At 42.2% G+C, this 72,089-nt stretch overlaps 2 protein-coding genes, 1 long non-coding RNA gene and 1 pseudogene across 3 annotated transcripts in view; 2 read left to right on the top strand and 2 right to left on the bottom strand.

Annotated features, from left to right (window-relative positions):
• The first annotated feature begins 15,123 nt into the window (after nucleotides 1-15,123).
• Nucleotides 15,124-36,597, top strand: LOC122068274. Its single transcript, XM_042632149.1, has 4 exons — nucleotides 15,124-15,692; nucleotides 15,802-15,899; nucleotides 36,063-36,132; nucleotides 36,214-36,597. Exons 1-3 carry the CDS (start codon nucleotides 15,410-15,412, stop codon nucleotides 36,114-36,116), a joined length of 435 nt encoding a protein of 144 aa, XP_042488083.1. The 5' UTR covers nucleotides 15,124-15,409; the 3' UTR covers nucleotides 36,117-36,132; nucleotides 36,214-36,597.
• Nucleotides 36,598-39,251: 2,654 nt separating this feature from the next.
• Nucleotides 39,252-43,576, bottom strand: LOC122068278 (annotated as a pseudogene).
• A 670-nt stretch (nucleotides 43,577-44,246) lies between these two features.
• LOC122068273 lies at nucleotides 44,247-56,634 on the top strand. The gene is made up of 4 exons (XR_006137024.1): nucleotides 44,247-44,963; nucleotides 45,064-45,164; nucleotides 46,345-46,612; nucleotides 54,265-56,634. It is a non-coding gene; the product is annotated as an uncharacterized LOC122068273 (long non-coding RNA).
• Nucleotides 56,635-71,825: 15,191 nt separating this feature from the next.
• The window catches only part of LOC122068268 (rust resistance kinase Lr10-like), a 1,760-nt gene continuing 1,496 nt past the window's right edge, over nucleotides 71,826-72,089 (bottom strand). The window contains exon 2 of the mRNA XM_042632140.1: nucleotides 71,826-72,089. This exon is cut by the window's right edge and continues 1,069 nt beyond it. Coding sequence (XP_042488074.1) covers nucleotides 71,918-72,089 — 172 coding nt within the window. The 3' untranslated portion in view covers nucleotides 71,826-71,917.

The following is a 72,089-nucleotide window of genomic DNA, read 5'->3' as shown; positions in this document are numbered from 1 at the left end:
CAAGAAATTATGGAAGGAGTTACAATCCAAATCTGACGAAGTCTCTTCTGCTTGTGATACTTCCTGGATGAAGATTAAGTGTAAAGGTTCAGATCCCTCTTGTGATTGTCCTACAAAAAAGTCTTTTTATCATAAGAAGTTCTTTCCCTCCTCAAAGAAGCACAAGAAACGGTTTCCTTAAAAGCCTTCTCGGTTTAAACGGTTTAAACCTCACTAGAAGTTCCTCCGTAAAAAACAGTTTCGAGGAAAGAACAAGTCTACTTCTTGCTTCATCTGTGGAAAAGAAGGACATTTTGCCAAGAATTGTCCTAATATTCGCAAGAAAGAGAAATTTCTTCATATGCTTGCTTCACTCTATCATGATGATCTACAAGATGCTGATCTTGAATCCCTGTACTCCCTGGATGCAGAACCTACTGATCTCTCTCTATTTGCGATTGACTATCCTGATGATACTGTTGATCCAAATTTCCTCACAGACTCAGACCCAGAGTCTTCACTCTCCGAGTCCAAGGATTCTGATCCCCTCTACCAGGTAGTCCCTTTCTTGTCTCCAAGACAACCACCTCCTCCTTGTCATTCCATAACCTTACCTCATGCTGCGGTCACCCTAATCCCGGAACCCTATGCTAAACCAGTTCGCCTAATTGCTTTCCTTGATACTGGCGCAGCTACAACCATTTTGTCTCCCAAAGTTCTCCCCAACCATTTCTGGAAACCTCAAGAACCCCCTCTTCCTTTTTTAGCAGCCAACGGTGAAACCTTCTATATCACCCTTGTTTCCAAACACCCCATTAAAGTTTAACTTCTTCCAACCCTTTCATTTACCCATGTTATGTTAGGTTCCCACTGTCCCGGTAAAGACCTTGTTATAGGTTTTGATGTTCTTAGTCATCTTCCCCTTAAATGGACACCCCAAGGTCTTGTATATAAACAACAAATACTCCTTTGGTCCCCTTTTTCTAACATATTTCTTACAGGTACAGGTCCTACACTGTTTGATGAGTTTAAAGGAAAACTTCTGCAAACATCCTGTGCAGATTCTCATACTGAGTTTTTGACAAAATGTGCTCATCCTCTCTGGAAAAATTCTAAGTTCTTCATCTCCGTACCTTTTAAGAAGAATGAAGATGTAAATCCAACAAAGGCCAGTCATCCTGGCATGAATCCAGAACATTTGGCCCTTGCAGTACAAGAGATTCAACAACTCCAAGCTCAAGGTCTGTTAGAACCAACTATGTCTCCATGGGCATGTCAAGCATTCTATGTGAACAAATGAACAGAACAGATCCATGGTAAGATGAGAATGGTGATAAATTATCGGCCTCTGAACTTCTTCTTGGCTGATGATAAGTTCCCTTTACCAACTCGTCCGGCCCTGTTACTCCAGTTAGCCTCTACAACTGTCTTCTCCAAGTTTGATCTGAAAGCAGGTTTTTTGCAACTTGGAATTATTCCTGACGATAGACCTAAGACAGCTTTTTGTGTCCCTGGTCATCACTTATAGTGGACAGTTATGCCTTTTGGACTAAAAACGGCTCCATCAATATTTCAGCGTGCCATGATGCAGATCTTTGCTCCTATTCAGGAATGTGCCCTGATTTATATTGATGACATTCTTCTGTTTTCACCTCCACAGGATGAACATTTTCGGCTTCTTCAGCACTTCCACCAGATTGTTCAAGACTATGGAATCATGCTTTCCCCAAAGAAAATGCAAATTGGTGTTTCTACCATTGATTTTCTTGGTGTTACTATTACCAAAGGAACATATGAACTTCAACCTCATATTGCTACATCTCTACAACAATTTCCTGACGGTCCTCTGACAAAGACCCAGGTCCAACAATTCCTTGGTATAGTCAACTACATGACAAAGTTCCTTCCTCAACAGATCAAACATACATCTGTACTCCATCAACTTCTGAGAAAGAAAGCTCCTCCTTGGTCTTCTGAACACTCGGTAGCTATTCAAGCTCTGAAACAGCTCTCAACACAGCTCCCTTGTTTACAGATTCCTTCTAATGGGCGTCGTATCCTTCAAACCGATGCTAGTGATACTCATTGGGGTGCAGTTTTACTTGAAGAAACTCCTAATTCTACAAGAACTATCTGTGGTTATAAGAGTGGCTTGTTTAAACCATCTGAAGCTCATTATCACTCCACATTCAAGGAAATTCTTGCAGTCAGACGTGGAATTGAAAAATTTCAATTCCATCTCATTGGACATAGATTCCTTATTGAACTGGACATGTCAAGTTTTCCACGCATGCTTGAGTTCCGGCAACACACTCTTCCACATGCTCAACTTCTCCGATGGGCTCAATGGTTTTCACAATGGTCCTTTGATATCAAACACATCAAAGGAAAAGAGAATGTTTTGGCAGACTTCCTTTCTCGCCCTACCTCTTCCTTTTCTGTAATTCCAATCCTTTACCCATTAACACCAGGTGCCTCTTCCTCATCTTCTTCCCAACCTTAACCTTGCCATAACCTGTGCTATGCCATACCTCCTCATCTTCCCCCTGAAATCCTTCATACCTTAACCTATAAGGCAGTCCTTACCTATAGTGCCCATACGACTCTCCAGCTATTCGAAATTGCCCTCCGCCATGATGGACTATTTCTTGTTGGTTCTACTTTTCACCCAGACTTCCCCTATCTTACAATTTTTACCTATACCTCCTTCTATGAGCTACAAGAATTACCCTCTATCTTTAAGTGCATTTTCTGGCACTTATGCACGGCCTACTCCATAGCCATATGTTTTCCCTTCAGGCTATCCAGTCCATGTGTATGCGTTAGTGTACACCTTTCGATCCGCATCGTCCTAACCTAACTATTTTCCGGTTTCTACAGCTCTTTGCTCCTATGGAAACCTGGTTTAACCTTTTTACCTCTCTACTCCCACAGGCTGATCCCCCTGATCCGACTATGCACTACATCACTATCCTCTTCCATAGACCTCCAGCTATCCTCCAAACCACTGACCCTCCAAAACTCCACCCATGCCATTATATTCACTACACAACAGACTATCATGTGTATAGAACAAAGCCCTATGCACTCTTCACCACCAGAAAACAGCATCGGTCAGAATGGTGTCATTTTCTCCATACTATGTGCAGAATAAATGACAAGCAACCTCATCAAGTTCCATTTCCCCTTCTTCAGTCGGTTGATACAGCTTGGGAACTACATCAGAATGGTCAACTTCCCTGTCCTCGCATTTCTCCTCTAATGGATGCCTATGATGATTGGCTCATTGATAAAGCTACGTTCTACCCAGATAGCAGTTCGTCTGATCCATATACTGATTGAAAGGATATGTATGTATTAAGTATATGTTTGTATTGAGTATGTATGTCGACAAAGTATGTAAAAGTATGTATGTCAGTATGTATGCCGACACTCCCAACATACGGTCCCACAACATGTGAAGACCATGTGTCTCTGGTCCCACATGTCTCATCCTTATCTAATGTAAACTTTTGGCTATTTAAAGCCCCTAGCAATGAAAGGTTGGGCAGAGCCCGGTTGTTTCACACCCTGAGAGAATCGGGCGTCGATTCGCATAGTTCTCACATCAAAGTGTAATGTCCGACTTGAGGGGACAAACAACAATAATCCACAACATCAAATTCTAATTTTTGAAAACATTTTCTCTTGAAAGTTTATAGCAAAATATGGTCATTTTCTACCCTACGTTTGAAAATTCTCCAAGTTTAAAATATCCAACATGTAATCCTTCATATTGTCATCATTGCCGGGGGGTGACAAAATTCGGTGTCTACACCCATAAGGTGGTGGCATAGCACTTCCAGGATGCCTCCTGATCACCTTGACATTCACCAACCCCATTCTTAGTTGGGAACTTCATCTTGAGGTGTGGTGTGTAGACGACTGCCTTTAGCAGGTTTCAACCAACTCTCCCTAGTATGGCGTTGTACGTTGAAGTGATGTTCACTACTAGGAAGTTGATCATAATTGTTACTTGGCAGTCTCCGATGCTAGCCCTCACTGACAACTCAATCGACCCCTCTACTTTGATCGAGGCACCCAAGAACCCTTACAACAGGTGTTCGACCTTCGTCAGCTTTTATTTGTCTAGGCCCATCTTCTAGAAAGCTTTAAAGAATAGGATATCAGCTGAGCTGCCGTTATCCACCAAGATCCTTTTTACTCTACAATCGGCAATGGTCATGGTAATTACCAGGGTATCGTCATGTGGAGTCTGCACCCCTTCTAGGTCGTCATCCGAGAAGGAGATAACCGTCCCCGTCTTCGCCTTCTTATTTAACCATTCAGCCACATGCACGCTTCTCGTATAGGCTTTTGCTTTCCTGGCCGAGATAGAACTTTCTCCAGCGGCCAAGCCTCCATTGATAGTTTCTATAACCCTAGTTGGGCTTTTATGGTCGTCTCGGGGGTGACGGTCAGCTTACTCGGGTGTCCGGTTCCTTTGTCGTTCCTGATTGCCTCTGCGAGCTGGCCCCCTTCTTTCACTGTGGCCTCTGTCACCCGTTTTGGCGGTAATCTCTGCGATCATTGTCGTCTTGGGCATCCTTCTTTTCGTGGTCTACGAATCGACCTAGATATCCTCTTTGGATCATTCCTTATATTTCTCCCTTCAGGTGCCAACAATCTTCGGTGTAGTGGCCGTGGTCCCTGTGGAAGTGGCAATATTTGTCCATATTGCATATTTCAGGATGTCGTCCCATCTTCCCTAGCCACTTCATGGCTCTGGCATTTGGGGTCTCTTTTATCTGCATTAGCACATCCGTCCGCCTCTAGTTTAGGGGCGCATATCTCTCGAACTTCTTCAACGGACTGGGTGCCTGATCACTTTCGTCTCTTACCCTCGGAAGGTTTGTCATCGCCACTTGAGGTCCTTTTCCTCCCCGTCTTCGCTTCAGCTTCCTCGTTAGCTTGAAGGATTTCTTCTATCTGAATATACTTATCACATCGAGCCCTTAACTCAGCTAGGTTCCTCGGTGTATGCTTCGCTAAAGACCTCTTTAGCTCTTTATCATTGATGCCTCCCAACAAGGTCATGAACTCTTATTTCGGGTCCAGACCTATGATCGTGATATTCTCTTGTTGGAAGCACTTCACGTAGTTTTACAGTGACTCTCCTTCATACTGTTTGACATTGGTCAGATTCAATGTGGTCTTCTAAAGGGGTTGGCTACTGGAGAATCCCTTCACGAAGAAGTATCTCAAATCACTGAAGCTGTGAATCGATTTCGTCGGTAGGCGGTTGTATCATAACCTTGCCGCTCCTCTGAACGTTAAAGGTAAGGCACGACACATGATGTTTTTTGAGACTCGGTAGAACTGAATCGCAATCTTGAAGCCTTCTAGATGATCGACGGGGTCCCCAGACCAGTCGTAGGTGTCATATTTGGGCAGATGAAAACCGGTAGGAGCGGATCCCTCATGACCTCATCAGCTAGAGCCGTGTCATTAGTGAGGTCCAGCTCGCGAGTTCCTATTTGGTTTTTTGCTACCTTTCGGATCTCGTCCTTCAGGTCTAGGATCATCTGCTTCAACCCTGAGTCTTCATGCCCCTAATACTCTCCTTGGCACGGTTCGTCATGCCTGGCCCCTATGGTGCATCGCGTCCTTTCTTTGGGTGCAGGGCTTTCCCTCATCGCTCAGTTCCGAGGATTCTGATCGGACCTTATCAATCCTGAACTACTCCAATCCTCGTCTTAAGCTCACTCTGGCTGAACATGGGAGCCTCGCGCTACTCCACTGGTCTTCTGAGAGACGGCTTTGGAGACCTCCTTCATTGTCTCGGCCATTTGATTATACTTCTCCTGAAGGGCGTCGAACTGTTCCCTCGTCACATATTCCTGCGCCCTAGGAGGCGGTGGAGGATTACTGTCTCTGTGCATCGAATGTTCGGCCGAGCATTGGTCCCTCGCGAAACCTTTACGATCATTGTTTACCCGTTCTTCACCGATGTTCGCCGAGGGGGGGAAAGATTCTGAAGGTTCCCCCTCATTCATATTTATACTCGGCGCTGCTCTTGTTTTCTTACGATTGTAGGTTTTTCCCACCATTACTCTGTCGTTCCTATGGACGGTGCCAATCTGTTACTGTCGAAAATCCGTATGAGCCTACCTTGCACAAACACAAAAGCAGAGGCCCAGAGGTATCTCTGGGATTAGTCCTCCGACGTCGAAGTTAGAGATGGGCAGAACAATGTTTTGACAGGAGTAACAGTGTGAATATTGACCTACTCTCTCTCTCTCTCTTTAGGGTTCCCTCTTATAGGATCACCCCTTTCCTGAGTCCTACTCGGATACATCTTCCTTCCTCGTGGGGAATCTTCCCTATCTGGGTATCTCCTCCTCACGTAGTTTGATTCCTCACGACCTCTATCGGTTGGGCGGCACGTGTCCTTCCCTTAGATGCCACGTGTTCTTGCTTCACTGGGTGATTAATTCGGGCGTATCAGGTTCAAACATTTAATTTCCATAGAGGAAGATAAAGTCATGCTTATGAGCAAAGTAATTAGCTGTTAGAGCTCTCTTGGTGGGTTTTGAACCAATACAGTGTACATTCCAACATAGAATGAATTAAGGAAGCCGAGATGTTGGACAGAGAGAGAGAGAGACCAACACAGTATTAGAAATGCTAAAGGTAAAATAGGGATTAGATTTAGAAGTTTACCCCTCATTGTTTACAAAGAATTTCTAATAACCCTAATAACTCCATTGCTATCAAATTCTAGGGTTAACTAAGAGACATAATTTATTGAATTACCTCCAATGTTAACTCTAACAGCCCTTTGGAGGTAGCCCACAATCGAAACTACAAATTACAAGACATCAACCCTTGACATAGGAGAGGATGAAGGGTTGTGGTTAGGGCGTTGGTTATTTTCTTTCGGGAGTGCTTGAGATGGGAAGATCATCCTTGATATTGAATATAAACATTTGTTGGCTCGAAGAAATTGAGTACAAGGTAGCCCTTAAGTCAAAATGGACTTGTTTGATTCCAATTCTAAAAGGAAGTGTGAACTAGTTCAGATTGTGGTGGTACTTGTGAACCCATAGGGGAAGGGGATTATTCCATCGTACATGATCTGATATACTCAAGATTTTGTGCAAAGGGTCTTGGGCTATTAAAGGATTCTCATTGTTATCTCTGGGTTGACAGTCTCTCCTCACGACGGCTGCTGATAGACCTTGTTGAATCAATTTCTGAAGTGTCGCAGCTTTTCCTTTGAAATTGCCAATCTCTTCGCCAATCAATGCACTAACATCCAACATAAAAGATGAGGTATTGCCTATTGGGTTTATGGGCCTCACTAATACAGGTGACCCATTAAGCCCATAGTGGTTAGGCCCACTCAAGGAAGATAAGCCTAGCCTAACCTATTGTGGGAACATGTTAGGGCTAGGGGGCTACTATAAATAGTCTCTCTAGTTCCTGCAATTATCACTACGTTAGAACACAATTCACTCACAGAGCAAGTGGGAGACTGTAGAAGACCAAGAGGTGGAAGAGAGTTGGCTTGATGAGGTTCGTGTTCCAAGTGCTTGCTGGTGCTCAAGGGAGCTTCACTTACACACTGTAGGTATTCTCCTATCTCCCATCTATTACCCCATGAATGGTTTCTTTATTAAAGAGACCCTATTTATGGTCTATATCGATATGAGTGTTCTAAACACTGAAAATAGGATTTCATAATGGGTGCAAGCAAAATGAAGTTCGTAACTGACAGGGAGTGTCAAAGCTGCTCCATCTTTCGCCCAAATTTTGGTGGAAGGCTAGACTGAGTTATCTTAGGATGTAGGATCTTGATGGGAACTAACAAACTCAGAAAAATCTGCAAGTTCTTTGCCAAATTGGATGAAGATAATTGTTCACCTCATTTTCCCAACTTGACTTATCCTATTTGGTTCCTAAACAAGTCAGGTTGGGCTTGTGGCATCTTTTTTTCCTTTCGAGGCCATTTTGTTTTGATAATTTCAGATTATATAATGACAAAGCGACACAGCTAGAAATTGAAGCCACAACTCAAGGCCTTACCATGGACCTCTCTCTCTCTCTCTCTCAATTGCCTAACTTGGATGTTTTGTTTCTCTTCATAATACGATGTTTTGTGGAAAGGAGAGTAATGATCTTGGTCAATGGTTTAAGGGCCAGGCATGTAAAGTGATGGTACAAAATTCAAAAATTTTGGCTTCTTCAGACTATGTTGATGTTTGAAATTATTTTTCTTGACATCAAATCTCTCAATGGTAATTCCAATAAAATAAAAAAATCTTCAATGGTACTAACGTAGATGATATTGTCTATGAACTAGGTAAAGGAGTTGGAAAGAGACTGATAAAAACCTGAACTGAAGTTGAGGCTTATACCTTTTTTTTTTTTTTTTTTTTTTTAAGAAAGAAAATATAAATAAATATAGTGAGCAGGAAAGTATTACATCTACAGAGTTAATATGGTTAATAGGGGAGTGTGTAGTTATAAAGGTAATAATAAAGTGTTTAACAAAAGGCACCACCTCGTTACTAAGCCTGAGAAGAGACAAAATTGAGGCCAATTCATTATAGACATGAAATAGAGTAGGAAATGCGCTCAAAGACTACAAGGTGGTGCTAGAGGTCACAAAAAAATGTTCAAGATTCTATTCATACTTCAAACCTCCATCCCTTCTCTGTTGCTAGATTTAATCCAAATAGAGAGCCCTTGAGTTCGTTTCAATGTGGTGTCTTGTCATCACATGATTCGTCATAAATGAGATGCATTTTCCTTAATAAAGAATATAATTAACCCATCCATAAATATTACTGTTCTTATAAAAAAAAAGTGGAGCAAACCAAAACAAATTTGTTGAGGTTGGGGATGGGGGACTGATATTTATCTAAAAACAGATTCCAAAGGAAATAAACCAACAAAAAAAAAAAAATTCCTCAACAAAGAATGAAATTATGGGTGGCTTGTAGAAATCCAAAATTGTGTCCACGGGAATGATTGGGAAAGGTTTACCTCCAGTCCTTGGAGAAGGGAAAGACTCTAAAATTGGGCTGAAATAGAACTTGTTTTCGAAAGAGACATGAACCAACTATCAAAGTAGCATGTTCAAGAAACGTTACCTTTGAGTGTATGGGGCACCACATCGGAGGAAAAAGATGATAAGGGAGAGTGGTATTCCATTCCCTAGAGGGTAAGATCAATTCACAGACATAGTTGAGTGAAGGGCAGAGTTATCAATTCGGCCGAATAATTCGCGAATTATTCGGCCGAACCGAATTTTTCCGAATTTTATAAAAAAAATTCGGACCGAATCCGAATTAAAAATAAAATTCTTTAAAATTCGCGACTTTTTCAAAACTAAATATAAATCGCGAATAATTCGGACCGAATCCGAATTAAACCGAATTATTCGGTTTATTTAAACATTATTTAAAAAAAAAAACCAAAAAAAAAAAACAATAAAAAACAATTTAAAAAAAAAAAAAAACCCAATAAAGCTTTTTTGACCGCTTTTTTGACCGAATCCTTCAATTAATCATCCGAATTATTCCGAATAATTCTCCGTCCGAATAATTCCCGAATCCGAATTTGTTAGCTATGGTGAAGGGTGATGAGGGAAAGATTCGGGGTCTTGGAGCCACTAATTGAAGGAATCCAAGGGTCAATCCAGATGAGGATGGTCGTCCCAGATCCCACCCTTTGACACATGACTTTTAGTAAGTCATCTCGAATAAGAGGATACTATTCCAAATCTAAGATCATTTACTAGGACCAATGTTATCGAGTAAACGTTGAAATCAAAAGTATTTGGCTTGTGGCACCTTGTTGAGTAAGCCTTTATTGTGGACATTGCTGCTTCTAATTCCGACTACTTAGATTTGAGAAGGCAAATTTGGCTCCCAAGATTTATGATTTGTATCATATCCCCACCAGAACCTAGATTGTTACTTATGAAGGGTGTTGCCACTGGGGGAATAATAAATGAAACATCTGGTTGGTGGGCATTAAGTTTGAAAACTGCTTTAATTAAAGCAATTGTACCATACTCACAGAGCAGAGAAATTTTCCAACTAGAAAGTCTTAGAGAAATTCTACTGACTAGAGGTTGAAGAGGTTGGGATTTTTTATGTAATGGGAACAGCAGTAGTTTCAAGTTTCTTACCTATGTTGGCATGATTTAATTTTAGGTAGATGTATCATAAAATTTCTCCTTTTTAATTGGCTTTTGTTGATGGTCAATGAGTAATATTTATATCTACTTTGATGACCTTTTTAATAAATATAGGATTTTCTTTCCATCAAATGCCCAGTGAAATATAACGCTTCATTATTTATAATACATGGGTGAGTTCATGTGATGGACCAGACAAACTTTTCATTGATACAATTTCAGGCTTTTTTGGATTAAAATAAGTAGAAAACTAAAAGCATAAAAAAATGCTATTTGTATTTTATATTCATGTACAATTGATTTTAATTTGGTAACTTTACTAAAACTTTAAATCAAAGTGTGAGTCACTTTTCTTGCTTACTTTGGACTAAAATTTAGCTATTGAGATATATGTGGGTAATCTCTCATATAGATTGATTACCCAAACCTCTAGAAGAGGAGTCCTACTCAATTCAAAGACAACTTGGTATTGGACCAATCCCATGCTAAATTGGTCTCCAATCTTGTTTACACTTGTGCACTTATTCTTCACTTTATTTTTATGTGTCTTAAGTCTTTTCTAATTGCAGGAGCTATCATTTTTTTGATACCCAGGGTGTCCAGATCTTTGACCCGATTAGTCCTTGGGGTCACTGTGTTACCATTTACATAAGACCGAGTCAGGCCAAGATGGAAACTCTCGTACGGTGGCCCCAAGAAGTTAAGTGCAACGATGAAGATTTGACCACGGGACCTCGCTTCTTGAAGCGGAGTACCGTATCCTCTCCAAGGCTTGTTACAAATGAGATTTTTGACTTCTTAGAATTTAACGAATCAGATTATGTCTTCTAATCATGCAATACAAAGCAAAGAGACTAGCAAACCTTACTGAAACCGAAGCAAATAGAACCAAGATAAGAAACTCACAAATTCACACCAAACAAACCCTAATATGACATAAGCAAAGAGACCTGCAAACTTTCACCAACAAAGATATGCACACAGGAACCAAACCAGAAAAATGGAGCTTCAATCGCTAGGCCTCAGTGATGAAGAAGCACCGAACATTTGCCAAAGCTTAGAAACCACCCCTCATGGGAGGGTAACCTCTAATGAGCTCGGAAAGAAACCCCAAATCGTATGGAACATGGAGCCCTAATACTAGGGACTGAAACCCTCCTCCATGGCAGACACCATTATCTAGGGGTGTCAACCCCTAGCCTGAATCGATAAAATCGACCAAAACTGACACAAAAAAAAAAAAAAAAACTCGGACCAAACCAAATCGAATGAAAACCGATAAAAAAATAAATGATGATGAGATTATAAATTGGTGAATTGATTATCCATCTTTTACAATTAGTGAGAATATTTTTTGTTTAAAGGGGAATTGTTACAAATCAATGAATATGAGGTTTTGAATAAGAAATTGATTCGTAAATTATAGCAATGCTTGCATTGATTTCCTTGGTCACTAGACAAAATTAGTTAGATAGTTAAATGAATGATTGGATAATAGGGTTCATTTTGTTATTTCAATATTATTATCTTCTTAGTAATTAGTTATCTTTCCTTACAATGATAAACCATTATTTGTCACAAATTTAAAGTGTTTTTGCCAAATATTTCGTCACTATAGGTTATGAATGTAAGATTTCATTATGGTTCAAGCCCAATAATAAATCGATCTAAACCGATATATTAACCCGATACTAAAAACGAAAATAAATTTGAAACCAAAACTGATCAAAAACCAAAGTTCCTTAACAGATGGGTTTTGATCTCCCTCATTCCTAGACCGAAACCAAGTCAAACCGATCGGTTGACACCCCTACCATTATCCAGAAGAAGATTACAATTAATAGCTGAATGATGGAATGATCCATATGTGACATCCCTCTGGGGTCGCAATGCACCACATTAATTTTTTTTTTTTTTTTTGATAAGTGATGTGTATGTATTAAGAAGAAAAGAATATACAGAGTATGGTAGCCTTAATCTCCTTCTTTGGACATACCAAAAGAAAAGAAAATAGACTCTTTGAAATCAAGTAGGACAGGCCCTGCATTACAATGGGGAATCAAAATCAAAGATTACAATCGATAGAAAACTTTAAACTCTGAATCATCTCTTATCAAATTATTCAAAAAATTGGTCCTCGTGAGAAAGGGTAATTCCTGAAACTTCTTTGCTCATTCGCTGACTGGAGGCTCACACAAAGCTTGGCTTAGAGGATAAGTTAGTGAGCCCACATAAGCGGCTGAGTGGAATATTAAGTACCCATAGATGGACGCTTTTGTCAATGAGACGATCAAAAAGGCTACCAATTTGGGCCCACCAAGTTGGGTATTTCTTTATTCCACCCCAGCCCGCTTCTTCTGGCCCACTAACATGGGTAAGTAATACTTGTTGCAACTTGCAAAGTTCTTGCGAATTCTTCTGAGGGGTCCATCAAATTCTAACCCTCCCAACTAGAATACCCTTGCTTTTCTGATTAATTATAAAAATACCATTTGTTTGTGTAATGTGCTAGCCTTAAAACCCATCTTAACCGTTCGATTTTGTAGCCCAATACTGAACGGTTGAGATGTGTAGGATATCCTTTGTCAGGTTCTCTGGAGCCCTGATTACCTGTCAGGTGACCCTTGGTACTGATCGGTCCTTTTTGCCAAGACTACCTCGAACGGCGCACTATGGTTACAAAGTTCAAACTTCTTGAGAGGAATGGTTCTGGGCTTGTCGAGCCGAAGCCCAGTCCATCTAGTATTGTCTTTTAGTTTATTCAGCCCAAGCCCATCTGAGCTACAAGTCTTAGGAAGGTTCCTTATAAGTGTAAACTGTAATGGGCACACAGGTTAAAATTCACCGCTAACGTGAACCTAACGAGTTCACCTGGGGCTACATGGGAGACACAGATGCGTCTTGGGCGGGTCAGCTTGGGCTTGGAAACCAACCCGACCCAAAATAGTAACCGTATTAGAGTTTTCCCCAATTTAGACTTGAACATTAAACCGCCATCCTATTGTCACACACTCACACTTGAAGCAACTTTCTAACCAATCCATCACACATTTCCCCTGTTGACGTTTTAGCTGTGTAACCTATGCATCTCGAACTTAAATTATGAGTTGTACAATATTGGAGAAGGGGCTATCTGTGCTTAACGCGTTTCCTATACCATCTCATAATATCAATTTTTATGAAGAAAGAAGTTTACAAGGCACTGTGATCTCTACACTTAGACATAAAGAAGGGTGAAATAACTGTCCCACCCCGTGAAAAATGAAAATCACATCATTGATGATGCTTTTGTGTGTACTCTTTCTGGTCCTCACGTGATTACAGGCCATATAGCCTCTTAGGGAACCCCTCCCAAAATTTTATTAATTTTAAAAAATAGAAAAAAAAATATGAGAGGGCATAGGAAATACTTTAGGGTTAGAGACACTTTCTCCTTATATAAATAAGGGAGAAAGAATGCTACTTGATAGTAATGTGTCCGTTCAAACAGATGGGGAAGTGGAGCTGGGGCATGGGCATCTTTTCATAACCTAATTCTACTTCTTCATGTATCTAGTCGTATGCAACACTATCGGTAGCTATCTATTTCCCTATTAATAAATGTGAATGGAAGAAATATAATCTTCGTCGCTCTCGAGTTGGAATAAGTGGAGTAGAAATGAGATATTGTCAAACGAAGCTTAACAAAGGTTAGCCATGTTCCACAATATCGGGGTGTCAATTCCAAGCCCACATCGGTACACTCGACCAAGCTCGATATGTTTATGGCCTGATCATGACCAGCCTGATTAATAAACGTGTCGGGCATAAGCCTGGGCCGTTTATAAATAGGTAGTACACGGTCCAAGGGGTAAGCCCAATGGGCCTCCCAACTGGCCCAACCTGTTTACAAACTCGGCTTAGATCGACATGTTTAGCCCGACCTTTTATATAGGTATTTTGATTTTTTTGGGATAGAATAGGTATATATTGATATTTTTATCAATTATTGACTATAATTAAGAGTAATATCTTTTCAAAATTGTTGATAATTTAACAGAATAAATTAAATTATCTTAAATCTAAGAAAAGAAAAGACCATTTAAGGCTTTATTGGTACATTACCCCGTTTAAGACTCGATTATAACTCGATTAGCCCAATTAGGAGAAGCCTGATTAAAGTCTGGAACAAAATTGAGCCCGACACAAAACCGACCAAGATCGACTTATTTCTTAAATAGGTAGGTCATGATCTGAGAACATAGGCCCACTAAGCCTGACTAGGCCTGATCGAGACCGACCCGGCCTGGCCAATTGACATCCCTACCACAACATAACGTACTACTTTTCTTATTCACAATTTGTTGAGGTCAAAATCTATGCCCAAGCCCAATCTAACAAATGTGTAATTCATATTTATTGGAAAAAGAACGTTGTCCAGCATGACCCTTACATGATTGAGCATGAACCTTACATGATTACACCCAATCATACGCGGGAGCAAAGCCACCACTTAAAAAAAATCCCATACATATTGACACTTCTCGTGCATGCTCTTATTGGCCTAGGCTAGTACAAGGCTACAAAACCAATATAGTCAACAATCTCTTACCTTTTTTTCTTGGCCGAGGATTGCTATCTGATCTTGCAGCCACTGCACTAGGATAGGATGGGGCCAATTGAGAAATTCGCATAGACATCGAACATTCCAAGCATGGGTAGGGTGTTTTTTTTAACCACAACTATGCCTTGGCGTAGGGGCAACGCGAGTTAAGTACTTGGTCTCCGACCAAAGTCAAGTGATCTAAGCGTCATATACTATTGAGTGTTAGGTGTAGCCTGTAGGGATTCTGGAAGAAGTGAAAATCTAACACCAATTTGGAGGGCATGATTTGTAATTATGACTAAACTCAAGGTTAAAAACTTAAAATCACCTAGCTATAGAATAAAATAATGCAGAGAAAGACAAAGATCTCAGATTGATTGAGAGAGCTTTGGATTTCGATGCTCCCTGTGGAGTGTGGAGAGGCTTAAATTGCCTTCAAAGTTCACTCTCTCTGTCTCTCTCTCTCACACACACTCTCTCGTGGCGTCTCTGAACTCGAAGATGCCCTAATGTTCTGTTCATACAAAGCCCACTTTCTTCTTTTCTTCAAAACCCACTTTTTCATGGAATCTAATTCTTAAACTTTACTGATTTTGTTCTTGATTTCTTGCTTTGCATTTCTACATTTGGTTCCAAAATTCTGATTAGCTGCGGCAATGGCGATCACCAAAGAATCTATTCCACCTCCAGTGATTGGTAAAGCTGGGAGATACACAGTGTTCATTACTCCTCCTGTGACTCCGAAAGGACCGAAACCAACGGAAAGAGCTTCTTCGGTATCTCCAAAGTCGGAGGCTTCAACGAAGATTGAGTCTCCGAAGAAGTTTGTTGCTCCGCCCCCTCCGGTTCAGCCTCCCCCTCAGCAGTTCGAGAAGCCTGCATCGTCTAATTCGTCTGCGCTTGAGATCTTCTGGAATGCTGTTGCAAAAGTTCAGAAAGGTATCTTTTTTGGCGTTTGTAGGGTTTATTTGTGGTTGTATGACTTAGATCTTTGCCATTTGTACCTTTTTTTTTTTTTTTTTTAAGGGTTTTGGGGTTTTGGTGGCAGCACATTCGAGCTTGGATGAGCATTTGGCGGACTGGTTTGGATTGAATCATTCTAGGTATCAGTGGGCGTTGAATGATTATTATGAAAGCAGGGGAATGGTGAGTTTGATTCACTGAAAATTTTGTCGTCTGTTTTGCTTTTGAATGGTTGGTTTTAGTTTCATTTCTGTTACCAGGCTGAATTTCATGTCGATTTGTCTTATTTGATATTATATTTTTTTTTTGTTATTTATTTCGTGCTTAACCTTGGTCTCTGCGATGTTGCTTGCTTTTTTTTTTTCTAAAACATGCATGAAAGATTTGATTGTAAGATCTGCGGGTTTTACTATATTTTTTAAAGTGAAGGAGCGATGGAATTACATTGAGCAATAACTGGTCGTTTTAAATCTTCTTTATTATTTCGAAATCTTTGAAGCTTAAACCGTTTGTTAACCTCGTCTAGAGAGTGTAGTTGAGGGCCATTAGAGTGGTCTCGTGTTTTCTTCTCTTCATATTTTTTCTTGCGGTAGGAACACGTATCCACGACATTAGACTGGACCTGATATTGCTTTCAGTGAAAGATCATAATTTGTGGCCATTCATTGAAACATATGCTGATGACATCGGGTAGACAAAGCCAAAAAAAGGAAAAAAAAAAAAAAAAAAAAAAAAGGAAAAAGAAGAAACACAAATGTCTACTCTGTGAGATAATTGTGCCTAAGGTTGTGCATTAGTGGCACTTCAGTGGATTTTTCTTTCTTGGAGCCTGCAAGGTTGGGGTTCCCTGGCATTTGTTACCATTGGGTTGACCTGCCATTCAGTGGTATCTCAAACTGAAATGATGTCTGAAATAGTTGAGTTGCCCATTCATCCTAAACCATTCAACTTTGTAGCTTGGGAACTTCTGCTTTTGACCCAAATTTCTGCTGTACTGAATGGTGCTGTTGGGACGTTGAAGACTGAAATGACCAAAAATGCTGTAGTGTGGGAATCTGGTTGCTACTTGCTAGTATCTTTTGAGTTCATGAAAACATCGAGGGGTCAAGGTTATAGAGTTCGAAATTGGGGATGGAATCGGCTGGAATTGGCTACTTTCTTCCAACCAAGCTAGAGGAATGGATTGGCTACAGAACAACAATTTGGACATTAAAAAATCTTCTATTTCCTCAGTTCCTCCCTCTCCTTTGTTCTTTGCAATTTCCCGTTTCTCTCCATCTCTCCCTCTCCCTCCTTCCTGCTTCTCTCGTAGCTCCCAGGGCCTGCTCCCACATCTCCTTCAACCCCCCCTCCTGGATCCCTGCCAGCATCTACGTTGCCATTGCCCCTGGTTTTGGTCACCCCTGCTGTCCCTGCTGATGTGCCATCCCCACAACCGCCTCTGCCACCGCATCACCTGTGATCCATTGCCACTGGGCCATCAGCCGCTGTACCCTCTGCAACGCACTGTCGCTGCCTTTGCTGCAACTCCCCTTCCAGCAGACCGGTTGTCTTCGACTCTACAATCCCCTTTCCCTTCTTTGTAGTTCTGCCGCTTCATCGCTTTCTATCATCCAGGAGACGATATTGTGCTGGAAGTGACAAACCTGTCCCTTCATCTCAACTGCATGTCTGCACGTGCCGAGATAGCTTGTAGAGCCTTCTTGTCTTCAGCAAAGATAGTTCGTTCTCCCTCTGCAACTTTTCTAGCTTGTCCTTAGTTGCAGCTCCATTGGGTTGCAGGGCTCAACGGGACGTGTGTTTGTGATTTCTCCAAGTGGTGGTTGGTTGCTGGAATGGCTCCATCCTAATGTAGAGCGAGCTGTCAAAAGGAGCGTTCAATGCTTGCCCAATTCTGGTTAAAATTTCGTTCAGTTTCATACATCAACCAGCCTTATTTTTCTCCAATTGGATCAGCCAACTTGCTGTTATTGTTCATGCAGGTACTGTTCACACTTGGGGTCCTATATTGACAGATGGCTTGAGAAAGATGTTGCCAACACTTGTTAGATACTAGATATTAGTTTCTATTTTTATTTCTTTGTTTTATCTTGGCAAGCAAGCTTTGTAACTTAGGAAGATCTGTTTCCCTTTTTAGTTAGTACTTTGTTTCCTATTTGGCTAGCTTAGTGGTCTAGTAAGTTAGTAGTTTCCTTTTTATATGTGAGGCAAGGTAATTAGAAGTTATTTCTTAAGTCAATTTTAGTGAGTTAGAATCAGTCCATTAGTTACCTTTTTTTTATTTCTTTGTGTCCAAGTTTTGTATGGCTATTTAAAGCCCATTGATCATAGTGAATAAAAAAAAAAAGATTGAAGTTTATGAGTTTGAGTTTACTCATGGCTAAGATAGCTACTACCTTGAGGGGTGAGATACCCAAAACCTGAGGGATGAGATGCCCATTCACTAATTCTTCTCTATCATTCTCAACCCTCCATTGATTTTCTTTATTTTCCTTTTATTTGTTTGTTGTGAGGGAGTCTTTGAGTGATCATTATAGGCTTCTTGAAGTTTGGAAGTTCCATCAAAAGACCAGTTGAAGGCCTGTAGCTGACTAGTTGTTACAACTGCATAACTTCCATAAAGTTTCCTTTTTCATTCTTCGAGCATAATTTTCCAATCAGCCATCAGTTGAGACTCATCTTTTGAAGGATAGTTGGACATCACACGAAGGATCTTTACTCCAAATTTGAGGATCATCAGATGCTGATATCCAAAGTTGTCAAAAGTTTCCTAATTCATGTCAACAACATAACTCTCAATTCAACCATCGGAATTGGCTCATCTTTTGAAGGCTGCTTGTTGACCCATCTAGGACCTTCATCTACTCCAAGTTTCAGCTCCATCTAAGCTATGGTTTGTGAGATCTCATATTTCTCCATATTCAGCCAGATCTTTCAGATCCTGCCTAATATTAGGTCCTTTTTTATCTAGTCTTACATTACATCAACAGGTTTAAATATCAGGATTGAGTGATGCTGATTACGATTCGAATCGGGTGATTGACCCGATCCGATTAATGGTTGAGATGAATTGAATTCTAATTATACATAATTTGAGTGCTTTCGATGTTTTATTTATCTGGAGCTCTTTTAGTCTGATTTTATTAATGTTCCCCTAGAACTATCGACCATTTAATAGTCCAATTTTATGTGTATTTATAATGTTAGATTCTGCTGACCCCATTTAATTGGGAAAAAGGCTTTCTTTTTGTTGTCATAATTTTAGATTCTATTTGCTCCCTTTTTTACCTTTGAAGGGCTGAGCAGTATGTTACTGTTATTTTCTAGTCTATGTTTCTCGTCCGTGATGACTATAGTTGTCTTGTTTTGATTACTAGTTAGTTTCACTCGCCTTTTCTTTGTTAGGCATCAACTCTACCTGTAGGCTGGGTATCCTATGAAATCAGATCTTATTTTGCTGCAGTATTAAAAAAGGCCAGAATTAGAATCTGTTGGTGTTTGCGCTATAAAAAAATGGCAGTTGTGGCTTGTAGGTGTTTTGGCTACCTTGTGCAATTTTTTTAGGGAAATTATTAGTGCCACCCTCCTGAAGAATGCCACTATTAACATAACACCCTCCACATTATTGACAATTAGAACCGAACCCTTTACCGTTAGTCTCTATTACGTGTGAATTTGAATTGACTATCTTACCCTTTTTCCTAAAACATATATAACCGAACCCAAATTACCCCAATCCTTCTACCGTGGAGACTAGATGACCACCGAATGTTCTTTTTCCCTGAAAGCAAGCTACTACCCATCGCTGCAACTCACTCCGGCCACCTGAAGGTGCATCAACCTCTGGCAAAAGTAAGACTTCCGTTGAACAATGATTTTGGCTCAAATCACAAGCTTGAGAATCGAACTCAATTGTTCATTTTACCTCCTTATCAATTATCAGTTGGTTGGGTTGGGTAGGGTAGAGTTGATTTGAGTGGGAGATGAGCTGCCGCTCTTTGTCAAGACACCACTGTTTGGACCCAAGCCCTTCTCTCCTTATTTCAGTAACAATCCTTGCAGAAACTGTGTTTCTCCTAATTCTTTCCTTAGTTCTCTCTTCTATCGATCTCGCCCTTTCATCTTCTATTCTACATTTTGAATCCTGTTATTGCTATCACAGGTACTGTAAGGAGATTTCAATAGCCGATCTACGCTATTGCAGAGTTCAGATTTGGCCATATCAGTCCTCATATTTGAATCTTTCCCCCTTCTATCTTTTAAGCAAACCCACTACCAGCAAATCCATATATTCGATATGCTTCATATCCCTACTCACTAATCTCTCTCAGATCCATTCATAAAGCTCCACTTCTAGACTTGTTTCACATATAACCAGGAAGCACTCATGTTCAATTGGAAAATAACAAAATTCTCAATAGCACTCTTTTTCAGGTTGGACCATTACAGAACCACTAGAATCACTGTTACAAAGAAGTAGGTAGTAATAATCCAAGACAAAACTTAAGAAAATAAGAAGAGGAAGAGAGGATTAAGTGTAGAAAATAGGATCTGTAGGTTGCTGCTCTGTTTTCAGGCAATCAGGCAGACCCCAAAACCACCATTATTGCTTCTTGCCCTTCGTTTCTCTCACCAAGCCATGGATAAACCCAAATTCCCATCCCCATCTCTCTTTCTTCCCTTATTTCAACCCTAGCCGCAGCCTCCCTGCAATCATCTCTCTCATCTGTCACCACCAAACCCATTCTCTTTCTCTGCTCCCATCACCTTCTCCAGCAACCCCCTGGTTTGCTTATTCCCCGAGAGAGGTGCAGCAGCTCCATTGCAGCCCTTAGGGATGTTTTCCTTAGTGATGAAACCCTAGCCTTTGGCCTCTATTTGTGATTTAGCTATATCTAAGGAGGTTGTTCTTCTTCTTCCCCCCAAAACGAGTAACCCTACCGAGACCGAGAGCACCGGCCCTGTTTTTGGTGCTGAAAACTCCGTTTTATCTAGTTCACCCTAATCTATTTTGGGCACATTTGGGGGCATGCGGTTCTAGCTCGAAGAAGATAGGTCAGTGGCTCTGGTTCTTCGTTTTGGAGAGTTAGAAGAAGACAAAGGAAAGATAAAAAGGAATAATAGCTGGTTGGGCCAAGGGCAGACTTAGTAGATCACATTTTATGAGGGTATTTTGGTATTTAAAAAAATATTAGTTAGCTAACATCATACCTTAACAGATATTCTCTAACAGCTTTTGACGGTAAGGGGTCCTATTTTAATTGTTAGTAATGTAGGGGGTGTTTTGTTAATAGTGGCATTCTTCAAGTGGTGGCACAATAATTTACCCTCTTTAATTAGCTAACCTTAAATTCCCTTCATTGGACATCATGGTTTTTGCCTCTAAAAAAGGGTGTACCTAGTGCACGAGGCTCCCACCTCTACGAGGTCTAGTGAGGGTCATAATGTACAGAGCCTAGTGCACTAGGTACACCCTTTTTTAGAGGCAAAAACCATGATGTCCAAAGAAGGGAATTGAATGTTAGCTAATTAATTTGTGGAGAGGCTGTGTCCAGACTTGAACCCCGTGACCTCTAGGTCACGATGGGGCAACTTTACCGTTGCATTTAGGCCTGCCCTGTTATGGTTTTTGGCTCTGTTAGTAGTAAATACTTTCATTGTGATGAGCTTTTTTTTTTTTTTTGGGGGGGTGGGTGGGGGGGGGGAGGGAACTTCACATTGTCTAAATATTGCTTAATAACCCTTAAATTTTGCTATGGGACTTTCAACTTCCAAGCTGGTCATGTCTTTAGTAATATCATTGTGACCACCATATGAATTTTTGAAACCTTATATGGCTTCTTTCTCAATTGAATGAGTACATTGATGCAGTGGAGGATGTTTTCTCCATGTTGGGTGTATTTGGGATCCATTCTAATATGTTTAAGTGGCCGATATATGTAATATGTGCCGTTATTACTTTTCTTCTATATGTGTGTGGTAGTTGGAGGATGCTTATGTGTGGCGGAACAGTCATTGGTATTTTATCTTGAGAAATTATCTTAGTTGATTTTTGCTTGTAGTAACTTGTACATGTAAGAACATGTCAACATATTTGCCATGCTAATAGTTATTACATACTTGTGTGAGTATGCATGTATAAACGGTTAAAATGCTTGTACATGGTTTAGTTGTTGGAGGCACTTTCTTTAACAAATTTCTTGAGAGTCTCTTAAGGATAAGCTGTGGCAATACAATAAAGGATCAGTTTTTTCCTTTCATGGCCTGCTAAGATAAGCTTTTCTACATGGCCCTAAGTATACGACATGTTGCAGCTTGGTGCAGAAATTTTGTGGACACTTGTCTGCATTAGTGGTATGGTCGAAGTCAAGATATTTATTTTGTGGGGAGGCGGAGGGCGAATGGATATATTGGAAGTCCCACTAACTCAAGTACTAGGGCATTCACCTATGGTAGCTATCCAATTTCTTCATACTTGAGGTTGCTTCCATAACTCAAGTACACTACACAACGGGTCTCCATTTCCATGCACAAGGAAGTCCCACAATAAAGTAGGAAAGCGAAATGGATTATGATTACTTTGGTGGATCTAGCTCTAGATGAGTCTTTGCTGTCAAATTAATAGACTAATGCATTGTGAACACATGGTCCGACCGTGTTGTGTACATTTCAATAATAGCCAAAAGTTCCACCAATGAAAAAACAGCGTAGTTATCTCATAGGGGTGATAAATAACTCAACGTTGGTAGAGTTGCAACTTCTGCATGGTTGGTTGGATGAATAGTCATCTATCATGTGCTAGTTAAACAAGAATCTAGATTTGGTGCACAAATAGGTCCTACTCTTATTTGTTCATAGAAAATAAACATCCACACTGTGGCAAAAGAAATCATTGAGAAGTTCAAGTTTTTGGAATACAATTTCACAATTGAAAATACAAGCGAAAAGCTGAAAAGTCCATTACATAGTTGGTCATATAATCGATATCAAATATTGCTTACAATTAATACATAGTTTATCTTATCCATCTAATAGTTGAATTGGTTAGAGGAGGCTTCCATGTGACTCAATAATAAGGCTACTACCATGTGAAGTTGAAGAAGATGATTGATCTTGATGGGTTTTTCAATTCCCATATATTATGCTTTTTGTAGGTGAGGTATAGGCTTCCATGCGACAGACAACTGTTTTAAATTTTCCTTCGTTAGAGGATGAATCATCCATGTACCATGGGCCTTGTGGGTGAAGGGGGGTTATTTATTTATTTATTTTTTTGGGGGGTGGGGGTTGGGGCGGAGTTTCTTCCCATTTCCCTCCTGCCAATTTTAACAGACTCGCATTGGGCTATACAGTACGATAGTAGGCTATGTAAAGACTACACTGTTTTGAAAGTTAGACATATGCCCCACCTCCCTCGTTGTATATCTCATAAAAGGAGGTGGGGGGGAGGACCCTAGGTGTTACAAAACTTTTAACAAAGTCGCATTGGAACGAGTAAGGACTACACTCTTTTGATAGTTAGACATATGCCCCACCTTCCTCATTGTATATTTTTTAAGCTTATAAAAAGGAGGGTAGGGGGCAGGACCCTAACCGTTACAAAACTTTTAGTTGCTTGGCTCATTTTTTGCTTCTAACATCAGATAGATTGAGAATCCTTGGATAAGCCGCATGTCAAATGTGCTGGCTAAACCAACATTTTTTCCCACCATATATGGGTTTACACCTTGTTTTTCAAATGTTTGCACATTTATTTTTCACATAGGAGTTGATTTATATGAACAATTTGCAAAGCTTTATTTTGACATGTGGAAATGTCGGATTGGATTGAAAATTAACCCATGATTAGATGATGATGTGGACAACATATTCACAAAATTTGGAAGCCAACAAACACTGTTATATGGCAGAAACAAAACTAGGTAGCTGGAGGATCATGCCCTTACATGTTGTAGGATATGATATGGACTTTTAGTTTTTCTATCTCATGGGAGTGTCTGTTGATATCTAAACTTTGTGGACATGTTGTCCATGTGATCATCTAATCTTGGGTTGATTGTCTACCCAATCTAACATTGCCATGTGTTAGAATAATGATTTCAAAATTGTTTGTAATAATAAACTTTGTTACAACTAGTTCCATTGAAATGACAGGGGACAAAGCCTGATACATGGTGGACAATATAGTTGAGACGTACCCTCTTTTTCCCTTAAATCTGACATGTGGCCTATCTAGGGGATTTCTCATGACTCTTACGGGTAAAAGGACCAAATGATGACCACGTGGCAAAAAATGGGATACACTATTGTTGGCCCCTATGTTTGCCATGCATTTAGACCTCTTTCGCTCCTTTTATTTATTTTGAGTATGCAGTATATAAAATGCATTTTACTAGCACATGAACAATATTAAAAAAAAAAAAAAAATTTGTTTGTAGTCAAATTAGAAGAATTCTTTGACCACTTGGAGGGCTGATATAGTCAGTTCAAGTTGTTAAATATAAATCGACTGCTTGCGAAATTTCAAAGGTTATTTCAATTTTATGACACATTATGTATTGGATTTTCCTTCAAGTATTTTCAAAATTTCAGTTGTTTTATGAACATTGACTTTTCATTGATTTCCTCTGCTAGGTATGAGAGTTTGTTTGGGATAAAACTTAAAATTCTTAAAACATGAATAAAGGAGGGTGGGGCTTATTTGTGTACCAAATCTAGATTTTGGTTGAGTAGGCATGTAGCAATGGGCCACCCATACCATTAGTCTTGCGGGAATTGGCAATTTTTGCTCTCACTGAAATTTGGTTATTTACTATTACAATCTAAGCACCAGGAGTAGGGTTTCTTGAATCAGTTGAAATGAACACCTGAAAGAAATGGTTGGGCAGTTTTTTTTTCATGTTGGTTGTCTAGTTAATTTGTCAAGTTGTAGCCATTTGAAGGTGGATCCAATCCATTTATTGTGAAATATTTGGCAAGTTCTTAGTCTATCCTCAGATCCATACATGTATTTAAAGTGGGATCATATATAACATGAGATAATCACTGTCATGTGTTGTATAAGGGGGACCCCCACCCTATGCATAGGAATTAGAACTTACTGTAAAGTTGGATGCCTACTGTATGCATACATATCATGCTTGTAATTTCAATGCATCCATTGCCTCCCTAACATAAAGTACCTGGTTGCACGGATGATGATGCACCCTCCCCCAAAACATGTACCCTATAGAATGTTTATGAAATGCCATGGCCTGTCTAACCCTGGCTCTGCCCTTGGTGGTTGTCTACCCTTCTTGCAATTTATATGTCCTTTTTGAAAATGGTTGAAATTTCAACTTTGTACAATTTGGTTTAACTTTGATGGATGAAAATCCGAGGTGAATAGTTGATTACTTGATTGGCATTTTATTGATGTGGGGCCTAATTTATCAGATGGCCAATCTAGAGGGTGACCACCTATCCTATAGTTGGATTGGAGAGATAATCCTCCATATGGCCTAGGTGTCCTGTTTTGCTATATTTTTTCCTTCAGTAAATACTGAGGGCTGGACAACTACAGAAGTCCGTGTCTGAATGCATTGTCACCCATTCAAACTCATAGCTTGAAATAAAATCAATTACGACCACAAAATGGTCAAAATGTAAGACTTGGTTGTTCAATTTTAATTTCATATGCATATAGACATTTTTTTATTGGGACTTTTTCTGGCTGGTTTACTTTTTGGTATGTGTGGTCATCTGTTGCATTTTCTTACAGGAAAGGTGCTATTGTAGAAATATTATGAGATCCATATCTGAAATAGAGCAAAAAATTGGTTAATATGCTTTTTGGTATGGAGTAGATTTGTGTATTTGTTGCTTGTGTGGCTCACATAGGTAAGGCCTCGATGGCTGAGATCTGCCATGCAGGGTGTCTGGTTGTGGCAATCTTAGTTGGCCTTCATGTGAACAAATTTTCTGCATCATCTTATAATGAAATAAAAATCAACTGAAGCATTTTTCCGGAGGGGCTATAAAGATCTGACGAATGGTTTGAACATCTAATTTTAAACTAGTTGGTTATGTAGGGCTGAGAAAAAAGTCATACCCCTACCTATGGGACCCAGATAACTAAACTGATTGTATATGAAAAACCTTTGACTCTTGAAGGAAGGGAAGGTTATGAAATAATAAACAAAGAAAAGCAAAAGGATCACATAGAGGTTTAAGTAGGGGAAATAAATTAGTGTGGGATACTATGACCAAATAGGCACTGGGCCATTCAAACTTGAGAGTTGAGACAAAGCCTTGAAGGTGCAAACCAAATGGGCCATCAAAGAGAATGAATTTCTGTCAGGTCCAGTAGTGGCAGATGGTGTAGTATGAATTTTCAAGAGAGAAACTTGATGCAGTTACAGTTTCCTGAGATAAACCCACTTTTGTGAGATGTGAGTTTTCTGCACTCTCAACTAAACTTTGTACCAATTCCTTTCTCTTTTTTTTTTGGGGGTGGGGGGGTTGCGGGGGGAGGGGTTACATGAACTGCCTTGCCATTGTACTCTATTTAAACTCATGGATTGGTCTGTTAGAATCCCTAGTGACCTAGTTTTCCTCCCTTGTGATTCTTTCGTGTTTAGGTTGAATAGATGCTGCCGTGACTTTGTACTAAGGTTTGGGGACCCTGCTTGGCTTTACTTACCCTGTTGGCATGTTTCATTAATTATGCATAGGTATGGTATAAGCAGAAATATGGATTTATAGAAAATGGTGTCTAAGAATGGTGTGTTTTGGAGTCTTGAATGTACAAAGGTTAGTTCTAGATGATCGACAAGAATAAAAATAAATGTGAGTAGAATTAATGATGCATTTTTATGTTTTTCAAAAGTAAGAAATTGCCATCAACGGACTCTCATAAGAAAATAGGTTTGGATAATTACAGTGGACTCCCCTGTAGTTTACCCTAATGTTATAACCATTCCCCATCAAACTGACAAATACACTGTACCCCCTACTTTTGACAGTGTTAAGTTAGAAGATGGAAAAGACAATTATACCCTTTGCACTAAAACACCCTAATTACCCATTTCTAACTTCAGTCTCTTCCCTGTATACTGGGGCCCTCATCTTCTGGTTTTTCTACTAACATATGCAGCCGACGAAGGGGGTAGTTGCATCAGGGGAAGGTTCCCAGAGGGGGCTGGGTGAGAGAGAGCTTCAATGTCCTCAATCAATTTAGCAAAAAACGCTAATCTTCCTAAATCCTAACAAAATTTCCCAATCTAAAAATGGGTTCCCAGAGCATCAATTCAGATACAAAAGTGCCGAACTCTAATCCCATCCCCAATTGAGAAGAATCTAAATTTAATCCAGAGGAAGCATCAAAACCATCATCTCCAATGTTTGACCTGCAAAGGAGAAATACCCTGTATAGGATTTCTGCAAGTTCAAAATTTGGATTGTTTGGAAATTGGATCCAAGTTCCTGTCATTTGCAGCAAATAGAAATACCCATCATGAATGTCAAGTAGAAATTGAGAAAGAAGAGCATAATCTGCACGAATTGGTTCTTTCAGTCTGCTACTCTATTCTCTCTCCCATAAGGCTGCAATATAATTCTTTTTAAACCTCTATGCTGCTGAAAATTATTCAGGAACCAAAGGCTGAATAAATATGGTTGGAGTATGGACATGGTAGATCTGTAAACCTCTCTTGCTCTGTTTGCTCGCTGCGACTAGTGAGAGGGTTTCGTCATCGCTGTTGCTGCTGTCATTGATTTGAAGGGGAAAGAGGTAAATATGTTGGAGTTGTTCTTGTTGGCCTGTACCGGCTTCACCGTCTTCCTCCAGTGTCAAGTTTTCTTCCACACTATCTTAAACTTTACCTTGTTCTTGAGATCGGAATTGATGTAGGGGATTTCCTAGAAAACTAGGGTTCCTACAAGAGTGACTTAATGGAGGTAAGACAAACTTAAGGTGGTCTTGAGATTAGGTTGGGACTTAGATATGCTCAAAAAAACAAGATTCAACATGAAATAAATAAAGACAAATCAACATGTACCCAGGAGCATTATCAATCTAAGCGGAAAAACATATAATAGCTTACTTAAGCTTCAAGTGGAGACATGCGGAAGGGAACAAACGTCATGCGAATGTTAGGTTCAGCACAAATCAATCTAGACACCAAATAAGATATGCATACAATCAATGTCCTCTAGCAGCCAACTAAAATAGAAAATCAGCAAGAGTTTTGGGGGTATAACAGTGAAGAAACGTCTTAAAAACAATAGTTAAAAATAGGCATAAACGAAGGGGCAAGGGCTGGCTTCAATGGTAAGGGGCTGCAAAGATATAACAGGGGATTAATGGGGGGGGGGGGGGGGAGTTTAGTTTAATTACTTTCCTGTCCATTGTCCAAACAGAGGAGAAGATGAAATCAAGGTCTACCGAGATTGAAGATTGTTGTCCAGATTGAATGCTGTAGAAGAAGACCATCCAGAGTTATTGCAGCTCTTGTTTGCTTGAAGGGAGGACAACACTTAGTGACAATAGTACAAAGAATAAAGTGCATCAGCCAGTCTTCGATTGTTTGAAGAAGAGGCAGCAATATCCTTAACAGTAGTGCAGGAGAACAATGGTACTTTGATCGATCCTTGGCTGCTTGAGGGAAGAGCACCTGTCTTCAACAATAATACCAGAAAAAAAATAGGGAGGCTGTAATATTAAGACAGCCGAGAGAAGAGGGAGAGGGGAAGAAACCGAGAAAGAGAAAGGAGGCGAGAAAGAGAGGAACCGAAAGAGAGAAAAGAGCGATTAATGAGAGAGTCGTGAGAGGGGTGGGGAGGTTTGGTTGCTTTCAATAATCTCCATTCCTTGTATCGTGGCCTAGGCCATTACATAAATAATAGACTTAGTTACTAAAAATAAAAAGAGCCAATTGGAAAGTAATTAAAGACTTCCTAAACCTAACAACTAACAAAGTAGTTTCCTAATTAATTGAAAGACTAACAAAGAAAAGAATATTCTAAAAATAAACTATTAAGCTAACAGCTAATGGGGCTCACAAGATCTGCTGAAATTTGGAAAGAGAGAGGGACTCAATCCAGCGCTGGAAAGGCTAGATCGAGCCACCTTTTTCTTCCTTTTTCTTCTTCTTCTTTCTATTCTTCTAGCCACAAAGAGGGTTGTTTCTTCTTCTTGCGTGTGTACACCTTAATGTCCCATCAACTCTCCCCGGCTTGGAAGAATTCACCTCCTGTGAATTAAAGCTCATGTAATATTCAAGCAGGTTTGGATTGAGTTGTTGGATTTCTTGCGATGTGATCCAGGTGTTGTCAATTTTTGGACGTCCACGCCACTTGACCAAGAACTCTCTCGAACCTCCAGTGTGTGGACACAATCCTCTCATCAAGGATTTCGTCAACTTCTTCAGTTCTTGTGACCTTAGACACAAGTGGTAATGAGGTGGGGAGAAGTGGTTGGTTTGGTTCAGAAGTCTCATCAATGGTGAAGGGGAAGTCCTCAAGGTCATCATGATAAAAAGGGGTAAAGGTAGAGGTACCATGGTACGGGAGGGACTAGGTCTTCAACATTGAAAATATTACTGATCTCCATGCTAGTTGGCAGATCAAGGACATACGCATTGGCGCCTATCCTCTTGAGTACCTTGAATGGACCTGTGCTACGAGCATGTAGCTTCCTCGCTTTTCCCCTAACAAAGCGTTGCGGCTTGATTCTTACCATCACCATGTTGCCCCTTGAAACTCTTGTAGCCTTCTGTGCACAGCTGCCTTTGATTTGTGTTGCTTATTGCTCAGTGCTATCTGTCTTTTTATACCTGCATGCAAATCATGTATATGCTGAGCAAAAGATTCAGTTGACTGGGACGTCTTGGAACTAGACACGATTGGGATAAGGTTTATGGGTGCCCGGGGCTAGTATCTTGAACATATCTCAAAGGGGGACAGACTAGTGGTACGGTTCTTAGAACTATTATATGCAAATTCAGCCTGGCTAAGGACTCGTTCCCAACTGGTAAGGTGTTCTCCTATGAGGCAACGCAATAAATTCCCTAAGCTCCTATTGACAACCTTGGTCTGGCCATCGGTCTGAGGGTGGAAAGCGGAGGAGAAACGGAGCTTCGTGCCCATCATCCGCCACAGGGTCCTCCAAAAATGACTGGTGAACTTAACATCCCTATCGGACACTATGGTGAGGGGCAACCCATGGTATTTGACAACCTCATTAAAGAAAAGTCTGGCTATTATGGATGCAGCAGAGGTTTTAGAGCATGGAATAAAATGGGCCATCTTTGAGAAGCAGTCCACAACCACATAAACAGAATCATGGCAACTCGAAGTTCTTGGTAGACCAAACACGAAGTCCATACTAAGGTCTTGCCAAGGGGAATGGGGAACGGGTAGGGGAGTGTACAAACCTATGTTTTGCTTTTGTTGTTTAGCGGTCTGGCATGTCCTACACTGACTCACAACTCTAGCAACATCCCTCTTCAGTCTTGGCCAAAAGAATTGGTCCTCAACGAGGGTGATGGTCTTATCTCGACCGAAATGGCCAGCGACTCCCTTAGCATGCAATTCCCAGATCAGGAAATCTCGGAGTGAAGTCCTGGGAATGCACAATTTGCTTCCTTTAAAAACGAATCCTTCCCTAAGTAGGTAGTCCGAGCGGTTGACCGGGTTGCCTTCACTCAAGGAAGTGAACGGCTCACTAAAATCAGGACAGGTGGGGTATTGGTCCTTAACCCGCTTGAATCCTACAACCTCTACGCTCATTGCCTGGAGTAGCACACTAGTCGGACTCCTAGCATTGGTGCGGTTGAGGAACATGTTCAACCGGCTCAGTGCATCTGCAGCAGTATTCTCGACACCAGGTCTGTGTTTGAGTACAAAAGTGTACTCTTGGAGAAACTCAACCCACTTGGCATGCCTCTGGTTAAGTTTCTTTTGGGCACTCAGCTATCTCAGAGCCTGGTGGTCAGAGAATAGCACGAATTCTTACGGTAAAAGGTAATGTTGCCAATAGCGCAGTGATTGGACAACCGCATAGAATTCCTTGTCGGATGTGGAATATCGTTGCCTTGCTTCATTAAGCTTCTCGCTAAAATAGGCAACAGGGTGGCCCTCTTGTCCTAGGACACCACCTATCCCAATATTAGATGCATCGCAATTCACTTCGAAAACTTTAGAGAAATCTGGGAGGCGCAGGACTGGAGCTTCAGTCATAAGCTTTTTAATCTCATTAAAGGCCTTCGTAGCATTCTTAATCCATTGAAACTCCTTCATGCAATCGGTGATAGGAGACATAATAGAACTAAACCGGTAAATGAACCTCCTGTAGAAAGTGGCTAAGCCATGAAAGCTTCGTACCTCATGGATAATAGTTGGCTCAGGCCACTCTAGAATCGCTCACTTTCTCAGGGTCAGCAGATACTCTCTGAGTTGACACAACAAATCCTAGGAAGATGACTTGATCACTCATGAAGATGCACTTCTTGAGGTTGACATAGAGTTTCTCTTGTAAGAGCACATGAAAAACCTTTTGTAAGTGATCCAAGTGGGAAGACGGGGTCTTACTATAGATGAGGATGTCATCAAAGTAAACCACTAGGAATTTGCCAATGAATGGTTGAAGCACTTGAGTCATTATCCTCATGAAGGTGCTAGGTGCATTTGACAAGCCAAAATGCATGACTAACCACTCAAAGATGCCATCCTTCGTCTTGAAGGCTATCTTCCACTCATCTTCAGGCCTAACCCTAATTTGGTGGTACCCGCTCTTGAGATCAATCTTCAAAAAGATCGAAGAGTTGGCCATTATATCCAACATGTCATCAAGCCTAGGGATAGGGAACCTATACTTGATGGTGATTTTATTGATGGCCTTACTATCAATACACATACACCAGGTGCCATCTTTCTTTGGCGTAAGGAAAGTACAGCACACAGGCTAAGGCTCTCCCTAATGAATCCCTTCTGCAACAATTCATCCACTTGCCGTTTGAGTTCAGCGTGTTCTTTGGGATTCATTCGGTAATGGGGTAAGTTCGGGAGAGAGGATCCTAGAACTAAGTCAATAGCGTGCTGAATGTCGCGCATAAGCGGTAACTCATCGTGTAGTTCCTCAGAGAATAACCTCTCGAATTTCCTCAACAAGAGTCGCACTTCTCTAGGAGCCTCAATGAATAAGCGTGGCCTATCGATATTACTCTGTATGACAATTAGAGCATAAATCACCCCTGACTCTTGACACTCTCCTTCAAATTGTTATTGATTTAAAATGTTGAGTGTTTTGGTGGGGGTGTGTTTGGATGTAATTTCCTTGTGTTCAGGAACCCTAACTTCCCTAGAGGCACTGGGGCTCAGTCTGATATTTTTCCCTTTGAACTCAAAGACATAGGTGTTAGACTTCCCGTAATTGGTGACATCCCGATCATATAACCAATGTCTACCTAGGATGATGTGGGCAACATCCATCTCTAGGACATCACACCACACTTGATCCTCATATCCTGCAAAGTGTAAGGGAACTAAACACCTCAGATTAACGGGAATGGTGGACTGATCAACCCAGGAAACCTTGTAAGGCTTGGGGTGGGGTTCAGGTTTGAAGCTCATTCAAGCAACAACACTTTTGGCGACCACATTCATGCAACTCCCGCTGTCTATGGCGATGTGGCAGTTCTTGCCCTGATGACATCTGTAAGTGATGAAAATATTAGTTCACCGCCAATCCTCCCTACTCCTAGGTTGTGAGACCATGCATCGCACAATGCCGAGCTTGAGGTCACCGGCCTCCTCGGTGTCGTCATCAGATATGGTCTCATCTGGCCTATGGTCCTCATACTCATCGTCCTGAAAACCCTCTTGGTCACATTCTTCGAGGGTCTGCTCTCCCACATAAAGATTCCTATTGGGACACTCTGGAGAAGTGACCAACCCCGCGACACTTGAAGCACTGTTGTTGCCCACTACTCTTAGGTGCTTCCCCCAAAATTCTTTTACCCTTGTTGTCAAGTTGACGCTGTGGTGCAGCAGGGGGTTTTGGGAATCCAGTTGAGCTTTGGGGTGGTTTTCTAAATTGGGACTCCCTAGCTTGGAAGCTCTTCCTCTGAGAATAAGTTCTCATGGAGGATTCCACCTCAAGGGCTATTCTGAAGGCCTGTGGAACGTCTCGCACCAGGTGGGGTGCTATACGAGACTGAATTTCAGAGTTGAGCCCGGTAAGGAATCTGGATAGTGTGCTCAACATCCTCCCGAATACGGTTTCTAATTTTTAATTCATTGAACTTACTCATGTATTCGGTCACAGTCAACTTTCGTTGCTTCAGGGTATTCATTTTATTCAACAACTGGAGCCTATATGTGATAGGAAAAAATTCCCTCTTGAGTCGCTCTTGTATTTCTACCCAGGTGGTGATTGGCTCAAGTCCTAGGTGGTCCTCCTGGTACTCTAGGTCTGTCCAGAAGTCCTGGGCAGCTCCAATAAGCTTGAACTTGGCAAATCGGTAGCAGACTTCCTCTGGCATATCGTAGAAATCGAAGTACCTATCCATCTGCTTGATCCAATCCAGAAGGATCCTAGCATCAATCTGACCATCGTAGGTAGGAGCGTCTACCTTAATCATCCGTCTGACATCAAAGCCCCTATCATGATGCTCATAACCCTCATCATCTCCATATTGGGTTTGGCATCTTGGCGGTGGGCCTCGACCCCTACCCCGATCCCCACCATGCCCTAGACCTTGGAAGTTATCCCCTATCTGATCATAACCATTAGCCTGGTTATTCTCGTTTACTTCCTCAGGGTTAGGGCCTCTGCCCCTAGGTTCAGTGCCAGTTGTGTTACGGCCTTGTCGTCTATCATGGTTTTGGGCACTTGTCTCGAGGACAACCAACTTATCGGTAAGGGCTTGGAGATGGGCAGTTTGTGTTTCCTGTATGACTTGGACGGCTTTCATGAATTCAGCCAGTTGTTCAGATTGGGTAGAGGTGCTAGGAGGGTCAGACATATCTTGGTATGCTCTACCACTACGAGTGGACATAAGGGGATGGGTAGCCAAGGTACGGTTGCCACCAAAGACTCAAGGTCTACTCAGAATCTCCAATTGAGACAGGTAGTTAGCCTTTTCAAACTTGAGGTCCAAAATCTCCCTCTTAAGTATGTGCTTTTGGAGGGAACAACGTCCAATGCTATTTGGTCCTGCCAACTTAAAAAAGAAAAGGATGTCCTCTAATCTATGGTATCGCTCTCTTAGCTCCGACTTGACTACGGACAGATGGTGATGGAGACTAGACCTCAAAAGGTAAGACATGTAAACAAGGGACAGCAGTACCTAATTACCCTAAACCTAGATAAAACCATGCTCTGATACCAAGATGATGTAGGGGATTTCCTAGAAAACTAGGGTTCCTACAAGAGTGACTCAATTGAGGTAAGACAAACTTAAAGTGGTCTTGGGATTAGGTTGGGACTTAGATATGCTCAACAAAACAAGATTTAACATGCAATAAATAAAGATAAATCAACATGTAGCCAGGAGCAATATCAATCTAAGCGGAAAAACACATAATAGCTTACTTAAGCTTCAAGTGGGGACATGGGGAAGGGGACAAACGACATGCGAATGTTAGGTTCAACACAAATCAATCTAGACACCAAATAAGATATGCATACAATCAATGTCCTCTAGCAGCCAACTAAAATAGAAAATTAGCAAGGGTTTTGGGGGTATAACAGTAAAGAAACGTCTTAAAAACAATAGTTAAAAATAGGCATAAACGAAGGGGCAAGGGCTGGTTTCATTGATAAGGGGCTGCAAATATATAACATGGGATTAATGGGGGGTGGGGAGTTTAGTTTAATTACCTGTCTGTCCACTGTCCAAACAGAGAAGAGAAGAAGAAATCAAGGTCTATCGAGATTGAAGATTGCTGTCCAGAGTGAATGCTGTAGAAGAAGACCATCCAGAGTTATTGCAGCTCTTGTTTGCTTGAAGGGAGGACAGCTCTTAGTGACAATAGTTCAGAGAATAAAGTGCAGCAGCCAGTCTTCGATTGCTTGAAGAAGAGGCAGCAATATCCTTAACAGTAGTGCAGGAGAACAATGGTACTTTGATTGATCCTTGGTTACTTGAGGGAAGAACACCTGCCTTCAACAATAATACCAGAAAAAAAAATAGGGAGGCTGCAATATTAAGACAGCCGAGAGAAGAGGGAGAGCGGAAGAAACCAAGAAAGAGAAAGGAGGCGAGAAAGAGAGGAACCGAGAGAGAGAAAAGAGAGAGATTAACGAGAGAGAGAGAGAGTCGTGAGAGGGGTGGGGAGGTTTGGTTGCTTTCAATAATCTCCATTCCTTGTATCATGACCTAGGCCATTACATAAATAATAGACTTAGTTACTAAAAATAAAAAGAGCCAATTGGAAAGTAAATTAAAGACTTTCTAAAAACTAACAACTAACAAAGTAGTTTCCTAATTAATTAAAAGACTAACAAGAAAAAGAATATTTTGAAAATAAACTACTAAGCTAACAGCTAATGGGGCCCACAAGATCTGCTGAAATCTGGAAAGAGAGAGGGACTCGATCCAGCGTTGGAAAGAGCCACCTTTTCTTCCTTCTTTTTCTTCTTCTTCTTTCTATTCTTCCAGCCACAAAGAGGGTTGTTTCTTCTTATTGCGTGTGTACATCTTAATGTCCCCATCAGGAATCCATGGCGACGGTGTCGAAGAGGAATCTAGGGTTCTTCAATAGTTGGGGAAGAAGAGGGTATGATATTTGGGTTTGGGGTTGAAGGGTAGAATAGGTAGTTCACAACCCTATAAGGGTATTTTGGTCTTTAAAAAATATTAACCAAGCCACGTCACAACATTAACGGTTTCCCACTAACGGAAATGGTACAAACGTCAAAAGTAGGGGAACAGTGTAATTTTCAGTTTTACAGGGGATGGTTATAACATTAGGGTAAACTGCAAGGGAGGCCACTGTAATTATCCCAATAGTTTCTGTTGCATGAAGGAGATTTACTTTCCCAATCATGTGAATTTCTTATATATATATATTTGCATCTATGCTGTGGTTCTTGGTTGGAGATATTATCTCAACCACAAATGATCATAAAAGCATGGATGATTATTGTCAACTAAATACATTGCATGATTGAAGGTGGTCTCACTGCCCCTTTCAGGTATTTTACACTGCAGTGTGATATTTCAGTCTTTTTCTTGCTTGGGTGAAATTATCTCCTGTTTATTGCTTTGGTGAAACTTACTCTTGTTGGTGATTGGACATTGTTAGTAAGCCACAATTCTAATTCATGCCTTGGTTTAAGCCTCTCAAATTTGTTGACTGTAGGGGAAGGAGGATGCAAAACCAAAAGATCTAGCAATCAAAGGTCAGACTGTATAACATGCTCTTGGGACAGGTAATATCTCTTTTAACATTAAAAGTCTTAAGAGGACAAGATTACCATGATTTCTGAACTTGAAATTTTGTGGGTATGCAGCACTGTGATGTTGTAGAGGCTCTTCACAATTTAATCATATTTATGACATATCTAAGGACAAAATGACAGCAATTTTCTTTGGAGACCTCAAAGGATCATCCTACCAAATACCTGGGTGTTCGTTGTTGTAATTCGTCCATTTCTTATACTGCATCAGCCAACAGGGTATGGTGTGTTTACTGGGTTGAGGTGTCATCATCAAATTCCAGATGGTCTTCTTTTGTGCTTAGCATCACCCAGTATATATAATATATGATTTCCAAAAGACTTCTATATGTGAATATTGAATGCTTGTTAAATTATTCTATGTAGCTCCTGCAAGAGAAAATGGTTAGGTTCTTGTTTTCATTAAGCATAAAGTCAGGCTTCTTTTGCTCTTCTTTACCTAGCAACGTCGCTGGTGTCATTAGAACAAAATTGGAAAATATGGGATCTTTCTTTTATTCCAGGAATGAGACATGATATGCCCGATTGTCTTGTTAGGGGAGTGAACAGTTCTGTTACTACCATTGAAGGTGGTACGAAAGTTTCAACCATTTAGTCCTGGAAATCTAGCTTACTGCTTGCAACTGATCTCACTACTCCGAGATCACTACAAGAGCTACTGATCTTTATTCTTAGTACTTACAGGGGCAGGTGGAAAATTTTCACTTTCTGGGCTACTAATTTAAAATTTTAACAGGTGGATGGCCTCTGTATTTTACCTTTGTTTTTTTGTTTTCTTTTTTTTTTTATGGTCCTTGGTTTTCAATTCTTGCACATTAGCATCTTTTTGATCATCGGATCTTCCTCTTTGCATTTAAGTCATTCAATCCATCAATTATTGCAGTCTCATTGCCTTGAATGTCGCTACACCTTTTCTCTCCCATTTCTCTCTCCGTGCGACCTCGCTATAATTGACAGCCTCTAAACCCATTTCCTCATCTTTTCCTGTCCTTCCCTCGTTGGTGGAGCAAGATTAGATGTGACTCGGCCACATTATCCTACACCACCGTATGGACATGGGTTCTGCCTGTCCATCCAACCTTGTAGAGCACATATGGTGGCGATGTATCCAATCACAAGGCACAAACCAAACATGGTGCTACCTCTCTTCGCTCCCACTCTCCTTCAGCTCCTCTCCTCCTCTTCCCCCCGCCCTCTCTGTCCCCATCCTATGTGATTGGGAGAGAGATGGAAGGGAGAGGGATCAAAGTGTTGACTCAATGCACACCCTAGTAGCTTCAATCGGTTCTTCCTCCATCCATTTTAACGACGCACATAAAAGTTGTAGACTACATGGATGTCATCATCATCGACGATGAGTGGGGACGGGGGATGGGTGTTGTGGGGTTTACGATAGAGGAGGGAAGGGATAAAGGGGTCTGCAAGAGTTTGGGATAACTCCCCTGGGGACATCCCCATGGGTCATCCCACATCCCCACCATCAGATCACCCCATGGACGATGGGATGACTCTTAGGGCAATTATATAGGATAGTGGATCCAAATCCGCGGTTGCCAGGGGAGGGATGGGGATGGTGCAGGGGAAGGGGAAGGGAAGGGAAGTCACAGACAAATATGATGGGAAGATGGGCAGAAGAGACCGTTGTGGAGGCGGTGGTGGGTGAGTGATGCTACAACAACAAGAACAAATGGCTGAGATGACTTTTGTCTTATCAGACTATTAGTAAGATTATGGTATACAAGATGCTCTTACACCCCACTATTGTGTCAATCATTTTCCCTAAATATAATTACTCTTAAGGACACTTAAAATAAAAGATAGCAATGAAGCCCACCAAAAATATAGTTTCATTTTTTTTTTCTTGCAGAACGAAAAAATAGTTTCCTCCTATCATTTAGTCCCTCCATTTTATAATATAAAAAAGTATAACATAATATACCTATGAGCATAAAATTTATAATTGATCACCATGGTTTGTGCCACAACAAAAGCAAGAATACTTGTCATCTGTTTCTCACGTACATGCGAGTTTTCTAGAAGAATCTGGGTTGCTGGACCTTTGGGTCTCAAAAACGATCTTCTTAATAACAATTATTTCTCTTCAGTTTTTATGTATTTCTTCAATTCCAATATTATCCCAAAAAATAATTTGATTCATTTCTTCAATGTATTCATTATAATGTGTTATCATATTTGGCTACATAGGAATCAGGTGCTCTTTGGCGATCAAAAACCCAACCCATACTATATTCTTAAACAAGTAGATTTATGAACCTCTCTTATCGATCACTAATGATGAACAAAATGTGATGTGTCTACCCCAGAAACCTTGCCAAAAAACAAATCTACCTGTTACCTCGAATTTTGTCTTAAAATATATATTAGGTTGGGCAATAGCCCTAATATCAAAAGGAAATTGCCTCTTACTCTATGCTAACTATATGTTGACAAGAAAATGGTACGGAAGCAACAACAAGGAGTCTCCTATATGGGTTGACAAAAGCAACGGAAGGTGGATGAGACATGGACCGACATAGGGGAATTAAGGAATCAAGGGGAACCAATGACATTAGTTGTTGGCCATGGACTGCAATCCCTCTTTTGCAGACTACTGATAATTTTTTGTCAGGGCCTAATCTATGTATTATGCCTAATAACAATATCATCCTTACGTTGAAGTACATAGCTCTAGACGCGATAAGTCGAAAATCCTTAATGATGATCCCTGATCATCTGTTAAACAAACTCCTTAACTAATTATTATGCTTTTCCTTTTCCATAAAAAAAAAAAAGAAATAATCATCAAGGTCCCCTTTGATTGAAAGGATTTTGATGGGGGTAGAATGGTAGGGGTGGAATAGTAGTTCAAATTTTTCCACTCCAATGAGATGTTAGGTTGTTTGATTGGTAGGACTTTGGGTTGACAATTACAATGCCACCCCCTGGAGATTGTCAATATTACAGGGACTCCCTCTCTCTTTCACCAAATTAAACTTGGACCCCCTACCGTCAGTGTCACAGAATATACCAAGAAGGCTGATGTCAGCTAATATATTTTATTTCAAATACCAAAATGCCTTTAATACTTAAACCTATGTATACTTTGATACTAGTCCTATATCCTTAACCTGCCGAACTTCACGATTGTAAACGAGAATATGAGAATCATCCGGATGAAGCGCCTCCACCTCCTTCCTTACTTCCTCCACTGCAAAATAATGATCGGTGGACAAGCGTTCCGTCAACATCGGAATCCTTCGACCCACAGATGCCTTCCGCCCAAGAACGGCCCTCGAGTGCCCAAGATTGGTCAGATACAACATATCATCGGAAATGGCACCAACCAAACAAAAGGAACTCACATAAGCGATCTGCGGCTAGGCGGGCCACAAACGCTTCACCAAATGCAAGAACTCCTCCTCAGTGGCATCAAAAGCCTTCTTCATGACATCCGCTGACAATCCCCTTTGTTCCGCCACAAACCCTGTAGAGATAGTGGAACAAAGAACAAATTGAGTAAGTTCTCATTAACCAATAGAATAATCTAAAACAGAATGAAGAAAAAGGAAAATTGGGAAGGTGGGTTACTGTGAAGATAAGGGAAGAGATGGTTATTGATGAATCGAGAAGCTTCAGGGCCACCATGTCTGTCGTAGACGCCAACATAAGTGGTGGAAGGAGATGTGAAGACTTTGCTTTGATCTTCAAGGGAAGAGTTAGCTTGAACGACAACGATCGAAAAATCGTCAGATGCGTGAGGTTTCAAGTCCATATGCCAAAGAAGTCTGCCTCCGCCGTCGCTACCGCCCAAATCAGAAGGTGAAGGTCTCTCTCTCTCTTTCTCTTCTCTCCGTTGTCTTCTTCCTTGTGCCTGTGGCTGAACAGAAGGGGAGGACCTTTTTTCTTCTCTATTGTCTTATTCCCAGTTGAATCTGTTTGTTTTTGTTGTATGAGTTGGGTTGGGATTTTTTTAATCTATGGGATGAAGTGGGATCCTCCTCCCTTTTTTCTTCTCGGTGACTGCGATTACTCAGACCCGAAGGAACCCAGATTGAACCAGTTTCCTCCTCTGGTACTTTACTTTCACTGAACGTTTTCCTGTAATCCCTCCCTCACAGATTAGGACGTTTCCCTCATCAGCGACAGCCAATCTAGCCCCTCCCTCACAGGAATCTGGTTTCTGCCTTTCTGGACTCAGGTAACGATCACCGTTGTTTTCTTCTTCGCATAAATTCTCAATCAGAGAGTATAAGGTAGACGCCTTGGGTTTACTCTCTCTCTTTCTTTAAATCTTGGGTTAAAACATTAGTTTTAGTGATTAGGGTATAACAGTCATTTTAACTCTTCATTTTACAATGACTGACGGTAGGGGGTCCAAGTTTAATTTGGTGAAAGAGAGGGGGTGTCTATATAATATTGGCATTCTCCAAGGGGTGGCATCATAAATTACCCTTAAAATAAATGAGCTTTTTCACGTGGCCGACGATTTCTCCAACCCCACTGCCTTGCAAAGTCCTCCCAAATTGGTGGGACTTTATCAAGAAACTAGGGTTTTTGCAATCTCCATCTTTGGATCTCTTGTCCTACCTTCCATGGCATCTTCCAAGCTCACCAAACATCTGTTGCCCAAGATCGAACAACTACTATTCAGCCGGACTGCTTCACCACCGTGAATTTTAGTAACAAAATGAAAGGGAACTCATAAGCTTGATAGAAAGAATCAAGCTCCAGTCTCCAGAAAAAACGAAACATATATAGCCAACAAAGAATCAAAAGAGATAATCCCTTCTGTTTCTTCTCCATTCGGATTTCAGATTAAAATCCCTTTTGCTTCGTCATTTTACAGGTTAGACCTTCTGTAATCGATCAAAATAGAATGTTGTTAGTTAAAAAATAATAATAAAAAAAAGAACGATAGGATCACAAGATCCCCCATGGAATGATTTGGGTACTCTATAGAAGACAAATGAGCTTGATTCTTCTTTTCCCAATGTTGCTACATTTGGAACCTCAACGTTTTGTATATGGGTTTGATAAATTTGGCAGGTTCAAAGGTGGTTCTTCTCTTGCATAAAACAATGGAACTCGCGGCATGATCCCAACTCTCTTACTGTTTTGCCTTGCTGCTTGAGAGCAAAGTTGTCCAACTGTGACCAGAGCTGGAGAAGATCATGATACTCCATCTCTCTTTCCTCACTTCCCTAGGTTATTCCATCCCCAACAATCAAATGCAATAGAGAATTGGGAATGTGGGAAATCTCAATTGGGTTTTCACTTTTTCACCCCTGTTGCTCATCTCACTGACACATGGGTTCCACCTTAGCAACAATCAAATACACGTGGAGAATATAGACTATTGATGGTATATAAATAGTTTCTAAAACCTTTAGAAAATAATTATTGATACATATTAATATTTCAAAGGACGAAAGAACCTTGTCGATCTACCGGAGGAAAAACTAAAAGATTGGACTAATGAGAGCACATGTAGAAGCATTTTCAATGCACACATGGAGTAATGTGGTCTTTTTGCACTAGCTTGTTTCTAGGCATTTTCTGCATTAAATGTTTATTTTCTTCTATTGCAAATTTCTTTGGGAATTTTTCTTGTACCACCCCTAAAAATGTTCATAGTTTACTGTAACTCTACGAATTGAAAATAATATCCACTGCACCCCTAATGTGTAATACCATTAACTTAAAACATGAAAAGACTTTTTTGACCCTTCTACTAACCTCTAAACGAACACATTTTCCACCATTGAAAACCTTTGCAATAGGGAGCTCATACCATAGCTTTATTCTCTTTGGCAACTCTCTGCCATGCTTGATTCTCCATCTCCTCCCTTCTCAAGCATTCTTCCAACTCCATTGTTCTTTTAGACTCTCTTGCAATGCCTTCATCTTTCTATCTCAATAAGCTCATCATCTTTGATTCCATCCTCCTTCGAAGGATAGCTAGTTGATTTTTCCTTTGCTCTTGAAGAACTTATTTGAATGGACAAAGCCAATTGTATAGAGAAATAAGAGCATTGAGTCTTCCTTATTTCAAAGGGTAAAAAACCTCAAAAATCAGAATTCCTTATTTCTCTCCCAGCTGGAGAAAGGTGAATTCTGGATTGACATCAAAATAAAATTTGACTACACTCTAACCAAAGAAGAATACAAATTCTCCCTTGAGTTTGAGAGCTGGGATCTACGGATCCGGAAACTTCGACAACAATGTGCTTCTATTTTGAAGGGAGAGATTCAAAACTCTTATCTGTTAAAAAAATAGGAGATTTACAGAAATCCAGTGTTAGCAATTAATGATTTTTTTTGACAAGCAACAGGAAAACTTAGAAGAGGGTCTGGATCCCATCAAAACTTTCGATTCTCATAGGATCAAGAACAAGGAAGTTGAGTCTCTCCTTCTATTGTTTAGAAAACACGAAATAGAAACAACTAAAGCACTGTTTGATAACGTTTATGTGTCTAGAAATAGCAGAAATGACTTTTCACGTTTTTAGAAACAAAAATGGATTTTTTGGTGTTTGATAAACCTGTTTCTCGAAATGTTTTTTTTCAGACATAATGCCACTAAAAAACCCAATAGTGTCATCAGATGCCCAAGAGGGAGAGAGGGCTTGGTTGCCACTTTTTACGTTTAAGTAGTTGAGAGATTTATCAGGCACAATAACATTTTTTTCCTCTCAAATTCTTTTCTAGAAATGGCGAAACAAGTCAGACTTGTTTCGTCAAAATCATTTCTAGAATTGTAAATATGCATAAATTTTGATTCATGTTTCTAGAAACGGGTGAAATAGAACAACTTTATCAAACGCTTTTTAGGCCGGTTTCTCCGTTTCTGGGAACAAGAAAACGTAGAAACGGAACATTGTCAAACGGTGCCTAAGGCTGCGTTTGGTAGACATCCAAAAAAACGTTTATGAAGTTTTTCCGTTCTATGGGAACAAAAAAATGGAATAAAGCTTTTGGTGTCAACTCGGTGTTTTTCAGTTTTTTGGGAGCAAAAAGGAAAAAAAAAGAAAAAGAAAAAGAAATGTTTGAAAAACAAAATAATCGAATGACGAAACCTTATTTCGTCATTTCAGTTTCATTCCAAATACAAAAAAAAAGTGAACAACTAGGGTAATCGTTCCTGAAACAGGTTCACCAAACACCAATTTTTTTATTTTAAAACGAAATTTTGACACAGAAACTGAAAATTCTATTTTTGACACGAAACGCCGTTTTTGGAACCGAATGACTACCAAATGCAACCTAAATAAGAACTGTAATCGATCAATTAAAGAATAACCCATAAAAAATTTCAACCCAATAAATTAATCCATCTTATTACCTGTACTAGAATATATCGATCAATCTCCAATGCTTGTTTATCAATCTGTGTAGCTAAAGAATCAGAAAACGCCATTGCCAGAATATTACTCTAACAACAACAAGAAGAAGAAGAAGAAGAAGAAGAAGAAGAAGAAACCAGGGGACTATTTTCAAAACCTAGATTGTGATTTCTCATAAGATTGATATTCTGCAACTGCTGCATCTGTTCTTGCTGTTAGGATCGAGATATGAATTACAAAACACTTTTTCCTCTTTTCTTCATAGGTAGTCGGAGTCGAGATGGAGTTTTAGGTTGAGACAAAGCATGGTACTTTACCAATTTAGGGGTTTTAAGGTGAAGGGTATAACAGTAAGAATACTTCCTTACAAGGTGGTTTGGCCATTTAGATAATAGTAGACTGTTGACTTCACCACTTAACGATTTTATTCTAACGGAATAGATTTATTAAAAATTTTCTTATAAAAATGAGGAATGTACAAGATCTTTTTTCAAAATTTTGGCTCCCAGAAAATTATAAGCATTTTGACATGGTACAAGGTCTTTTGTAAATTTCAAAAGAAAAAAAGAAAAGAAAACTTTTATAAACAGTTTACAACTCATGCCATTGGGCCTTATAATTTTCATCGAATTATTAAAATATCAGGCTCTGACTCGGGAGAATCGCCCGAGTCGAGTCAAAGAAATCCAGAAGCCGGGCCAGCTAAAGGGTCACTGTGGAGTGGGAAAAAATCGTCTGTGGAGACGATCTGTGGCGGAGACCGGCGGAGAGGTTTTCATATGGTGAAACGTGGCTTGAACGGATCCAACGGCGGTCAATGAAAGAGAAGGTTTGGGTCTCTCGTTTATGGATTTCGGGTCAAAACCGTTGCTTCCTTTTTACCCTTTTCTTTCTTCTTCGTCTCTGCGAGACCAGAGTTGCGAAAACCCTCAACGCCATTTCCCTCTTCTTCGTTCCTCCTCTCTCTTGTTCTCTATTCTTCCTCCTTTCTTCGTATCTGTTCAGCGGCATCCGAAGCGCGAAGTCATCTCCCATTTCATGTGTGCCCAGAGAGACAACGAGGAATCACTGTTAGAGAGAGAGAGGAGATGGCAACTTCAGGTGTACCAGACATCAATGTCGTTGCTCTTTGCGGCTCCCTCCGCAAAGCTTCCTACCATCGTGGCCCCATCCGCTCTGTTACTGTTATTGCTACTGCTGCTGCTTCTTTTTGTTATTTATGTAGACTTTAAGATCGGGAATCTAATTCGTATTCTTTCCTACTACATTTGGTTCCAAGATCTCAGCTGCTTTGGTTATTCCAATCTCGGAGTCTTCAACGACGATTGAGTCTCGGATGAAGGTTGTTGCTCCGCCTTATCTGGTTCAGCCTCCTCCACAGTAGTTCGAGAAGCCTGCATCGACGAATTCGGTCGTCTGTGTTTGGACTCTTCTGAAATGCTGTCGCTTAATTTCAAAGTGGTATCTTTCTGTGATTGTAGGTTTTGTTTGTGGTTTTAATACTTGGATTGTTGTCATTTTTAGTTTTGATAATTTTTTTAGGGCTCTTATGTTTTTGTAGCAGCGCATTCGAGCTTGGATGAGTATTTGGCCGACTGGTTTGGTTTGAATCAGTCGAGATATCACTGGGCGTTGAATGATTATTATGAAAGCAGGTGAATGGTAAGTTTGGTTAACTAAATTTTTTCCTAGTCTGTGCTTTTGAATGGTTGGTTTTAGTTTCAGATCTGATTTCCCTGTTACAAGGTTGAGCTGCATGTTGATTTGTTTTATTTTTTGGAATAATTTGCTTATTATTTATTTTTTGCTTAAGCCTGATCTCTTCGATATTGCTTCTTTTTTTGAATCTTGCATGAAGAATTTGGTTCATAGGATCTGCAGGTTTTACCATTTTTTGAATTGCAGGGGAGATTGGAATAACTTGCAAGCAATAACTTGTCAATATATTTTGAAAATTTGAGCTTAAAAAAATCCTGAATTTATTAATTTTTCTGATTTGACACAATAAGTGCCTGTTTGTTTGAGGTGCCTCTGTTTGTTTAGAGGGTGAAAAGGGGTGAGAAAGTATATTACGTGAGCCCCAATTGTCATGGGGTGAAGAAACAGTAAAGCAGGGGAATGCAAACTATATAAAGGATGGGGAAAAGATATTATCGAGTTCCCACTTCTTCAATCCTTCTCGTCCCCACAAAGTCCTACTGTTTTGGTAGTATTTTTAAGGAAGGATTTTTGAGGAAGGTAGATTGGAGACAGTCCTTTAGTTAATAAATTCTGTTTCCTTACCCACCCTTGTAAACAAACAAGTGGGATTTTGAAATTTTATGGAAAACACCAAACTTATTCGACCATTTTTTTTTTTCACTCCAGTTTTACCTGCTAAACAAACGGGTCGAAAAATAATGGGGCGTGGAAAAAGGGGTGGGATAATGGATGTCTTTTCCATAGTTTTCCAAAACATGCAATTGTTTGTTTGCTTGGGGTGGGAAACTGAAAAGACAACATGCATGAATTAAGGGTTCTTGTTTGCTGATGTGGCAAGTCATTTATCCTACCCCACCTGTAATCGCCTACTGATCCACGGCCACGTCATAAAAAATGGATGAAATGACGATGCTTGGGCAACTCCTTGAGAGGCTGAAGTTGTATATAAAAGAGGGTTTCTCCTTCTCTGAGAGGGGATTCTCATTTTTCATTTAGGGGGTTTCAGAGTTCAACAATTTCATTTTAGAAGGGAGAGAGGGTTTAGTTTATGGAGAGGATTTTCGTTCTGTGAGAAGTTTTTTTGGGCTTTGGGATTTTCTCTCAAGAAATTATGTCTTGTTCTGCAATTTTGGGGTTACAGGGAGGAGAGGAGGACGATGGAGGGGTTCAGCTCTTTGATTTTAAGAGGTAGAGCAAGAGTGATGAACAGCTGAGAGAAAGGGGGAAATGATTCTTAAGAAGAAGAGGCTGGCTGGGAAATTTCACAGAGAGGAAGTTTTGGTGAGGAATTTGAGTTCTAGGCTTTCATTGCATGAAGAACTCACTCTGAATCGCCTCATCTGGTGGAGCGACCATCGATTATCACTCTGAGATCTTTCTTTCTCTCTTCTCAGGCGTATAAACTCAGGGTAAGTTCTCATTTGACTCAAAGATCTTGATTACCTTTCTAATTTCTGAATTTGATTGTCATACCTAGCTAATTAATGAATATTGTGTTTAAATCTTTAATTTGATTTGATAAATTGTGTGGTTTGTAGGTAAAAATTTTTAACTCCAAATTGATTCCCTAGGATGCAATGTTTGTTTAATCTGAACTTGATTTCTTAATCTGTCATGAGATTTATCAAATTAATTTTGGTTCTGTATTTCTTGCTTAAGATTCATCAAAATTGATTATGATTTTTATATAGATTGCTTAATCTGCCCTAGGGGGACCACTAGTAGGTAAAAAAAAAAAAAAAAGTAAACTAACGAAAGGACTCACGTTGGAAAGGGAGAGGGAAGGAGAGAGAGAGAGAAAAAGAGAAGAAGACACAGAGAAGGGGATTAGCATCTCAGTTCAGCAAGGAAGGAGAAAGAGAAGAAGCAGAGGAGAGGAAGGAGGTTATAAATCTGAAATACATTGTTTGGACAATAAGATTTTTTTTTTTTTTTGGGAAATGGAAGTGAACTTTTTTGAAGACAAAACCATCAATGGGGCCAAATGGAGAATTCAGCCCACTGTTAAACCAAGACTAGGACTGGGCTTGATTAAATCTGACCAAATTACTGCCACTCATTTCTATTTAAATCCTACTAACAATAAAACAAACCAAAAACCTAAGTGACATTTCTGATATCAAACTCAAAATGGGTCAAAGTGAAAGTCGAAACCTGAATCCAAATAGGACTATAAAATCAAAACCCAACTAGGATAATTTAAGTTCAAATTTAAGAGAATCAATGTAAAGAGATTCAACGACCAAGTAGATTGGGCAATCAAATTCTTACATCAATATTCACTCAAAGCTGGAGTTTAAGCCCTTTAAAATTAAAAGTAGATTGGGCAATCAAATTCTTACATTAATATTCATTTCACCCATTCTTGATGACATGGCCGTGGATCGGTAGGCGGTTACAGCCTTTGTAACGACCAGGTGTAGGCACCAAATTTTTGCCCCGCCCCGCAAAAAAAATGAAAATAAAAGATGATGCAAAAGTGGGACCCACTCCCAATCCCACGTAGGATAGAGACGAGATGGGGGCCCGTTAAAAATTAAATAAAAAAATAAAGAAGGGGATGGGACCCACTCCCTCTTAACCAACCACTTGAGAGAGAGGAGAGAGAGAAAGAAGAGAGGAGAGAGAGGAGAAAGAAAGTGAGTGAAAGAAAAACAAAAGCAAAAAAAATATAATAAACAGGAGGGTTGGGACTCTCACCTTAGAAATGAGAGAAAAAAAAAAAAGAAATAATGAAAAAGGTAAGTGGGAAAATACATTGGAGAAAGAGGGTGAATGAGAGAGAAAAAAAAAGAAAGAAAAGAAAAAAATAATAATAAGAAAAGAAAAGAAAAGGGTAAAGGGCCTTTCACGTTGGAAAAGGAGTGAGAAGGAGAGAGAAGAAAAGAGAGAAAGAAAGAGAGAAAGAGAGTTAGAAAGGAGGGTTCACATAGTAAGGCTTATTCTCTTTGGGGGTTTGGCTGAAAGAGAAATGAAAGAAAAAGGAGAGGTCACTGGAAGCTTCAAAAGGATTTTTCAGTTACAACTGAACCAAGTAGGCAACAATTCAATGTCGCCCCTAACTGTTTGCATAAGGATGAAGAGTCCACCTGAGGGGAAGATGTTAGAAGCTAGAGGTGAGTATGAAAGATCTTCTCTAGTTCAGGGAGTTTTTTGTTTTTTGGGGAGAGGAGAAAACGAAGGGAAGGAGAAGAAAAAGAGAGTCGAGGGGAGAATTGAGAGAGGAAAACGAGTTTGCTGAGGATTTTTGGTAGAGAGGATTTTATTTTGGGGATTTTGGATCTCAACAAAGGGATTCTCAGATCTGAGAAGTGTTTTGGTAGGGGTTTTTGGAGGGAGAACGATATTTAGAGGGGGATTGAGAGAAAACCAGTTTAGAGAGAGAATTCCCTCAGATCTGAGAATCCCTTTGCTGAGATCCAAAATCCCCAAAATAAAACCCCCTCTACCAAAAATCCTCCCAAACTCTCTTTAAACCTCGTTTTTGTCTTTCAGCTCTCCTCGCAACTCTTTTTTCTTGTCTTTCCCTTCGTTTTCTCCTCTCTCCCCAGAAATGGAAAAACTCCTTGAACTAGAGAAGATCTTCTTTTATACTCATCTCTAGCTTCCATCCTCTTCCTCCAAAGTGGAGACTCCATCCTTATGCAAATGGTTAGGGGAGATCTTGAATTGTAGTCTACTTGGTTCAATTATAACTGAAAAATCTTCTTGAAGCTTCTAATGGCCTCCCATTCTTTTTCCATTTTTCTCATTCAGCCAAATCCCTAAAGAGAAGAAGCCCTACCATCTGAAATTTCTCTTTTACCCCTCCTTTCTAACTCTCTTTCTTTCTTTTTCTCTCTCATTCTCACTCATTGTCTTTCCCACTTCCTTTCCTATGTGAGTGCTCTTTCCCTCTTTTCTTTCTTTTTTATTTTTATTTTTCTTTCTTTTCTTTTCTTCATTCCAACATGAGAGACCTCTCTCTCTCTCCTTCTCTCTTTCTCTCTTTCTCTCTCTCTTTTATGTATTTTTACTTTGCTTTTTGGCTTTATTTTTGTTTCACTCTCTCTTACGTGAATGGTTGAGAGGGAGTAGGTCCCTTTTTTTTTATTCTTTTTATATTTTTTTAGTGGGCCCCTCTCTCTTCTCCCTCATTTCTCTCTTTCCCACTCTCCTACGTAGGATTGGGAGTGGGTCCCATTTTTTTTATTTTTTGGTGTGGGGGGTTAGAATATTTTTTATTTTTATTTTTTTTGGTGTGGGATGGGCCAAAATTTGGTGCCTACACCAGGGCCTCCTTCCTCTCCTCTACTTCTTCTCTTTCTCCTCCCTTGCTAAACTGAGATGCTTCTCCCCTTCTCGGTGTCTTCTCTTTTTTCTCTCTCCCCCTCTCCCTTTCCAACGCGAGTCCTTTTTTTTTTGTTTTTGTTTTTGTTTTACCTACAGGTGGTCCCCCTCTCCCTCACTCTCCTTTTCCAACGTGAACTTTCTCATTCCTTTTTTTATGTGGTCCCCCCCTCTCTTTTGGCTGAATGAAGTAGAGACTTCCTCATTTATTTTGTTTTATTTTTATTAATTATTATATTTTTTAGAATATCCCCTTCGGTGAGTTGAAAATGGATAGTGGGGCCTGGGCAAAATTTGGTGTCTATACCACCATTCTCCAAAGTCCCACCTTTTCGGGTAGGATTTTGTGAAAAAGGGAGTCGTGTAGGAGCCAGTCTTACCATTGTTTCATTTCATTCTCTTTCCTGTTCTCTAACTCCATTACACATAGGTCTCACAAATTTTACTACCCCACCTCTTTTTATTTGTTAGGCCTTATTTTCTTAGAAGATAACAAGGGGTGGGAAAGTGAAGTTGGTGGGCCCACGTATGATGGGGTGAGGGAACAGAAAAGGGAAGGGGAAAAATGGGAAAATTGAGAATTTGTGGGTCCCACTTCTACTTTTTTTTTTCCTCTCCTTTTCCGTTTCTTCACTTGCATTTGCTGCTTCAACTAATCATGGTTCCACTGAAAGCGCTACTGAGGCAGCGCTTCTGCTCACCTCGTCCAACTCCACAAAAGAATGAAATCTTCAGCCTCACGAAGGAAAGCCCTATTTGGTGATTGATTCCCACACTCTTTCTGTTATACAAAATTGCTGATCAACTTGCAGGCCAGACAAGTGTTCTTCAAGGATCAACCTATAAGGGCAATCGCTGCTTTTGATCACTCAAATCATAATGCTCTGAACAATGATCAGGCCCAGTCTTAATCCAAAATTAATTCTTTAGTTTTAATATTCTGTTTTCGCTAGTTTTGAAGACTTATTTAGAACTTATATATGCAGGTTTTTGTGGGAGGCATCGTGGGGTGCTATTAGTGACAGGAACAATAGTCGCATCTCCGACAGCCGCTAGGAGCACATGGGATGCGTAGTGGTTGGGAGATGCATGGCTTAGGGGCTGTTGAGTGTGAGCTTTGCACGTCGATGATTATCGGAGAAGGGAGAGAGAGAGAGACTTGTAAATTTCACAAAGTCCCACCGATTTACTTTTGAGGTGGGTAGGAGAGTTAGCCTGTCAGCTCAACCAATAGGGGCATTAACTATTGGATACCTTGTTCTGCTGGTTTACTAGGGAAAAGCAACCAAACAATCATCGATTTTAGGGTTTTATGGGAAATGCACGTATTGTCCCACCCCTTTTCTCCTGCAAACAAACAGGCACTTAAAGAAAAGGTTAGCGGATAAAAAGGGGTGGGATCGTATGGAGTTAGAGAACAGAAAAGTAAAGGATGGTAAACCAAGGGAGTTAGGGAAATGTGTGAGACCCAATCACTTTCTCAGAATCCTACAAAAAAAATAAGGACCTGTTTGTTTAGAGGGGAGTTGGGGGTGGGATTGTAGTTAGTATGGGACTTACTTGTTAGTGGGGTGAAAGACAGAGAAGTAAAGATGTGGTGAAGTAACTGTAGCATCCCACCCATCATATTTGGTTGGGTAGGGGTTGGGAGGAGAGAGAGAGAGAGAGGCTTAGACGTTAACAAAAGAGATAATCTGAAGAAATCTACAGAGATAATCAATAGTACCCATTCTCTTCTCTCCGATCTGAGTTACTGAGTCTCAGTCTTCCACGTCTGCTCACCGGTAATTCTTTCGGATGAGATAGGGAAAGGAGGTCGATCTTCAAAATCATCAATGGTACTTCACGATAATATTTTTTTATTTTTAAAACCATTGAACCCATTTTGGATACAATTCACAATCACAACCGAGCGGTGGTTCTGTTGTCGTTCCTTTGGGATCTGTATCGGTTAATGATATATCTCCGGATGGTGGTGGTGATGTAGCATCGTCGCCTTCGAATCATCAGTCGGTGTTTTCAAGCTCCAGCGAAGAGCTTTTGGAAAAGTCAACGAGATCTGATGGAAAACTGAGGCTTAGATAGCGTGAGTGGTTTTAGTCCAAATGAAATGAGAGAGAGAGAGTCGTTGAACAATGAACATTACCGCCCCACAAAGTCCCACCAATTTGGTAGGAAAGGGGGGGGGGTTGAAGGCCACATCAGCAGACAGGGAAAACTTGTTTCCCAAGGTTCTTTGGACATTTTACTACCCCACTCAATTAAACGTTACATTTTTACACGGGTTGGAAAAATCCGTACCGTAATCCCACCCCATCGAAACCCTTCTAAACAAACAGGCCCTGAGACTTTTGAGAAGGCTAGGGTGGGAAAATTTGTAGCTACATAAGCAGAAAAAAGCTAACTTGCTTTTAATGAACCAAATGTTGTTTACTTACTTTTCTGTCCTATACAAACAAACAAGTGGTGGGTCTTCTGGAATTTTATGGGAAATACATCTATTATTCCACCCCTTTTCTCTCATCACATTATTTTTCATCAAACAAACACTGCATAAATTTTCAAAAGACTCACTTGTTCGTTTGCATGGGATGGGAAAGTAAGGAGACAACATGCGTGGCATTATATGACTTTGTCGGGTGACATGATGTCATGGATTTATTCCGCCCCATCCTGCAACAGTGTCCTACTTGTTTCGGTAAGACTTTGCGAGGAAGGGATTGTTCTTATTTCATTATAAAATTATAAAGATGACGGTCGTCATGACATTAAATAACTTACCAATGATTGTTTTCCATCTGTATTGTTTCTTCACCCCATTACAGGTGAGGCCCAGAACATATCCTTTCCCACCTCTTTTTACCCGGTAAACAAATGGGTCCTCATGAAGTGCTGTTTTGGGCTTTTATGTGTTTTTATAGCTGCTACAACCTTGTCTAGGGAAACTAGTTGAGGGTCTTTAAAGTGTTGTGTTTTCTTCTCTGCACAAATTTTTTTTTGGCTGTAGGAATACCTTTCTGCGATTATAGGCCGGACTAGATATTGCTTTCAGTGAAGGATCACAATTTGTGGGCATTCATTAAAATATATGCTGATGTACATCGAGTAAACAAGATTTCATATCCTACTCCCATCCACATGAACACGTATTGTGAGATAATTCTGTCCAAGGTTGTCCATTAGTGGCACTTCGGTGGATTTTTCTTTATTGGAACCAAGGTTTCAAAAAACGGAATTGGGAATCGAATCAGTTAGTGTCAATTCCAATATGAATCGATCGGAATCGGTTGAAAAGGGAGCAGAATCGACCTGATTGATTCTGATCTGAATTGACCGATTCACTGATCTGATTCACTATTCTTAAAACCTTGTTTGGAACCTGCAAGTTGGGGGTTCCCTGACATATATTTTTACATTTGGGTTGACCTGCCATTCAGTGGTATCTCAAACTGAAATAATGTCCGAAATAGTTGAGTCTTCTGTTCATCCGAAAACATTCCTACTTTTTAGCCTGGGAACTATAACCTTTGGGCCAAATTTCTGCTGTACTAAATGGCGTTGTTGGGGTGTTCTACTGAAGACTGATATGACAAAAAATGCTAGTGTCAGAAACTATTTGCTTATATCTTATGAATTCATGAAAAGGTTGACGTGGATTGAATACTATCATCCGTAGTTTGAGTGCTATTGATGTTTCATTGTCTGGAATTCATTTAGCCTGATTTGATTAATGTGTCTCCGAAGAAGAATTGATCATTTAATCAGAAATTTTATGTATATTCATACTCTTAGATTCTATCTTCTCCCTTTCAACGTTTGGAAGGGCTGAACGGATCATTATGTTAATGTTATTTCCCATCTGTTTCTTGTCATTGATGACAATAATTGTCTTGTTTCTCATTTTGATTGCCGATTAGTTCCACTCGTATTTTCTGTGTTAGCGTTAACTGTCTGTGGTCCAGGTATACTAAGTAATCAGATCCTATTCTGCTGCAGTATTCAAAATGGCCGAATTAGAATCTTTTGGTGTTTACCCGATAACAATGACTGTTGTGCCTTATAGGTGTTTCGACTACCTTCTGCAATTTGTTTCATTAAATTAGCTCACCTTCAAGTCCCTTATTGAACATCATGGTTTTTTTTTTCCCTTCTTGATACTTTTCTCTGTGATGGGTGGGCAAAAGGAACTTCACATAGTCCAAATATTGTTCAGTGACTTTAAAGTTTTTATGAGAGTTTCAACCTGGTCATGGCTTCAGTGATGTCATTATGACCACCATATGGAATTCTTTTTGGTAAACTCACCATATGGATTTTGAAACCTTATTTGTCATCTTACTCACTTGAAGTACATTGGTGCAGTGGATGATTTTTTCTCCATGTTGGGTGTATTTGGGAATCATTTTGATAGGTTTGAGCTGCTGCAGATGTGTGATGGGGGAGTTGGAGGATGCTTTTATGTGGAGGAAGAGTCCTCGGTTTTTATTTTATCAGGAGCTTTAGTGGGTGGTAAATGTGGTTTGGACTAATGTGATTAAAGCATTCCTAGATGCTGAATATTTTTCTATTGATTACCTTTTATTCTAGTTTCTATTTTGTAATAGATTCTTAGTAGTTAAGTCATCCTTTTTATGTAATAGCAATAAGATCTTCCTTTTAGAGTATATGCTATTTAGTACTCTCTCACTTATAGAAAGTTACTCATTTTGTAATCCAACCTTCATTATTATAGATATGTGTAACGGTAGAACACCCCAATCGATTTGGGCGATACCATTTTGTGTCTTCTTCGTTGTGAAGTTGGTGGCTACTGTGTTGAAGCAGCAGCAACTCCAAGGTGGTGAATACTTGGATTGAGATTGGTGGTGATGCCTTTCCTGCAGGCTTTTGCGGTTCTTCTTCTCCTTTTCTTTTACTGTTCTGTCAGTTCCAGCAAGTAGCTTCACTCTATCATGGCCTACCACTGGGGAGATTTCTAAACTTTCCTCGGTCTCTTATTCTTAATTTATTCCTGCTGCTACTACTCATTTTTGCAGGTTTTCTTTATTTTTTCTTATCTTGTGATTTCTGTTTTGCGCCATTCTAGTTGCAGGAATTTCATGCTTCGGTCCTTCCAATACAGCTGTTGGATGGGCCTCCTTTTTTGATATTGTCTCTACCACCAAGTTGGGATAAGGCTGAGTGTTGTCTTTACCTTCAACCATAATTTGAGAGGCATCTGACCAACAGTGTGAGTTATTGCTACTCTTATGAGTTGATAATTTCTGGTTTTCTTTAGTTTCTATTTTCTGTTCACACTTGATAATATCAGATTGCCTTGATATTTTAGGCACAGAATCCATCTATTAGACTTCCAGTGGACCGTAGCAATTTTCTGCCTAATGTTCTCAGTTTTGGTTCATTGTGGTTCTGGTTTTCTAATAGGTTTCGTAGTGTTCGTCCCTTCAGCCTAGTAAATCTCATCGTGGCCTATTAAGATAAGCTTGTCTACATGGCCCAAAATATACTAATATATGGTAGCCGCCCAATTTCCTTATACATTCTGTGGCTGTCACTAGCTCAAGGACTACACAATGGGTCTCCATTTCTATGCACGAGCAAGTACCAGTAGTAGCAATATAACTCTCCAAATGAATTTAAAAAAGGTTCAGGATCTGCGCTGAGAAATGAAGTAGGCAAATTCAAAATGAACAAATGGTCCAACCATGTTGTGCCCATTTCAGTAAAAGAAAAAAAAAAAGGTCCCACTATAGCTAAATCAACATAAGTCATCTCATTATCATAATAAATAATTCTACTTCACTAAAAGGCAGAGTTGCAAGTTCTGCATGTGTTGGTAAGATGGATAGCTGGCTATCATTTACTGGCTAAATTGGAAACTAGATTGGTGCACTAATGGGTCCTAATCATCTTTTTATTTGGCTTAGGTTTCATAGAAAACTAACATCCACAATGCGGCAAAATAAATCATTGGGAAGATAAAGTTTTGGAAAGACAGTTGCACAATTCAAAAAACAAGATAGAAAATCCAATACATAGTGAGTTATATGGTTGATGAATATAAATTTGCATACAGTTAATGGGGGATACCTATCTAATAGTTTGAATTGGTTATAGAAGGCTTCCATGTGGCTCAATTAGGCTGCGACCATGCTAAATTGAAGAACATTGATCATGATAAAAAATTTTAATTTACCAAGTATTATGCTCCTTATTAGTAATGAAAGAAGATATAGAGTGACAAGGGCTGTGTTTTCGAAGTTATTTTTGAATTTTCCTTTGTCAAGGGATGAATCCACCTTGTACCATGGTCCTTGTGGGTGGAAAGGGTGGAGGTGGGGGCTGAAGTTCTTTCTGTGCCCAACCCGCCAATTTAACATACCCCTAACGGGATGTGCATACAACTCTGCTCCCATTTTAAAGCTCATAGAAGGGAGAGGAGGGGGTGGGGTGGTAGGACCTTGGTGGTTGCAAAACTTTCAGTTGCTTATTATTTAATTTTTTTTATTTTTTGGCTTCTAACCATCGAATTGATTAAAATCTCGAGATAAGTTACACGTTGAATATGGTGGCCTCAGTTAACTGTTTGACCTACCATATATGAGGTTTTATGCTTGTAATTCAAAGGTTTGCCCATTATTTTTTTAAACATTGTTTTGAATTTTTTTTTTCAGTTTTATTTTGACATGTGGTAATATTAGATTGAAAATTATTCAATGATTAGATGATGATGTGGATTCATGTTCATGAAATTTGGAGGCAAACAAATATTGTCATGTAGTGAAAAAAGTGAGGACATCAGATCACACCTTTACTGTAGGATCTGATTTGGTTTTTTAGTTCTTTTGGCTCATGTGAGTATCTATTGGCATTTGGACTTTGTAGACGTGTTGTTCATGTAATTATCTAATATGAGTTGATCATCAACCCAATCTGGCATAGCCGTGTTAGAATAAAGCTTTCAAAATTGTATGAAGCAATCAATTATTGTAAAACAAATACCATTGAAATAACAAGGGCTAAGGCCTTATATAGTTGAAATGGACCACCAATTTGACATGCGGTTTTTTTAAGGGATTTTTCATGACTGTTATGCTTAAAATGATCAAATGATGAGTCCACGTGGTGGAAAATGGGATAAGTTGTTGACGGCTCTAATGTTTTCCGCATAGTTGGATTTGTTTTTTTCCCTTTTCTTATTATTTATTATGAACCTCAACATGGTAAAATACATTCTATTAGCATATTGAAAGATAATTGTGTTTAAATAGATTGGCCAGTCAAATTAGTAAAATTCTGATTTCAACCACATGGGGGACACTGATATAGCCAATTTGACTGATTTATTAAATAAATAGGGTATCCATCAGATCAACCACATGCAAAATTTCAAAGGTTATTTCAGTTGTATGACCAGTGTATTGGACTGTCCTTCATGCACTTACAAATTTCCAGTTGTTTTTCAAACTTTTTAACTATTTCATTGGTTTATTCTGCTACGTATGAGATTTATTTTTTTCGGATAACTTAGCAATAGGCTAGCCATTCCATTAGTCTTGGGGAATTGGGAATTCTTATTCTTACTGACAATTTATGTTACCATTAATAGGGTTTCTTAAGTTGGTCGAATGAACACCTAAGGGTAATGGTGGGGCATTTATTCACTTTGGTTTTATCTAGTTATTTGTCAGGTTGGAGCCCATTTGAAGGTGGGCCCAATCCTTTTATCATGACATATTTGGCAAGTTCCTAGTCTATCAGAAGATTCATCCTTGTATTAAAAAGTGGTATCCACCATAAAAACGTTCATAGTCTAAGCCTTGGCCCTGCCATTGGTTATTGTCTAGTTGTCTTATAATTTATAAAGCTTTTCAAAATGGTTGAAATTTCAATTTTGGATAGTTATATTTTTTTACTTTAATGGATGAAAAAGCAAGGGGAATTTCCTATGAAGTGCAGCGTCTATGTTGGATGGCCCCATCTCGACATGCAATACCAGTCCAATAACAGTATAGCCTTTAATTATGAGGTCAATCCTTATGAATGGTCATCAAGGTTGAGAGAGATCATTGAAGACTGGAGATGGAGGAGACAAGAAAATAAAAAAGCCACTACGGAGTTGCCTCAAGTACTGCAATTTTTGCAGACTCAGATGGCAAAGAAGTGGCTGCTTCGTAAAACCGTATCTTCGGTCTTCAATGGGCTTCCACATTTCTATGATGCTCCGGTAGCTAGTGAGAGAGGAGGCTTTTGTGGAGAATTATTTACACGGTCTGGATCATAAAAGGAAAATAGATCAATTGGGTTTTTATGTGACAGAAAGGCCTCCACTAAGGGTGTCAATATATTACCGAAACTATTTACCGGAGCCAAAACTGATCGGTTATAGTCGAATCGAATTGGACCATAGTAAATTGATCCGATTTTGGTTTTAGAGTTCATAATTTTGATTTGGAACCGAACTGAATTGGAAAACCGATGGTTAGCCGGTACCTAGTAACCATCGGTACCTAGTATTAAGACTTAAATGTTGAAATTCAATGGTTCTCTACAAAAAAAGGGGAGAAAAAAAAAAGAAAAAAAAGCAAAGCACTAACCGAGAAGGGAGCTTCACTTTCACACAATCATACTTCTGATTTTCTAATTTCTAGGATCATAGTTAATTAGTTATAATATGTGTAGTCTTTTACATAGAAAATATATTGTCCTTTGTAAAATAAATGTATATTGTCTTAACTCTTTAAGAAATTTAATATATATAGGATTCACACTAGCTGTAGGATGCAAACCATTTTCTAAAATGACACTAGCCCCATGTAAACCGGTTGTGAATTGTTGCTGCCAAAAACCCCGCTAGTCCAACCTACACAAACACAGACGACGGAGGCTCGGAACTTTGTCCGGGGTTAGTCCTCCGACGCTCAAGTCAGGGTCGGCCGCACAGTTCAATAAGGGAGTAATGGTGAGGGTATCAGAGCTTACCTTCCCCTTTCTTCCGTGCCTTCTTATATAGCTCTCCGGCCTTAGGGTTTTTCCCCTTTCTTCCCTCTTAGAGTCCTACTCGAATACGTCCACCCTTCTGGGGGGAATATTCCCCTCATGCAGACGACGTGATCCCGCGTGATTCTGCGGGCGTGCCTCGGTGATTGAGCGTGCTTGAGTGTGAGTGGTTTCTTGGAACCTTCGTCTGGCGGAGGACACGTGTCTTAGAAGCGACACGTGTCATTGGCCCCATCGAGAGGTTATTTTGGCTATATCAGGAGCCCCCTTACTTCCACTAGGAGCTTCTTCCTGTGGGAGTAACCATCTTCTTAGGTTGACTTGTTCCTTCGGCCTTGGCATTACCAGTGACCAAGGCTTGGGGTTGATCGAGAGAAAGACCTTAGGCAGCTTCGGATCGGCTTTACTGAGCCCCCTGTTGAAAGTGGGACCTTTGGTCAGCCCCGTTCGGCTTCGCCGCACCCCCTGCCGAGGGAGGGACCCTCGGATAGGTCCGTTCGGCTTTGGCCGAACCCCCTGTCGAGGGTGGGACCTTTGGTCAGGTCCGTTCGGCTTTGTCCGAGCCCCCTGCCGAGGGAGGGACCCTCGGTCAGGTCCGTTCGGCTTTGGCCGAGCTCCCAACCGAAGGAGGGACCCTTGGTCAGGTCCGTTCGGCTCTGGCCGAGCCTCCCTGCCGAAGGAGGGACCCTCGGTCAGGTCCGTTCGGCTTTGATCGAACTCCCAACCGAAGGAGGGACCCTCGGTCAGGTCCGTTCGGCTTCGGCCGAACTCCCAACCGAAGGAGGGACCCTCGGTCAGGTCCGTTCGGCTTTGGCCGAACTCCCAACCGAAGGAGGGACCCTCGGTCAGGTCCGTTCGGCTTTGGCCGAACTCCCAACCGAAGGAGGGACCCTCGGTCAGGTCCGTTCGGCTTTGGCCGAACTCCCAACCGAAGGAAGGACCCTCGGTCAGGTCCGTTCGGCTTTGGCCGAACTCCCAACCGAAGGAGGGACCCTCGGTCAGGTCCGTTCGGCTTTGGCCGAACTCCCAACCGAAGGTGAGATCGTCTGCTAGGTTCGTTCGGGCGCAAACCTCGAGGCTTCGTACCCTGACGTGGCGGTGCCATTAATGCTCGGGAAGTCGTACCGCCATTCCCCCCTCTATATAGTGTGGGGGGCCATTTGTGGGGCAACCTTTCTTTTTTTCCTTCGGAGAGCTCACCTTCGGCCTCGGATCCCCTTCTAACCTTCGTCCTCTTCTTCCTTAGCTTAGCAACAAGTAAGTGATGTCTTCCTCGTCGGGCTACAGCCCGTCGTCCCGCGAGAGGTCAAGACCAAGACGTAGGTATAGGAGTCCTGGGGAAGTCCGAGGGATGTCCTCGGATTCCACCGACTCTCCCTCCTCCCGCGACTCATTGTCAGCGGCCTCACCGTCGGGGTCCAAGGGAGGCTCCAACGGTGAGGAGTTCAGGGAGAGGGTGCTCGACGCCCGAGCCCAGACACAGGAGCCCCTAGAAGTTGAGGCCCTTAAGATCGTCTCCACGATGGACGAACCAGAACTGGAGGAGCTGAGGGCCTCCTTCGGTGTTTCGGATGCTTTCGAGCTCCGTCTGCCCAGACCTTTTGACCGAGCCAGCTATCGGAACCCCGAGGAGCTGTGCCTGTACAAGGAGGCCTTCAAGGCAGGCCTTCGGCTGCCCCTCCACCCCTTCTTTACCAAAGTGTTTCGGCACTATGGGGTAAGCCCGACCCAGCTAACGCCGAACGGGTGGCGACAAGCGTTAAGCTTCGTCATCTTCTTCGTTCGGCACAAGAGGCCTCTCTCCCTTCAACTTTTCATCAACTGCTTTCTTCTTCAGGCCTGCAAGGGACTTACGGGCTGGTACTATTTTTACCCCCGAAAGGACCTTCAGCTCCTGAAGGGTTACCCGACTTCCATCCACGGATGGAAGGAAAAGTACTTCTTTGTAAAGTTGACCGAGGGGGTGCCCTTCGGTACGGTCTGGGACATCCCGGACCTTAGGGATGTGAACTCCGCCCCTGCCCTATTCGGGGCAGACGCGGAGTCGTTGGCGATGGCGAGGCGACAGGAAGGCTGTTCTCCAGTCGAGGCCGACTGCCTCAAGTCCGACGCCATCCTCTTCAAGTTCGGGCTTAGCCCGGGTGAGTTAGGCTAGCCTCCGTCTGCTTCCTTCGAGTGTCGGTCCTTCGTACTAATATTTCTTGCTTCTTCTTGCAGTGCAAGTTACCAGAGCCGAGGCTAAGGCCGCCGCCGCTGCAAGGCAGGAAAAGATAAAGGAGGCCAAGGCACGTGACGCCCCCCAGCAGCCGAAGTCCAAGAGAAAGGAAAAGGCGGGCCCGTCTTCCGAGACCCCGAAGAAGAGGCCCAGGGTGGAGGGGTCGACTGCCGAGGCTGTCCAAGCCCTCGCTGCTCCTAGAGACGGTCTGGCTCAAGACCCTTCGTCCGCCGCTGCCTCCCGAGGTCCGCGGGTCTCGTCGACGAGGGCTGAGGTGGGGTTCATCCCACAATGGTCGGTGAAAGAAGACGACACTCTGGCCGTCGGGCGGGTTGCCAGAGAATTGGTGATGAAGGGGAGTCTTCCCCGAGATGCCACCGAAGCCCAGAAGCAAGGGACGGCGGCACTGATCACCTCGGCGTGCATCTACATGGCGGGGGTAAGCTTCGGTCCTCCTTCCCCTTCGGTCTTCCTGCCTCTTTTTTTACTTGTACTATATATGTATTTTTTTATTCTGACCTTCGGTGCTCTGTGCAGGCTCAGAACCAGATGGGTCAGCTGGCGGCTCGAGCCGAGGCCATGTCTCGGGAGCTGGAAGCCAGCGAGAGGGAGAAGGTCTCCCTAGACAACGAGCGCTCCACCCTCCTCGAGAAGGTGGAGCACCTGGAGAGGGACCTAGCCTTCGAGCGCCGAGAGTGCGATCGGAAGCTCTCGGAGTTGAAGTCACAAGTGAGGGCCCGCCTTCAGGAGGCCGAAGCCCGAGGGGTCGAGAAGTATCGGTCCTCCGAGGCCTTCAAGGAGGAGATCAAGAACGCCATCGCCCCAGGGTACACAATGGGCGCTACCGAGGTCCGAGATTGGGTCCTCGGGCGCTACCCTGGGGTTTCCTTTGCAGACAGCGGCCTCATCTTCGAGGACGACGATGTGGAGGTGGTGCCATCAGCCACCAAGGTTGCAGACGCCGACGGTGGAGGCTGCAGCGAGGAAGGCGAAGTCCAGCTGCATAAGGAAGTCCCTCTGACCCCTGGTCGTGGAGGTTCGGACCAGGAGGCACTTCCCGCCGAAGACGAGGCCGTGAACCCGACGGACGCTCCTTGAGGTCGCCTCGGCTCTCAGCGCAGGCTACCCCCTTCTTGTCATGTAACTAGCCTTCGGGCCTTAATGTAATCTTTGCCTTCGGGCTTCGTATGTAATCCATGCCTTCGGGCTTTATGAATGCAATCGTTCTTTTTCCAACTGTCTATTTAATGATCTTCAGTTCGTAAATAGTTGCAGAGGGCCGAAACCCTAGTTGACCTTCTTAGTAAGTCAGACGAAGGCCGACCCTGTTATCACGCAATATTTTACAAGTGTTTTCCCTCTCGGCTCCAGCCGAAGGGTTCACCGGAGGTCGACCCTTCAATAGTCCAGGTAATCCACCGTATGTACCCTCGGCTCCAGCCGAAGGGTCCATTAGATGCTAGGTCTTCACCGAGGGTCGACCTATTAGTAAGTCGGACGAAGGCCGAAGGGTTCCCCTAAGGTCGACCGTCCAATAGTCAGAATCGCCAAGCAATACACCAAGTGTTTTGCTTTCGGCTTAGGCCGAAAGGTTCACCGAAGGTCGACTGTCCGATAGTCAGAATCACCAAGTGTACCCTCGGCTCCAGCCGAGGGGTCTGTTAGATGCTAGCCCTTCGGTCAGGTCAGTTCGGCTATGGCCGAATTCCGAGCCGAAGGGGTGATTGCCGAGTGAACCTAGCATTGTTTGTGCCTCCAAGGTGTGGACCTTCAGTCATCCGTTCCGCAGGGTTAGAGGTAATCAGCCTGGAGAATTCAGTTGCCGTAAACCAGCTCTCGTATTATCCATAAAATCTTGCGGATTTCAAAATGAATTACAACTTAAGGTTCAAAAGGACAATAATTGCAAAGAACTACAGACGGAAAAATTTTTAGAGCCACCACTTTACTACTGGTGGAATTTTCTTAGATTATCGGAGTTCCACGATCGGGGTACCCTTACTCCCCCCGTAGTCTCTAGGTGATAGGACCCTGGTCGTATTACCCTCGAGACTCTGTAGGGACCTTCCCAGTTTGGATCTAGCTTCCCTTGATGCCTTGGGTCCGACACTTCCGCCCTTCTGAGGACAAGGTCGCCCTGCCTAAACTCGTTCTTCCGGACTTTGGTGTTGTAGTGCCTAGCGACCCTCCGCTGGTAGGCGGCGATCCTTTCCTGTGAAGCTTCTCTAGTTTCTGCCAAGAGGTCCAAATTTGCCCGGAGTCCTCCGTCGTTTTCGTCTTCGTTGTAGTACCGAATCCGATGGGTAATAGCCCCTATCTCCACTGGGAGTACAGCTTCAGTGCCGTATGTTAACATGAATGGTGTTTCTCCGGTAGCTAGCCTCTCAGTGGTGCGGTAGGCCCAGAGGATGTGGTGCAACTCGTCTGCCCATAGTCCTTTGGCATCATCTAGCCTCTTTTTTATCCCTTGGAGTAACGTACGGTTGGTTACTTCTGTTTGCCCATTGGTCGAGGGATACCCGACGGAGGTTTTCCTGTGGTTGATGCTGAGGGCTTCACAGAACGCATCGAAGGTTGGATTGGCAAACTGAGTTCCATTGTCCGTAACCACGACCCGGGGGATTCCGAATCTGTATACCACCGCCCTTTGGAAGAAGTCTCTTATGTTCTTTTCTGTTATCGTCGCTAGGGCTTCGGCTTCCGCCCACTTCGTGAAGTAGTCGACTGCCACCACGACAAACTTCCTTTGTCTCGTGGCCAGGGGGAACGGGCCTAAGATGTCCATCCCCCACATGGCGAACGGTACTGGGCTAGATAAGGACGATAGCTCGGTAGAATGTAGCCTGGGCACGGGGGCGAACATCTGGCACTTGACGCATTTCCTGACCAGTGATTCTGCGTCCTATCTCATTGTCGGCCAGTACAGGCCCTGCCTTAGTACTTTGTGTGCCAGGGCCCGGGCTCCAAGGTGTTGGCCACATATCCCTTCATGCACTTCCCGGAGCGCGTACTCGCCGTCAGATGAATCCAGGCACTTGAGGTATGGTGAGGTAAACCCTATCTTGTATAGTGTGTCATCCTTCAGGAAGAAGCGTGCTAACCTCGTGCTTACTTTTCTTGCTTCGTCCCTGTTCTCTGGGAGCTTCCCCTCCTTGAGGTATTCTATTATGGCGTCCATCCAGCTTTGGCCGTTTTCACCTACGGGTAACACCTCGCGGGGTTTCTCGATGCTTGGCTGTGGTAGTACTTCGAAATACACCGCTCGTCCAAGTTCTGCGAAGTCGGAAGTGGCCAGCTGTGATAGTGCGTCTGCGCTAGCATTCTCTTCTCGTGACACCTGCTTTACCTCAAATTCCTTGAAAGCCGCTGACCTTTCTCGCACCGTGTTCAAGTATTCGGCCATCCTCTGCTCTTTGGCCTCGTATTCGCCATTCACTTGCCGCACCACGAGTTGGGAGTCGCTATGCACTACTAGTTCCTTCACCATCAAAGCCCGAGCCAGATTAATTCCGGCTATTATCGCTTCGTACTCTGCTTCGTTGTTGGAGGCGTCGAAGTCGAACCATAGGGCGCACTCTACTTTGAAGCCTTCGGGGCTTACCAACACAATTCCAGCGCCACTTCCATCGCTGTTGGAAGCCCCATCCACATACAGTGTCCAAGCCTCATCTGCTCGTCCCTCGGCAGATTCCTGCGGGTCATCGGGGATCGTCGTCTCCGCTATGAAGTCTGCGAGGGCCTGTGCTTTAATTGCGGTTCTCGGCTTGTACTGGATGTCGAACTCTCCCAGCTCTATGGCCCAATTTACCAGACGACCGGACATATCTGGTCGCTGCAGTATTTTCTTCAGAGGCTGGTCGGTGAGTACGCATACTGTATGTGACTGAAAATATGGCCTCAGCTTTCTTGCCGCCGTCACGAGGGCGTACGCCACTTTCTCCGCCTTTCGGTATCTTGTCTCGGCATCTAAAAGGGTTCGGCTGACGTAGTATATTGGCCGTTGTTGCTTTCCTTCCTCTTTCGTCAGTACGGCGCTTACAGCAACTGCCGATACAGCAAGGTACAGCTGTAGGACATCTCCGGTGTTCGGCTTTGTCAGCAGTGGGGGTGCGGCCAAGTACTCCTTCAATTGCTCGAAAGATCTTTCGCACTCCTCCGTCCACTCGAACCTTTTAGCCCCTTTCAGCGCCTTGAAGAAAGGAAGGCATCTATCAGCAGACTGAGACATGAATCTTCCGAGGGCGGCTACCCGACCCGTCAGCTCCTGGACTTGCTTTACGTTCTGGGGTGACCTCATGTCCCGAATGGCTTGTATTTTGACTGGGTTGGCTTCGATTCCTCTTTCCGAGACAATGAAGCCGAGGAACTTCCCCGAGGCTACTCCGAAGGCACATTTTGCCGGGTTCAGCTTCATGCCGTACCGTCGCAGCACTTGGAACGCCTCTTCCAAGTCTTGGATGTGCCTTTCCGCCTTCAGGCTTTTCACGAGCATGTCGTCCACATACACTTCCATGGTCTTGCCGATCAGTCCTTTGAAAACTTTATTCACCAACCTTTGGTAGGTGGCCCCTGCGTTCTTTAGCCCGAAAGGCATGACCTCATAGCAGTACAACCCTCCTTCAGTTATGAAGGATGTTTTCGGGACATCAGCCTCAGCCATTTTGATTTGGTTGTACCCCGAGTATGCATCCATGAAACTCAGCGCCTCGTATCCCGCCGTGGCGTCGATGAGTAGGTCTATCTTTGGCAGGGGGTATGCGTCCTTGGGGCAGGCCTTATTCAGGTCGGTGAAGTCGATGCAGATCCTCCACTTCCCGTTTGCCTTCGGGACCATCACCACGTTAGATATCCACTCCGGGTACTGAATCTCGCGGATGAACCGGGCCTTCAGTAACTTTTCTACTTCCTCATCTATCTTCTTCTGCCTTTCTGGGGCGAACGTCCTCTTCCTCTGCTGCACCGGCTTCTTCATTGGGCTAACATTTAGGTGATGTTCTATTACCTCTCGGTCAATCCCGGGCATGTCCGACGCCGACCAGGCGAATACGTCAGCGTTGCTCCGTAGGAATGAGATGAGTCTCTCCTGTTGCGGCCTTGGCATGGTAGCCCCAATCTGGAATTGCCGGGTGTCGTCTCCTTCTTCAGCTTCAACTTGCAACAGGTCTTCGGCCGGCTCTCCCCGTTGATAACTGGCATCATCACGTAGATCCTCTATTGGGAGCGTCTCACCCGCCTTTTCTTTTCCCCAGAGAGTAGTGGCGTAACATCTTCGGGACGTCTCCTGATCACCCCGACACTCCCCGACGCCATTCTTGGTAGGGAACTTCATTTTGAGATGGGGGGTGGAGACGATGGCCTTCAACAGATTCAACCCGACTCTTCCTAGTATGACATTATACGCTGATGTAATGCTCACCACCAGGAAGTTGATCATCACTGTCGCCTGGCGATCTCCGGTGCCAGCTCGAACCGGCAGCTCTATCGACCCTTCCACTTTCACCGGGGCGCCAGAGAATCCCTGCAACGGGTGTTCGACCTTCTTTAACTTTCCTTCGTCGAGGCCCATCTTCCGGAAAGCTTCGAGGAACAGGATATCAGCTGAGCTGCCATTATCCATTAAGATCCTCTTCACTTTGCAATCTCCTATAGTCATGGCGATGACCAAGGCATCGTCATGCGGGGTCTGTACCCCTTCCAGATCATCGTCTGAGAAGGAGATGACCGTCCCCGTCTTCGCCTTCTTGTTCGACCATTCTGCCACATGTACGCTCCTCGCGTAGGCCTTCGCCTTCCTGGCAGAGACCGAACTCTCTCCTGCGGCCGGGCCTCCACAGATGGTTGCTATAACTCTTGTTGGGCTCTTGTTCTCCTCTCGAGGCCGGCGTTCATCTTCCTCTGGTGTCTGGTTCCTCCGCTGTTCTTGATTTCCTCTGCGGGCGAGCCCCCCTCTTTCATACCGACCTCCGCCATCTCTTCGACGGTTATCTCTCCGGCCATTGCCTTCTGAAGCTAGCTCTTTCTCCCGATCTACAAATCTGCCTAAGTATCCCCTTCTGATCATTCCTTCTATCTCCCCCTTGAGATGCCAACAGTCCTCGGTGTCATGGCCGTGGTCTCTGTGGAAGTGGCAGTATCTATCCACATTGCGTCTTTCGGGATGTCGCCCCATCTTTCCTGGCCACTTCATGGCCCTGGCATCTGGAGAATCTTTTATCTGCATTAACACCTCTGTTCGCCTTCGGTTCAGGGGTGCATACCTCTCAAACTTCCTCGGTGGACTGGGGGCCCGACTGCGCTCGGACTTTCGTCTTTTTCTTTCTTCGACGGGTTTATCATCAACCCTTAAGGGCCTCTTCCTCGCCGCCTTCCTTTCGACTTCTTCATCTGCCTGGAGGGTTTCTTCCATCTGGATGTACTTATCGCATCGCGCCCTCAGCTCGGTCAGATCTCTAGGCGTATGCTTCGCTAGGGACCTCTTCAATTCCTTGTCCTTGACGCCACCTAGCAGGGCCGTGAACTCCTCCTTCGGGTCTAGGCCCCTGATTGTGATCTTTTCTTGTTGGAATCGCTTCATGTAATTCCGCAGCGATTCCCCTTCTTGCTGTTTGACATTGGTTAGGTTCAACGTAGTCTTCTGGAGGGGCTGGCTACTAGAGAACCCCTTCACGAAGAAGTAACTCAGGTCGCTGAAGCTGTGGATCGACTTCGTCGGTAGTCGGTTATACCACAGCCTCGCCGCCCCCCTGAACGTCAATGGGAGGGCCCGACACGTAATATTTTCCGAGACGCGATGGAATTGCATGGCGACCTTAAAGCCTTCCAAGTGATCGACGGGGTCCCCCGACCCGTCATAGGTGTTGTACTTGGGCAGGCGGAAACCGACCGGGAGCGGGTCCCTTATGACCTCGTCAGCTAAGGCCGTATCATTGGTGAGGTCGGGCTCGCGGTTCCCTGTCTGGTTTTCTGCCACCTTTCTGATCTCGTCCTTCAGGTCTAAGATCATCCTCTTTAATCCTGAGTCCTCGGACCTCTGCTTGTCTCCTTGGTGCTGATCCCCATGCGGGTCTCTGGCGGCGCGTCGCGTCCTACTTCGGGGCGCGGGACTCTCCCTTGCTCGGCTTCGAGGGTCACGACCGGCCCTCGTCGATCCTGTACTGCTTTGGTCTTCTTCTCGAGCCCTCTCAAACTGGACGTGGGGACCTGGGGGTGCTCCGCCGGTCCTATGGGAAACAGCTTTGGAGACCTCCCTCATAGTCTCGGCCATCCGGTTATATTTGTCCTGGAGGTCTTCGAACTGCTGCCTTGTCACGTACTCCTGGGTCGCGGGAGGCTGATGGTCGCTGCCTTCACGTACTGAATATCCAGCCGACCGCTGGTATCTGACGGACACTTCCCGGTCGTCATGGCCCCTTTCTCGTCCAATCTCCGCCGAGGGAGGAAGCTCCCCTGAAGGTTCTTCCCCCATGTCTATATTGGACGTTGCTCTCGTCCTTTTTCGGTTGTAGGTTCTCCCCACCATTACCGTCGTTCCCACAGACGGCGCCAATCTGTTGCTGCCAAAAACCCCGCTAGTCCAACCTACACAAACACAGACGACGGAGGCCCGGAACTTTGTCCGGGGTTAGTCCTCCGACGCTCAAGTCAGGGTCGGCCGCATAGTTCAATAAGGGAGTAATGGTGAGGGTATCAGAGCTTACCTTCCCTTTTCTTCCATGCCTTCTTATATAGCTCTCCGGCCTTAGGGTTTTTCCCCCTTTTTCCCTCTTAGAGTCCTACTCGAATACGTCCACCCTTCTGGGGGGAATATTCTCCTCATGCAGACGACGTGATCCCGCGTGATTCTGCGGGCGTGCCTCGGTGATTGAGCGTGCTCGAGTGTGAGTGGTTTCTTGGAACCTTCGTCTGGCGGAGGACACGTGTCTCAGAAGCGACACGTGTCATTGGCCCCACCGAGAGGAGAGGTTATTTTGGCTATATCATGAATCGAATAACAAAAACTGATTAAAAATTGTTATAACCGAAACCAGATAAAAATGATTCTGATTTCACCTTATTCCTATTCGGTGCGGTTTTGGTTTCACCTTATCAAAATGTAAACCGAATCAGAACCGAACTGAATAACCAGAACCGCACCGTTTGACACCCCTAGCCTCCACATCCTTTGTAGCCCTTTGCAGCCACCGCAAAGGTGCAATGAGCATCTGGTGGTTGGGAGCCCCTGCAAAAACATCCTCTGCAGTGACTACAGTGATGCAGTGAGCATCGGATGACCGAGAGGACCTCGGGGCGCATGTTCGGATGCTCTCAGCCATCCGATGTTCACTGCATCATTGCACTCACTGCAGAGAATAATCACTCGGGAGCCCCTTGAGGTGTGTGTTCGGATGTTCCCAACTGTCGGATGCTCATTGCAATGTTGCAGCGGTCGCAGAAGATGTGGACTCCTTAGAAAGGAAAATAGATGAGTGGCCGAGAATTGGAAAATGAAGAGGGGGAATGGGTTATTAATCAAACATTGAAAAGAAAAGTGGAAAGAAGAATGTTATCTTTGTTTTGAATTCTTACCCGGTTACCCCGTTTTGAAGAAGATTAACCTATTTCAAAAAAAAAATGGTGGTATGGTATGGCGTGACCGATCGGGAGAGGTAACTGTGGGCAACAAGCTATTCTCCCACTCAGTAAAGGTTAGATAGTGAAAGATGGGAAACCTGGAGTGAGATCTCTGCTGGTTTGATGTTCTTTTAGGCTCTTGTCATCATTAAGCATAAAGTCTAAACTTCTTTTTCTGTTTTTACTCAGTGGGGTCTCTGGTCTCTCACACACAAAAGGAAGATGGAACCTTCTTATTTCAGGAATGAGACATATCGTATGCTCGATTGTGTTTTGGTTAGGGGAGATGTATGGTTCTATTTCATGAATGAGACATCATATGCTTATATATTTGAAAAATAGTAATCACTGTATACATATGAAAAATAGTAATCACTGTGTACATACGAAAAATAGTAAAACTCAAGGGAATGTAGGAGGAGCCTAACATTTAACAAAATTTAGAGACCTCAACCGGTCCCCCGGCGGGGGGGGGGGGGTTTCAAATCATCCAAGAGGCATTTGGTCAAGACTTGGCAATCTGAGTGGAAGATATAGCGGCTTTAAGCCCCAATCTAACGGCATGGTCGGTAACTGTAGATACCTTACCAAAAAAAAAAAAAAAAAAAAAAAAAAACTGTAGATCTTCCTCTGTTGCAATCAATGAAGATACCAGAAGATCCAAAATGGAGATAAAAAAACTCCCTCTGTTGAAATTAATGAAGATACCTGAATACCTGAAGATCTCAGAGAGAGAGAGAGAGAGAGACGATGGGGTTTGGTAATTGAGTGATTTGGGCTTCTCAATAATAGATAGATTAGATCAGATGTTTGTTTTTCTTTCGAGGTTTATTATACGAAGACTCTTTGTCTAATTTCCCATTGAAGAAAGATGGTTTTCTCTCTATTAAGAATCGCCCTTCAAAATTCTTTACATATTTGTTTCGTAACGGAACGAAAATGGATACCGTTGGATGAGGCCAACGTGGCCACATCACTGGCAGTAATTACCGTATAAAGATGACCACAATCACAACAACGGATCGAAATCCTCTACGACGGTAGTTTTGGGCGGAGGCGGGCAGAGGGTAAGTTCGATGATGACACGTGGCACTGTTAACGTGTATGGTGGATTTCGGGTTTGCCAGTCTGAAATTTGATTTCCTCAATGAACCGGTTCATTTTATCGACCAAAACCCCCCAAAACCTAAGACGAAGCATAGCAGGTTCCGATTGAGAGTTTGCCGATCCTCTGTTTCTTCTTCTTCTTTTTCTTCTCTTCTATTCAGTCATAGTCGATTGTCGATAGTGCCTTCCTCCTCTTAATGGGTGTTGCTTACTGCTCAGTTGTTCCAGGGGCTTCAATGTACTCTGTTTCTTTTTCCTACTTTCCCTTTTGAAGGATTTAGGGTTTGAGTTCCCCAATGGCTTTCTCTTCCATTCTCATCTTTATTCTCATCTATTTATTTGTAAGATCAGGTGAGCTATTGTAGAAATTTTTCCTTTTATTTATTGAAAAGTGAAAAAATAAACTGGTTTTTATCTGTACACTTCATGCATGCTTTCAAAATAGCTTGTTTAATGCTATAACAGCTTCATCGGAGCTAGTGTTAGAGGAAGGGTATACCGTATCAACTGTTCTCGACGGCAACAAACTACAAATCAACGCATATTCAGTCCCCCACCTCGACCTGGAACTAGTGATCTTGTCGTCCTCGACTCCTTTTGAAATATTTTTTACAGTCTCTTTTCCTATCTCTCAAGGGATTACGTTGCACCAAGTTCATAACTCTGAAGATGCAAATGAACATTTTCTCTACAGATTCTGAACTCATAGGGTTTGGGTCCCAAAAGGAACCTGCTATGCTTCGTCTAACCGGTTCATTTTAAAAGCCAGATTTTAGACCGGCAAACTCTCAATCCACCATACACGTGGACAATGCCACGTGTTAAAATCACACATACCCTCTGCCAGCCTCCGCCAAAAACTACCGTCGTAGAGGATTTCGATCCCATAAGACCCTTAACGACAGGGGATCCCAACCCCATAGCACAAGGCCTGGAGGATAGGGAAGCATCCGTGAAGATGTGGTAGGTTCTCGAAAAAGGTGCAAGAGAAAGCCGAAGAGGAGAGATATGGCTGCAGGGAGGAGGCGCAAGTGCTGAGATGGTCTCACATACCTGTGAACCATATCCATCTAAGGGGCGAAAGGATACGTATGTGCTTTCAAAGACTGTAGAGTTCATGTGCTTCCCCCAAAGGATGACTGCATGAGTTGTGAAAACGTTCCTTCATCTCCCTTTTAGTCAAGCCTGGATGTCACCTCCAATGCATAACCCAATTTGCTATAGTCCAACTTGGATGAGATGAGGACCGCATAGAGACGCATAAAGCAAACCACATCTGTTGGGCATAGGGGCACTAGAAGAATGGTAACATAAATTTTTTTGATTGACAGTAAAATTTTCCTTAATACAAAATAAAATTAAAGACTTTCAATCTATTTACAGAGTATAAACAACAATAAATTATCTAAAAATGAAAATCAACAAAAATTGAATTACATATTCAAGTTTAGTTCTATGTGATGAGAGTTGTTGATCGAACATCCTCTAAATCTGAGGTAGAGGATAGTTGTTCTTTTGAGACAGTATAGTCCGAATTACAAATGCTTAGAGTCAAATTTGGAGTAGTAGACACTAGATGTTGAAATGGGTTTGGAGGAGACTTGATTTCATTTCCTCCCTCCAAC

The sequence above is a fragment of the Macadamia integrifolia genome, unplaced genomic scaffold (genome assembly GCF_013358625.1).
Source record: "Macadamia integrifolia cultivar HAES 741 unplaced genomic scaffold, SCU_Mint_v3 scaffold367, whole genome shotgun sequence".
Classification (NCBI taxonomy): Eukaryota; Viridiplantae; Streptophyta; class Magnoliopsida; order Proteales; family Proteaceae; genus Macadamia; species Macadamia integrifolia.
Note: the sequence above shows the minus strand (reverse complement) of the source record. Positions and strands in the feature narration are given on the sequence as shown.

Bases quoted from the DNA above. Each gene is read 5' to 3' on its own strand.
- LOC122068274 (XM_042632149.1), top strand. From the start codon at position 15,410: ATGGCGATCACCAAAGAATCTATTCCACCTCCAGTGATTGGTAAAGCT. The intron at 15,693-15,801 runs GTATCTTTTTTG...TTTTGGTGGCAG, and splicing joins TGTTGCAAAAGTTCAGAAAG to CACATTCGAGCTTGGATGAG. The intron at 15,900-36,062 runs GTGAGTTTGATT...TGTTGACTGTAG, and splicing joins ATTATGAAAGCAGGGGAATG to GGGAAGGAGGATGCAAAACC.